Source organism: Vicia villosa, linkage group LG1 (assembly GCF_029867415.1).
Source record: "Vicia villosa cultivar HV-30 ecotype Madison, WI linkage group LG1, Vvil1.0, whole genome shotgun sequence".
Taxonomy (NCBI): domain Eukaryota; kingdom Viridiplantae; phylum Streptophyta; class Magnoliopsida; order Fabales; family Fabaceae; genus Vicia; species Vicia villosa.
In genome coordinates, this window is record NC_081180.1 from 93,660,047 (window position 1) to 93,732,135 (window position 72,089).

The 72,089-nt window shown below is 34.1% G+C and overlaps 1 protein-coding gene across 1 annotated transcript; it reads left to right on the forward strand.

The window, feature by feature from the left end:
• Positions 1 to 12,086: 12,086 nt before the first annotated feature.
• Positions 12,087 to 26,229, forward strand: LOC131643563 (uncharacterized). Its single transcript, XM_058913815.1, has 14 exons — positions 12,087 to 12,277; positions 12,367 to 12,508; positions 13,008 to 13,126; positions 13,210 to 13,291; positions 13,425 to 13,567; positions 14,275 to 14,422; positions 14,510 to 14,574; positions 22,447 to 22,558; positions 24,267 to 24,401; positions 24,561 to 24,598; positions 24,691 to 24,783; positions 25,281 to 25,364; positions 25,437 to 25,592; positions 25,879 to 26,229. The coding sequence occupies exons 1-14, from the start codon at positions 12,209 to 12,211 to the stop codon at positions 26,017 to 26,019; spliced, it is 1,527 nt and encodes a 508-aa protein (XP_058769798.1). The 5' UTR covers positions 12,087 to 12,208; the 3' UTR covers positions 26,020 to 26,229.
• Positions 26,230 to 72,089: the final 45,860 nt, after the last annotated feature.

Sequence of the window (72,089 nt, forward strand, 5' to 3'; positions counted from 1 at the left end):
TCAAAAGATACGTTATTTTAAAGTCTTATAAAAATTCACACACAGCAAGGTTCGCTCAGCGAAGCCCAACAGAAGCGAATCCTTCAGACCTCCGCTCAACGGACCTCTAGCGACGTCCAACAGAAGCAACCTACATTGGGACCTCCGCTCAGCGGACCCCCTCCGCTCAGCGGACCTGCGATTTCAGCAAACCCCAAGTCTGCGACAGACCCTGCGATTTCACCTTCTTTTCACCCAAAAACAATTCCAAACATTACATACAGGCATATAATCATCATACATTCAATTATACACCACAAAACATCATTTAAACACATTATTAACCAAGTAGTTCACACAATTATCATAAATTCAATCCAATTAGAACACCCTAACCTAACAATCCCAATATCTAATTGAATCAAACCATACATCAATCTACCTATTACCTAAGATCACATAAGAGATACTAAAAGGAAGAGTCCCCCCTTACCTCGATGAATCTCTTGAATGCTCTCCTTCCGGTTCCACGTCCTTGCCTCTTTCTCTTCTCTTGCTCTTTTCACGTGTTCTTCCTTTCTCCCCAATTGGTTCCTTTTTCTTATTTTATGAAAAATAAAATAAAATAAATTAACCACAACTTAATAAAATGCCTAACTAATTAGCACCCCTCTTTTACTAATACCACACCATAAGCCCAATAGCTCTTACTCCATCATTTTCCAATTAAATCCGATTAAAACACTAAAATTCCAATTATTTAATTTAAATCCAAATTAAATTAATAAACTGAAATTATGGGGTGTTACAGGTTACAAATATTTGGTTTCAAGGATAAGCAATATTTCTCAACTTCTATTTGATGCGCAATTTCATGTTGTCATCAGACTACATGAATCTCTCTTGAATCTCTCCCCATTCGGTCATGATAGATATGTTTAATTTATCATCCTTCATCACACCATCATCATCAAATCAGAGCCTTTTATAGTGAGTGTAAATCTCATCCATACGTATCGGCGCGTTGACCTTCATTTTCTTTGCAACTAAACAAGCACGTGGAAGACTGTACATCTTCCGAAGAATACATCCACATTTTAAACCACCTAATATTGTTTTCTCTACTCCCTTGGCTTCATGATAAATAAAATTCAATATCGTCCGAGATATGTTGTCGACCAACTATGCATAAAGGATGTTGTCTTTGCACCAATGTTCTAATACAGTAACGCTCTGACCAAAAGATGTATATATCTCATTATGTTGATTTAGGATCATTTGGTTCATGGAGTTATAACATCTACAAATATCATATTTATTGTTTCTCATCCAATTCTTCAATATAGCATGTGCAGATTCAACTTTGTTGGTTGTTGTATTGTCAAAATGCCTAACTTAATCGGTCCAAACTCATATAATAATCTCTTTCACCTGGTCTAAAATTATGCTTTAAACATATTTCAAGAAATTTGGATATCTCACTGTCATACCCCAAAATTTTCCCATCATATTTTTACTTTCAAGCTCAATCAAGTATCAAAGGTTCAAGGCTTGACTAAGTACACACTCTCCTAATCAAAGGCTTCTAAACTAGGGTTTTGAGTTTCTTGGTGAAAATGGGTAAATCAAGATCTCCAATGGACTTCATATGAATTCCTAGGCTTCAAACTATTCCTATGACAAAATTCAAGCTTCAATTCCCAAGATCGCTCAGTCAATTGCTCAGATAGTCAACAGTCGACTAGTTTGACCTAAAAGTCAATTGTGGTCAAAATACAGTCACAATTCCTGATTTTTGGTCAACATCCTTATTTTGAAGTAACATTCATCATTTGATCAAGGGTTGATCATGATTCATCAAGGAAAGTTCAGAAATCAACAAAACTCAAAGTTTCTAAATTAGGGTTTTTGACCTAAAAGTCAACTGAACTTTGACCAGCCATAACATTCACATGGAACATCATAAATTTCCCAACCAAATCTCATTTTGAAGGAAATTGAATTCTCTACAACTTTGTCTGTCTAATGCCAAGGCCAAAAATGCTTCATTTGGGAGATATGAGCCAAAATATTACAGGTCCTTCCAGAAGCCTGCAAAAAGCTGTTTTTTGTCAGGAGCTATATCATCAAGATAAAATCTCCAAATGAAAAAAAGGTTCCAAAATGGATTGTAGAGGACATCTTGGGATTTCCAAAAAGTCCTAGATCATCTCCGTACAATAAAAATTGATGGAGTTATAGCTTGCACAAATTGGTCGATTTTGAGAAAATGCACCTAATGCAAAGTGGTGAAGTTTGATGTTTTGAACTATTGGGCCTAACTTTTGGACTCTAAACTCATCCATGGAATAATTCAAGACCTCTAAGTCTATTATTTTATTTTTATAACTTTTATTTATATTTATATGAATTTCTATTCATTTTAATGTTAAATAAATCAAATAAAATATGGAATAAATAGATTTAAATCAAAGAATTTGTGTTCAAATCATATTAAGTGACTAAATCTCCAAAATATTGATCCAATTTTCGTACAAGGCAAAATTAGGGGAAAGAGTGATTGAAATTGGTCAATTTTGGAAAGCTTCAAAATCAAGATTCAATCACACATCAATTTCCAATTTGTCAATATTTGGATCCATATTTGTTGACCTAATGCATTCCATATAAGTAGGTGAACATACTCAAAGGGTGGAAGAGGATTCGTAGGCACAGGAACACGATTAAAGTCCAAAATATTCAAGAAATTGTTGAATTTGGTTTCTGAGTTTGGAAGAGATTCAGAGACTTTTGAGGATTCAAACATATTCCTGAAGCGCCCCTGATCATTCCCCAGTCATTATCGAAGCTTAAAGCCTCTAAATCGAGGCTTATACGTTTATGGTTTGCACTCATAATTTGGAATTCGTTTTCTTTAATTTGTGCATGATTAATACAATTTGATTGCGTATTCTTGTTTTTAATGATGTTTCGATTCTTTCTGGATAGTTTGATTGAATTTTGATCGCAAGATGGAGATTTCGCCATGGCTAGGTTTTAGAACTTCTGATTAGGGGTTTTGAATACAAGGAAAATTGGTGAAAATCAAGGCCTCTATCATGTTTAGAAAATGATTTATGATGTTAATCATGGTTTTGTTTGAGATTTATTCAATGTGTATTGCGAGTTTGGTTTTTGCAGGGATTGGCTATGAATGAATTTCGTAGCCAAATCGTGTTTGATTCGTAGCAAAAGTCTAGGGTCTGAAGGAAGAAGAAGGAGATCAAGGCGCCCATGTTTTTTTTTTGAATTTCTGGGTAATTAAATTTTATATATTATATTTGTTGGTTGTTTCATTAACAGCGTTGCGAAAATGGCCCAGTGGAGCGAAGGCATATTCCCCTATTGACTGCAGGGGCGAGGGATCGATTCCCACTCTCAACATTATTTTACAAATTTTTTCTTGCGCTGCTCCTGGCTACAGATCTGACGCATCCAGCAAACGAAGGACCATCATGCGCCCTCATCCAACAACCATCAGATCTATCTCCACTCCAATCAAACGCTCCTGGGAATGCGTCCTCACCATGGATCCTCAAGAGCACGTTGCACTGGATCAAACGCTAGGTTCTTTAATTTTTTTTATTATTTTATTTCTTTAATTTGATTTTAATGGTTTCTCTATTTTCTTTTTAACTAAAATTTTTATAAATTCTTTTTTTTAGAAATTTTTTAACCCCTTTTTCATAAAAATAATAACATTATTTAAATTAGGTTAATTTTAATTAGGTTAATAATTATGATTAGGTTAATTAGAGAATTAATTTAATTTAGGTTAATAATTAATTTAATTTAGGATTAATCAATTAATTAAGATAAATTGGGTTAACTAATTTAATTAGGATTAGGGTTTTTAATTAATTAGGTTCCCAACTAATAATTAATTAATTAAGGGCTTTGATCAAAATAAATTTTAACACTAACCCTAGTCTAGGTTTTGTTCCAAACCTGATTTTCTTTTAACTATGGTTAACTTTTCCCCACTCGGGATTTGCCTTTGCCATGTTGATTTCCCATCATCTGCCTAAATTATTCTTCTGCTGCAAGGTTTACAATTTTAATTTTTGATCTATTTTATTGTAACTGCCCCAAAGCCATGTAATAGTTTAGGGTTTTATTTTTTCTGCCTTTTCTTTTCTGCATTCACGGGTTTTTGGCTATGTAATCCCCTAGCCGAAGCCTTGTAATAGCTTAGGATTTACTTTTCTGCATTTTAATTTCTGTACAATATAACTGCGTGGTTAGTAATCCTAGGGAGTGATAAAATTGTTAATTAATTTAGATCACTAATTTTACAAGATAAATATATCTGAATTGAATCACCTGATTGTGACACACACACACACCTTTAATGGTAACCCTTCTTATGCTGCCTGTTGCCTTTCGATTTAAAAAATAGTCAAGTCCCTCGAATACGAGGATACCTTAGCAATGTTGCCCTCAGTTCATTATCATCATAAAAAGATCATAAGTCCCTTCGAGTTGCCTATGATAAATATGATCTTGTCCCTCGATGTTGCCTCGGTTAAATGATGATCGTCCCTTTCGAATGCTAAGGTATCCTCATTGGTTGCCTAAAATGACTATTGTATCCTCCCCTAAAGACCACCTGCCCTCTTTATAGTAGGGACAGTCTTATGGCGAACGATAATCCTCGACGACCCTTTTCAAATCCAATGAAAGGACTACCTGCCATCTTTATGGTATGGATACCCCTTTCAAACAAAAGTCTTAAAGAACAGAAAAAAATTAAACTTAAGGTAGGTTCTCTTAAATGCTTGCTCTATTCAAATTCAAAACAAAAATACTTTTCTCACTCCTTTTCAAATTACTTTCAAAAAGGCTACGCTTATTTTACAAGCTAATGTCCTTATTCAAATCCTTTTCCTATTCACACATTACACTTCAAATATTTTGAAAACAAAAAGTGAGCTAAGCAATTAAGAGCCCATGGATAACCATGGATACAAAGGGTGTTTACACCTTCCCTATATATAACCTACCCCCCGAACTCAAAATCTTTTAAAGGTCTTTCCTGCTCTTTTTGCCTTTCCTAATGGGATAAAATAAAAGTCGGTGGCGACTCTTGCTATCCCAACATTTTCAAAAAGTCAGTTCTCCCACCGTATCACACTCACACACACCCTCCTGAATTGATGACAAATTTTGCATATAACTCTTTCGTGAAAGAATTTATAACACCATTCCACGCATCCATTATTCTTTCCACTACCACACCAACTTTGACCATTTTCCTATCTCCAACTTTGATTTGTTTGGTCTCTACTACATGTTTAAGTTTGTTACTCATATTTTTGGTTGTGTGATACCTACAAAGTAATTCATTGGATGTAGGAAACACCTTTGCAACTGAATTAATCAAGGCGGTATCACGATCGATTACAATGACCTTCGACACATTTCTTGGTCCTTCAGCATAGTCTTACACACATTCAAAGCTCATGTAACATTGTCCGTTTTTGACTTTACAAAAATGCAAAACTAACTGAAAAATTCATATGCGTCGAAGTAACACCAACAATTTCTAGAAGAGGAAATTGTATGTTGAAGCAATTATAAGCACAATGGGAAATGTGTTAAACAACATGATGGAATTAGGATGAGTCCAAAATATATCTCAAACTATAACTCCATCCTCACACATTATGTACCTAGAAACATAGTGATCATCATCCAGAAGCTTCAACAGGTGTTGCATTTAATTATGGGTCGTCTTATCGCCTTGTTAATTACGTATTGTATTTTTTTTTTGTATTAGTGTTGTTATTTTCTAAATTTAATTGGGCAACAAGTTTATTCTTATATCATCGTAATTGGTATTGTTCCTTTCTTCTCTATCTCGCGTAGTTGCATTTAATTTACCTTAATTATTTTCATTGCTTCATGATCATTCAACTATTTTTCATTTACATAAAATTATTTTTCAACTGCATCAAAATAATGTTTTAGTTAAATTAAAATATTTTCATTAAATTCGCCTAGCATTAAATGGTTTTCACATTAAACTTTTTTTTCTTCATAAATTGCATATTCATTTTAGTTCAAATTTACGTCGATGATATTATTTTCAGTTCCACTAATGAATCTCTTTGCATCATTTTGCTAGTTTGATGCAGCGAATTCAAAATGTCCCTTATGGGAGAGCTCACATATTTCTTAGGATTGCAAATCAAGTAAGTCGAAGATGGAACTTTCATAAGTCAAACAAAGTATTGCTTGGAGCTTTTCAAGAAGTTCGATATGCAAAATTCAAGGAGCATTTCAATCCTCATGGCATAAAACGTGTTGATTGACAAAGACGAGAATAAAGTGGAGATCGAGATCACCAAATATAGAGGTATTATAGGATCTTTACACTATTTAATGGCAAGTAGTCCATATATTATATTCAATGTGTGTATTTGTGCCAGATATCTGGCATTACCTAGGGAATCCCACTTTAAGATTGTAAAAACAATTTTGAGGTATATTAACTAAACCTCGCAACACGGTCTTTGGTTTCCTAAAGGTAGCTCGTGTAGCTTAGTAGGTTATTCTGATTCGAATTTAATGGGGTGCAAGTCAGATAGGAAAATCACTAGTGGTACCTGTCACTTATTTAGATACTGTTTAATTTCTTGGCGCAGTAAGAAGCATCATATTGTTGCTCTTTCTACCACCAAGGCTGAATACGTAGCTGTTGGTAATTGATGTGCATAAGTCTTATGGCTAAGATAATCATTTCTAGATTATGGTTTAAAATATATTAATCCGAAGCCATTTTCTTAGAGATCATGTTGAAAAAATGAGACGTTGTTTTTGAATACGTTGATACGAAAAATCAACTTGTTGACATTTTTGCAAAACCATTGTTATCAAAAACCTTTCACAAGAATTGTAGGGAATTGGGAATCCTATATTCCTCATCTCTTAAATAGACCGGGATTTCTATTTTAGTTTCATTTTTTATTTTTATTTTGCTTTTAACTAACAAATTCTTGTAGTAAATCATAGTTCCACCAACTTCATTGGCATGTCTCTATAACTCCCGTATCCGTTTATATAATTACGTGTATGTTTGTTCTCTATATATTCATTGATTTACTTATTACATCTTTATTTTACTAATTCATCTTTAACATATTTTTTATTTTTTCATCTTTGTATTTAAAGTCTTTTTAAATGCGGTTTGTTAATTATGTGCATTTGAGCATTCATATACCTACTCATGCATTATTTAACATTCAAACTATGATAGTTTTGATCACTTAATTTTGTGTTGATGAGTTGTTGCATGTCTATTTGCGTGTTTGTTGCATATAGCATGTATATCTATGAGTTTTGTATCTGATCTTTATTGTTGTATATTCTTCTTAGCTTTTTAGCTCATGTGTTCATATGGAATCACTTATCTTTGCTTTTATTTTGTAGGTGATTTAGACTCGTTACCATCTATCTCTTTTTGACCTAGTTAAATGGGGAGGAGTTTTAATGTGTGTCTAGAATTGTGTTATGTGTTTAATGTTGTTGTGTGCATGCAATGTTAAAGGAGGGTCACAAGTGTTTATTTTCTTTGGCTCAAAGTTAACTCTATTCCAAGTGAAAGCTTACCAAGCATAAAAAATGGAGAGACTAAAGTTCCATGTCTTTAATATATTCAGGAGAGAACCCCAATACGGTTTTGTTGCTTGTCTTATAAGCTTTCTTATTATTTATTATTGTTTATTGAGTCTCCTTCACAATTGCACATCATTTGTTTCAGCATGCATAATTTAATTGTTTGTATTTGAGTATGGTAATTATGCTTTTAGTCAATTGCCTGAGCTAATGGAACAAGAACCATATTTGAGACATAACAAAGCGACACACGACAAAAGGAAAAGTGACAATATCATAATTGTCGCTCCCGGGATTTTCATCCAAGTACAAACGCGAAAGTGACGGGAAACAGAGTCGCCACCAGTGTGTATTTATCTCAAGAGAGGGAGATGAAACACAGAGTAAACCTGAGGGAAGGATAAGCATGGTCATCCCGACCAAGATAAACGGGTAAGGGAGTCGGTTACGCGAGGGGAAGGTGTTAGCATCCCTCACGTCCATCGTACTCGATGGGATCCACACTTGTTGTCTAATGTATGGGTGTAAAAGTCTACGTCTAAAGCTAAGAACTAAAATGCATGCAAAATATAGGGAAAATAAAGAGTTGTGCTCGCTTGAGCCCTACCCCAACGCCTACGTATCCTTTTTGAGGAATCAAAGTTACCATAGTTCGGCTCACTAGTTTTGTAAGTTTTGTGCATTTTTAGTGAACAATTATATTCGCATCCTACTACGGCTCAACCTTTGGAGACTCATGCAAGGGAGGTAGGAAGAAAATAACATGCTCTTAAGCACCGTGAGGCAAAAGAAAAATAAAGAGTTGGTTTGTGTTTTAATATGCATGAGAAGATAACCTTAAGCGAAAGGGAAATCTCTACCTATGTTGGCATACAAAAAGGAACTCTATGCTAAACCTAGCAATCCTACGAGGAAAACATCACACAAAAGCAAAAGTAATGAATTCGAGCATCGCTCAAGACACAAATAACTAACTATGGTCATGCCACCAAGGTAGTAAAATGGGGAAGCTTTAGCCAAGGGGTCATATCAAGCGAGGCAAATAAGCTAAGGTGATAAAAAGGGAAGCTATAGCCAAAGGGTTATATCAACCGAGGCAAACAAGCTAGCTATGGGAAATCAAAGTGTCTATACCATAATATCATATCACCAAGGCAAGAATGGAAAAAGGGACTTAATCACTTATGCGTGCGTGCACGAAGCATCAACGTCGGTCGACGCGAACTAGACAAAGCGTAAGATCCGATTGCAAGATCTTTTTTCCACTTAACATAAACTCAACAAAATCGAAGGGGCAAGTTCAAAAGCATCATTGTGTAACACGATCTAATGAATGACTCGATGAACGGTGGGGTCGATGAGCTCATATCGAGAGACATTCAATTGAGACATTGGAAAATATCTTATATATATATATATATATATATATATATATATATATATATATATATATATATATATATATATATATATATATATATATATATATATATATATATATATATAGGGTTAAATATGTTTCTAGTCCCTATAAAAAAATAGCCGACTTTTAGTCCCTATAAAATTACTTTTGCATTCATTTTTAGTCCCTCTACAGGGACTAAAAGTGAGTGCAAAAACAACTTTATAGGGACTAAAAGTTAACTTTTTTTATATAGGGACTAAAAATCAAAATTGAGATATTTATAGGGACCAAAAATTTACTTAACCCTATAATATATATATAAGATAAAATGTTTTTAAAAAGTTGAAACTCGTATCAAGAGACACTCAACTGGAACATTGGAAAATATATATTAAGTAAAATATTTTTTAAAAAATTAAAATAACAATTCTAATATTTATAGATTATGTATAAAAAAATATCTACCAAATATCAATACCCCGACTCAAATATATTCTAGTAATAACACATCATAATTAAAAAAGTAACGTGTAAACATATTGTTATTATTATTATTATTTTATTAATAATATAAAAATATAAATTGCCTTATTATTGTACAACAATTTATAATTTATAATTTAATATACTTCAAAAGGGAAAGTAATAATTTATAGCTCTAATATAAAATAAAGTTAATTATACAACAATTTATAATTTATAATTTAATATACTTTAAAATGGGAAGTAATACAAATTTAGAAAGTTTCTCAATGCATCATAATGTTATCTTACACACCATGTAAAATTTCAATTTTGTTCCTAGTTTTCGTAGGTGTACATCCGCAAGCACTCCATAATTTGAAAAAATTTGATTCCTTCCGTAGATGCATCTACGGAAGGGTAATAAACTAGTCTATATGGGAAAGAATACACATTAAAATTTCTTAAGGGAAGCTTCCGTAGATGCATCTACGAAAAAGATTAGCGCCAGATTGTTCCGTAGATGCATCTACGGAAGGGTCTGATATAGTTTGAACCAGAGTGATCACGCCCCCCATTGTTTCATTTCTCCAAACTTTTCATACTCAACACCCTAAAAACCTACATCATCAATACCTTATTTCACTCCAACACTCAAACTTTTTGGTGCAACAAATCAAAGGGAGAAAGAAGAGTCTGAATTTCAGGTAAATAATCACTTTCAACCACTACATTGTTCACATTGTCAATACATTTTTCTGCAAAAAGTTACGTAGCTTCCATAGATCCATCTACAAAACGTGTTGAAGATGAACACTTACGTAGATGCATCTATGGAATAGTCCCAGCAGTTTTTTTCCAGCATTTTGTAATTCTGTGTGATTTTGACAAAATAGGTATGGTGCACCCCGATAATATTTCAGGAGAATTAGCTACTTTAGTCGATGTTTGTACGAGTATCGACAGAGTAGTCGCAAATGTGGATGTCGGAGGTGACTTTCGTAGCAAGCTAGACTTTGATGATCGTGAAAGAATGCTAACATGGATTCGTAGGAACGCAACTAATCTTGGTTTTGTTGTGGTGATAGGAAGATCGGATAATGGTACGACAAGAAGAAACCTGTTTGTAACAATATTGTGCGAAAGAAGCGGGAAATACCATCCTCCTCTAAATTTTTTTAAAAGAAACGACACGGGTACTAGAAAATGCGAGTGTCCATTTAAAATCCGTTGTTACATGTTGGCTAGCACGAAGTGGAGATGCTCTGTTGTTTGTGGTTTGCATAACCATGATTTGTGCGCAAAATTACAAGGCCATCCTATTGCATGTCCGCTCAATCCGGTTGAGAAAACATCTATTAAAGACATGTACTAAATTTGTTACTAAAACTGCTGCCTACTGCTTTCTGTTCTGCTAAAAAATAGTAGGGAAACTTCCGTAAATGCATCTACGGAAGGGTATTACAATGAAAATTATAGGTCTTTACCGTAGATGCATCTTATGGAAGGGTGTGACGTTGAAAATTAAGGGTCTCTACTACAGATGCATCTACGAAATGGAGAAATCTATGACCCTTCCGTGGATATATATATATATATATATATATATATATATATATATATATATACGGAACGTTCAATGACAGACATTGTGTGGTCCATATTCTCCAAAGGCTTCTATAAATTTGGGGTATCTATGTTTGCATTACACACAAGCACAAACCCTAAACACAAACACAAAAATGTCTCGCATTAGGCCAGATGGATGTCACCGAACATCAATGAAGCGTCATAATCCTGAACTAGAATACCGCATAAGGGAAGGGCACGTCATTTTCTCTCCCGTCAAACCCCCCGTGCCGGTGAAGTTTTGGAATATTCATTCCTTCGACCAACTCAAGAGGACTATCATGTCTTTTTTAGAGGGGGAATACAAACCCCAGAGAAGAAATCAAAAGGATCCAAAGGCTCAGAACAAGGACCTCGTTTGAGACCGGAAAAACGGAACGTTGGTGGGATGAAGTGAAATTCGACATGGATTGCATTCAAATGATGCATGGATTAGATGACATTGTTTTAACCGTTGTAATTTCTTAGATCTCTTAGTTTTCTTAATTTTTTGTTTGAAATTTCGTTGTAATATTGATTAATCAATGAATCAATGCAATGTCTTTTATGGTTAAAAATGCCTCTGTTCTGGTTTACTGGGTTTGGGCTGATTCCGTAGATGCACATGCGGAAGACTTTCTTAGGTGCATTTATGGAACAAAACAACGTTAAACAAAAAAAAGGTACTTTCGAAGATGCATCTACGAAAGCACAAGGGCAAAATCGTCAATTCGATGATGCGTAAGAAGGATATGGGATTGGTTGAGAAATTGTCCTAATTTATAGCAAAAATATAAAATAAAGTTAGGTATACAACAATTTATAATTTAATACACTTAAAAAGGTAGTGATTTATAACACTAAATATAAAATAAAGTTTAATTTAAAAGAGTACATACCATTATACCAAGAATCGAACTCGCGATCTTTTAAGCTTTCGTCATACCCCTTACCACTTAACTACTGAGAAACATAACAAAACCAACTTCTAGGTTAAGAAAATAACTATCGGAAAAGTATCACAGAACTCAAAGCCCTAAACCCCTTCCCGCGCCTTTCTCTCTTCAATCTCCTCAACGCCGTTTCTCTCGCACCGAAATGGCTCCACAGTGGGGAATCAAGTTCGCCGTCTACCTCATCACCAACCACTTCGGCAAAATCGTCGCTGTATCACTCTCTAACCCTTTCTCTCTTTCTCTTCTTCTCCTTTATCGCTGATTTTCAAGTAACATATTGTTGATTTTTTGTGTCTTCAGAACGTTTGTGAAAATCTACTTAACCATGGCGCTCTCACTCTGGACCTGGTTATTCGCTACACGGAACTTTCCCCGGAGCATGCTAAGAACGCATTGCTTGTGTTAATTCAACACAATTGTGTCCAGGCTTTTGTTGCAGCAGGTAATAGTATCAATGTTATGAAACTCGGTCATCGAAAATACGATACTGCATGTCCACACCGATATAAATTTGATAAATAAATAAATTAAACGCAATCACAAGTGTGATGTCGGTTTCGGAAACTGGCACGGACAGAGACACATCTTTTTCAGAGGTGTCGGTGCTCCATAGGTTATGGTTTATTCCTCTTTTTTATTAACTATCTATTTGCAATGAATATGTTGGAGTAAAGCAAAATTATAAAAAACAAATCATGGTTTTAAATTGCGGTTTTCGGTGCGGTAAAACTTGGAAAATGCTGTTGAAATGGTGATTGCGGAGACCTCAAAATCTTTTATATTGTGTCTACAGGTGCTGTTGCAGACTACAGTTTAAAATCTTGGTGTTGATGATTTGTCATAGTTTTTGATGAATTATGTGTATTTGCTATTAAATTATGCTCCATTAGTGGATGATGAAGTGACGTGGTGATGATTTTTCTGGATAAATTTAAATGCAGGTGGTGATGAAGATGGGTCGAGAGTTAAGACACAATACATGGTGTTGTTTGATAACATACTCCATCGACTGAGATTTCCAAAATTCATGGAGATAGTATCTGGGGAGCTTGATGACAAAGTTGGTTTTGGTCTTTGCTTTTCTTTGAAGCTTTTCAACTCGAGTCTTAAAATGCTGAAAGGATTTTTCCACTTGTTTTGCAGTGTACGAAAATTTTTGAGGGTTTGCTCCGCGATGGTAGACTTACCATGAAACAAATGGTTGACAGAGAAAGTCAAGGAAAAGGCATGTGTTTTACTTGGCTCATATTTATATATCGAGAGCATTGTAATTCTAATTTCTTCAGCTTAACTATATGTCACTAAATAGTGAATCCTCTCAATCTGTCAATCTCAAAATCACGTGTTTTTATTTTCAGAAAATGCAGCGGCTGCAGCTGCTGTACGAGAGAGCCTTCTTAAACTTCTGATGGCTCGATTTGTTGAGCGCTGCCCACTCCCTGAGGCTAGGGTAGTTGAAGAAGAAATTGTTACTAAGAAGCGTGGTGCTAAAGGGTCCCAGGTAATTGTATACTTGTCGGCTTGTCGCAATTTCTTGATCAATGATTTTGGGCAAAACCAGACATTCTGCATCTAATTTGTATAGATCACAGGTCCTTTCTGACGGGATTTCAGTCACTAACAGTTATGTTGAGGAATCACAAGGCTTTGTTTGATTGATTTTCTCTTTTTTCTCTATTGTTATCACAAGGCTTTGTTTGATTGCTTTTCTCTTTTTTCTCTATTGTTTTCTTTTATGTTATTTTGTTTTGGGAGATTTATCTTCATTTCTCGCTAATTTCTGTGATTTGTCTTTATTATATAAAATGTGTTTTATTTTAATCTTTTACTTCTTTTTCTTTTAACTTTTGAACAAGGAAATATCTAGCAATTATCTCTGCTAGTAACGCCCATGGTTAGTAATTTTTTATTATGAAGTTTGATTATGAAAATTCAAGCAATGAATTAAATCTACTAGTTAATTCATTCAGGTACTGTAACACAGTTCATGCTTCATTAAATGCTTCCTGCTTAGGATTTTTACAGGCAGGCTTATGGTTCATCATTTGCATAAATGAAAAAAAGGAGTGTTGAAAAGTAGATAATTAATGAGATTTTTATGCCACAATTCATCATTTTGATTGACAATGCCACTACATTGTGTTCACTCTTGTAAGCGTAATAAGATTTTTGCTGATGCTGTTCGATTTCATCATTTGTATCCTATAGACTTTCAAAGCACCAGCAACAAAAGAACAACGCGTTATAGAAGCTGCAGTGCGTGGGGATATGATTAGATTTTCACTCAATGCAGATATAGGATGTAATAGTGATGGAGAAACAAATCCAGCTGATACAAGCGTTGCCGAAAATGATGGTAAGACTCTTGTTATCTTGTGTGAGAACTGAGTGGACTTATTATTTTGCTAGTGATATTTTAAAGTGGATACAAAATATGGTGCAGCAAAAGAGGACTTAATTCTTTGGCGTGCAAATTTTGAGGAGTTCGTACGTCATCTTAGGGACAAGGTTTGTTTTACTAGAATTTCCTATTTGAACTACATGCCATTGCTACCCACCCAGATTTAGTTTTTTTTTGTGATTTTTATAACTCAACAAGCTGGGAGAGGGCTGCCAATATAGTTAAATGTTGTGAATTGAAAATACAAATGGTTTATGTGAAGAAGCTTGATAGAATTAAAATCCACTCTTAGCCTTTATAAATGCAACACTGCCGTTTACAAGTAGGGTGGTAATAAGCTAGGCCGAGGCGACGTGGCCTATGGTCTAGCACTCTAGCTTCAATCCCATGCTAAGCTAGATTTTTTTTCATAAAAGAGACAAGGCTTAGACTTATCTAGAAACCTATTTAGCTAAAGATGCCAGAATCCAGGCCACAAAAATGCCTTTTAGACCTATCAGACCAACCTACTTAACTAAATATAAATAATATTTTTATATTACTATTGCTATATTATATTATATTAGATTTTGTACGGTGTTAAAATCTTTTCTATATTTTAAGCATATTAGCTTACATTATTTTTTGACATATTTAAATATTATTATAAAATGTGTTAAAAGTTTTACATCGGACAATTTATGGCCTGAACACATGCTTATAAGTGGGGACAATCCTATCTCTACAAACCGGTTTTATAGGAATGGGTTAGGCCCAACCATATTTCTTAACAAAATATAATTGAAAAAGGATCTCATAGAGTCATAATCCCTAAAATGTCAGGTTAAATCTCAATATAGAACTTAGTCTCAGTAGCCTATTAGCTTGTTAGTCTATTTAAAGGTCAGTCAGATTGCTTATTTAAACAAATTAATATTAAATAGACTTTAAACAAACTAACATGCTGATAGGTTCTTGTATGAATAAGTGAATAAGAGATAGAAATAATGAATAGAGAGAATGAAGGCTACTGTAATTGAATTGATAATGGAGACAATTACAATAATGAAGAAAAAGAAATGCAGTAACAAACTGGTAGTGGAACTACCAATTCCCCAAAGCACGCAGTGCTCCCAAATCACCAAAGTGACCCCACCACTCTAACTGAATTCTTGGCTAAATTATTCTCTCTCTCTGTTACTACCTATATAGTCCTTCTCTCCATGCACTCCATGCATTAAGTAGCCACGTCATCATTCATCACTTCTTTCCCCTTCTTTCTTGAGTAGACCCTCCATATTCTTGGTTTGGGCCCAAGGTCAAGGCCCACTCCACGATCCACGTTTCTATCAATACCCTTCTCCTCTGAAACAGCCTTGTCCTCAAGGCTAAACTCAGGGAATTGACCGCGCAGAAAATCATTATCTTACCAAGTTACATCCTCTAGAGGCTTGTTCTTCCATTTGATCAAACTTTGATGCACTGGCGCACTCCCCTGCATAGTCACTCTAGATCCCATCACCAGCTCTGGATACACATCAACATCATCTGTTATCTCTAGCTCTTTAGGAAGCTCACCTTGAACTTGATACTCCCCAATGGCCTTCTTAAGCAAGGATACGTGAAACACCGGATGAATCCGTGATTGCTCCGGCAATTGCAACCTGTAAGCCACCTCTCCGACTTTAGCCAAAACCTTGAAAGGCCCATAAAAACGAGCAGCTAGCTTTTGATTAATTCGCTTCACAACTGACTGTTGCCGGTGAGGGCGTAGTTTTAAGAAAACCCATTCCCCTACTGCAAAACTCAAGTCCCTTCTTTTCTTATTAGCATAGCCTGTCATCTGTTCTTGAGCTCTCTGAAGATGTAATTTGAGTTGTTTGAGAGCTTCATCTCTCTCACTCAACTCTAGAGCCACAGCAGCTACTTTTGTCTCATTTGTCAGGAACCTTAACAAACTAGGAGGTTTTCTCCCATAAACCACCTCAAATGGAGTCTTACCAATAGACACATGATATGTTGTGTTATACCAGTATTCAGACCAAGAGATCCAGTTTGACCACGTTTTCGGTTGGTCGGAAGCAAAGCATCGTAAATAACTCTCCAAGCACCTATTAATCACTTCCGTTTGTCCATCCGTTTCCGGATGATATGCAGAATTCATATGCAACTTGGTACCTTGCAACTTAAATAACTCCATCCAAAAATTGCTAATGAATAAAGGATCCCGATCGCTTACGAGGGACTTAGGAATACCATGTAGCCTTACTATCTCCTTGACAAACAACTCAGCAATGGACTTAGCAGTATAAGGATGCTTTAATAAAATAAAATGACTATATTTTGATAGTCTATCCACAACTACTAAAACAGCCTCATAACCCTTCGATTTTGGCAGCCCGGTAATAAAGTCTAATGATAGATCTTCCCATATAGCATTGGGAATAGGGAGAGGTTGTAGTAAACCTCCTGGTGTGGTAGCAACATATTTCTGCCTTTGACACACATCGCATGATCGGACAAAATCCCTTACACTTTTCTGCATCCCAACCCAATATAAGTTATCTGCTAATCTTCTGTAAGTTCTGTGAAATCCAGAATGTCCCCCAGTAGGAGTATTGTGATATTCTTCCAAAAGAGTGGGGATAGAAGGTGATTTCGGAGAGATAACTAACCTGCCATGATAAAATAAAACCCCTTGTCTGACACAGAACCCAGGTTTAGTCTCAGGGTGCACTTGTAGTTCCTGGATCACTTTTTGAATTTCTGGATCATTGGTTACTTCATCAAACAGTTTCTTACTATCCACCCACACAGGATAAGATACCATTGTACTCATTTCAGCTTCATCATAACATCTGGAAAGAGCGTCTGCTGCTTTATTCTCCAGGCCTGGTTTGTATTTAACTTCAAATTGGTAGCCGAGTAATTTGGCTAACCAACACTGCTGATCTGGAGACGTCACCCTCTGTTGCAAAAAATGTTTCAGGCTTTTATGGTCAGTATAGACTGTGAACGGGTTCCCCAAAAGATAGTGCCTCCAGTGCTGAATACATAAAACTAAAGCCATTAATTCTTTCTCGTAGACTGACTTAGCAAGGTTCCCATCCGATAAAGCTTTACTAAAGAAAGCTACTGGTTGTCTCTGCTGCATAAGAACTGCCCCAATGCCCCGACCGGCTGCATCACATTCCACTTCAAATGGTAGGGAAAAATTAGGCAGAACCAGGACTGGTGGTGAAGTCATGATTTCTTTCATCTGCTTAAAAGCTGTAATAGCTTCTGCACCCCATGCAAAGTTATCTTTCTTGGTGAGTTCAGTAAGAGGTTTTGCCACTTTGCCATAATCTCTAATGAACTTCCTATAATATCCTGTGAGACCTAAAAATCCACGAACCCCCTTCACATTTTTAGGTTCCGGCCAATCTAATATACATCTGACTTTTTCCGGATCTACCGCAACTCCCTCTCCCGAAATGATATGTCCGAGGTAATCAATCTGTGTGCAACCAAACTTGCATTTAGACTGATTAGCAACAAAGCAATTTGCTAACAAAACAGTTAGAACCTGTTTCAGATGGTTCTGATGTTCCTGGATATCTCTACTGTAAACTAAGATGTCATCAAAAAAGACTAAGACAAACTTTCTCAAGAATGGCCTAAAAATATCATTCATCGTGGCTTGGAAAGTAGCTGGGGCATTCATCAAGCCAAAGGGCATAACAAGATACTCATAATGGCCATTATGAGTTCTAAAAGCTGTTTTGTGGATGTCATCCTCATGTACTCTAATTTGGTGATAACCCGACTTAAGATCAATTTTTGAAAAAATAGTTGCTCCATAAAGCTCATCTAGTAATTCATCTACGATGGGAATCGGATACTTATCCGGAATTGTAGCTTTGTTTAAAACTCTATAATCCACACACATTCTCCAACTTTTGTCCTTCTTTTTGACAAGAATAACAGGACTTGAGAAGGCACTCATACTAGGCCTGATGACTCCTACTTTCAATAGCTCATGAACCTGCCTCTCAATTTCTTCCTTTTGATGGTGAGGGTACCGGTAAGGCCTAACACTGACTGGACCATGATCAGGGAACAATTTTATTTGATGCACTTGAGGCCTCTTTGGTGGAAGTCTGATGCTGTCTCGGAACACCTCTGAGTAATGACTCAACACCCCCAACAGCTCTTGGTTCAAACTACCATCTCCTACTTCTTTCTCAAATTGAGACATCCACCACTCTCCTCCCAATCCTTCTTGTCTACCATCCAGAAACGAATTTAGAAAACAATGTTTGTCTTTGTTCTCTCCCTGTCCTTGCAAAGTTATAGATCTCCCTTCATGCCAAAACTGCATAGTTAAAGCTTTCCAGTCCATCATCACCTTCCCTAAGGTGCATAGCCATGAAACTCCCAGAATGATATCCAGCCCACCAAGGTCCAGTACCAACGCATCCACCCATACCTCCATAGAACCTAGATTCACTTTGACTCCTTTGCAAACTCCTTGTGACAATACCTTATGTCCATCTCCCAATTTGATCCTCCTAGCAGCCATAGGAGTGATAGACAAACCCAGAGCCGAGGTTAGCTTAGAAGAGATGAAGTTGTGGCTAGCTCCACTATCCACCAATACTACCACATCAATGTTCTCCAATTTGCCCCCGATCTTCATCGTGTTATACTCCCCCATACTTCCTAAGACTCCAATAACCTTGCATTCTGCCTCCACTTCTTCTTCTTTCTCCTCTACAGCTTCTTGAGTTTCTAGTGAGACAATCTCTCCTTCCTCATTCACACCTTCCCCTTCACCTAAGATCAACACCCTCAAAGATTTCTCAGGACACTTATGAAGTGTTGGATGGAATTTGCCTCCACATTTGAAGCACAAACCCTTTGCCCTTCTCTCCGCCATTTCATCGTTCTGGAGACTCCTAACCCCCTTCCATCGCTCCGACGACACAGTGCGACGGTCACTTTCAGCTTTTCTCCCCGTCGAAAACAAAGACGAGCTTGAATTTAGGTTAGAACCCATCGAACCCGTTTTGTGACTCGGGTTAGATCCACTTGGATTAGTGAATCGGGTTGTATCTTTTGGACTCGGGTTAGATCCGCTCCGACTCTTAAACATAAGCCCAGCCCATTCGTTGCGACCCATACGATCACCTCCCTTCTTCTTCCCGTAAGATCGATCTCCATCGTCGTCTTCTTCGTTCAATTCATCCTCCACATCTTTTGCGATTCGCATCATCTGCATACGTGTCACAGGATTCAGCGTACGAACTCGTCTTCTGATGTGAGGTTTCAACCCACTCATAAAGTAACCTAAATATTGTTCCTCAGGTAACCTTCCCACCTGTGAGGAGAGCAATTCGAAAGCTTCCACAAACTCCTCAACGCTTCCAGTTTGACGCAGTGCTGACAATTCTTCAAATGGATTCTCTAGCCGTCGTCCTCCGTAACGAGCGATTAACGCCTTCTTTAACTTCTCCCACGACAATTCGTCCTCCGTCTCCATCAAGAGGTTGAACCAATGTATGGTTGAACCTTCCATGCTCAGTCGAGCCAACTTCACACGCATTTCATCCGTTGTGTTTTGCACATCAAAATATATTTCAGCTCGAGTGATCCAAGCCACAGGATCCTCGCCTTCAAACAGTGGCAACTTCACCTTCTTGCCGGAAAGACGAGATTCAACTTGCGATGAGTCTCCCACAGACTTCTCACTCCCCTGATTCACTCCCTTCTGACTGATTTGTTTGCTCAGTTCACTCATAATCAGACTCTGTTGTTGCATCTGCTGGGCTAACGATTGCAACGTAACTTGCACATCACTCATCTGAACTTCCAATGCATCAATTCGGTCTCCCATTTGAGAACGCCGTCGCATCTACTATCGTCAGAAAATGGTGGTGATTGATCCGGTAGGTCGGACCAATTGATAGGTTCTTGTATGAATAAGTGAATAAGAGATAGAAATAATGAATAGAGAGAATGAAGGCTACTGTAATTGAATTGATAATGGAGACAATTACAATAATGAAGAAAAAGAAATGCAGTAACAAACTGGTAGTGGAACTACCAATTCCCCAAAGCACGCAGTGCTCCCAAATCACCAAAGTGACCCCACCACTCTAACTGAATTCTTGGCTAAATTATTCTCTCTCTCTGTTACTACCTATATAGTCCTTCTCTCCATGCACTCCATGCATTAAGTAGCCACGTCATCATTCATCACTTCTTTCCCCTTCTTTCTTGAGTAGACCCTCCATATTCTTGGTTTGGGCCCAAGGTCAAGGCCCACTCCACGATCCACGTTTCTATCACATGCCATAACGATTTTTAAAAGGCCATAGTAAGTTAGACCCATAAAAGAAACCTATGGCATGTAACAAGTTGGACATGGGTCTTGAACTATTTTATCAAGTCAGGTTAGTCTTGGCGAAGACTAGCTCAACCTAGCCTATTTTCACCTCTGTTTGCAAGTTGTCAAATGCATACTAGTAAGTAGTAACAATACAATAACAATCTTGATATAGACAGACAGTAAGAATCACCCTAGGTAGTCAATGGATGCCTATAGTGGCGCATTTGTGACAGAGCAGAGCTGCCTCTGGATGCTATGGTAATGCCAGGTGCAGTGCAAGTCACTGGCGGCTGCTGCAAACACTTTTCCGGAGAACAACACATGACGTGGCTTGGTAGTCGGAGTGCTTCGCGCCTGCGGCAGTGAAAGTTTTTTAAAATCCCTAAAAAAGGTAAATCTGGACAGAGAATTAGTGATTTCTCACAGCAGAAGGAGAAAGAGGGAGGGTGAAGAAGTGAAGAATCACAATAAAAGAATGAATACACAATACAAAGTGAGAATCGCGCAGAGGCGACACTGTAACTTTAACTTTTGCTAGGTTAAATTAAAGCAGAATAAGAGAGAAGACAAACTCAATCTATGGAAATAAACATCTACAAGACTCACAGAACCTAGGCCTTTATGGGAAAAAATGACAACAATAGTTTTTCTTCCTATTGGGAAGAAAATAATGCGAGTTTTAATAATAAATAAATAATAATATAATAAAGTAACATAATCAAATAAAAATATAATTATTTAGTAATAAAAGAACAATAATTAAAGAAAAATATTAATAATAATATTTACCAGTAGTTAAATAATTACTTGAACATATTTAGTATAAAATTATTTGGATTATATAGTATAAATCATGTATAAATTATTTAGATAAAAATAAATTTTCAAATAGCGGCTATCCCGCTATCCCAGTTTTGGGATTGATTGCCTAGGAATCACCTAAATTAGGTACTGATTGCATTTGCTGTACCCTAGCATAAACATCACTGAATTCTAAATTAGGTACTGATTGCTTTTGCTGTACCCTGGCATAAACCTCACTCAATTTTGAGTTCACAATGCTTCTGGGCCTAATTTCAATGCCCGACTTTGAAATCAGCTAGCTATGATCTGATTCATGCTGCCTTTATCTGTAAAGAATAAAGATTAGAAACTTGCAAACATAATGTTTCTTACAAAATCAGCTAAGGAATGATATCAATTGGTTTGTGTGCATGTACATAATTGGTTATCTTAATATTATGGTTAAGCCTAACTCAACCTTATAAAAAAGGCTTATATGGCAAGGGTTGCCTCCACTTATAAACATATCTTCAAGCCATATCTTAATCAATGTGGGATTCTTTAAAAGGTTCATTTTGTAATGCTTTGCAAAAAGCAGCTTAGCATTTATTACTTTTCCTGGTTGATGCTACTTTATTTATCTTAAGTATTAGCTGTGGCAACAGGGTATGTGTTGTAATTTCTGTGCTGGTGGTTTTCCTTTTAATATTAGATGTAAAATATTATAGTATTTTTATGGATATCGTGCTTGTATGAGTGAGATGGAATTGTTTGCTTTCTGTTTGCATTCGGCTGGTTGTCATTATTTGAAGAATGCACTCTAAACATTATATTCATTTTCCAGGCACTGATTGAGAATATAAGAACACGAGTGGATGATGGAGCTGCTATTGTCTTAAGTGCAATATTGAAGGCAACAAGAAATAAAGATAAAGAAGTGAAAATAGAAAAATCAGGTGATCTAGATTCCGTTTCACAAATTCTGTAAATTTATGATGTTAATATTCATGTCTTTTGGACGATACATATTTAGATAGTAATTACCTTTTTAATTTATATAATTTATGATGTTTGATGATTGCATGAGCCATGCCATACTCTGTTTGCTTTCAAGCTTTTACCTATTTTGCATTTCAAAGATTTATGCCTAAAAAAAAGATTTGATGAGTGGACAATCGTATTTGAGTGTTAGTTAATTACTTTAAGTTTAAGAAGTATATTTACTATAATGGCAAGATGATGCAATTGTAGTGCACTAATTTAAGTCAGTTTTGTTATCTTGTTCTTTTCTATTAGGCTTAGTTGCAGTTTTGATCTTTCTACTTTTACTCGCTCACGAAATTGGTCCCTATTTTAAAATCCATCAGTTTGGTCTCTTTCTCAAATTTATTGACTAAAAAATGGTGATGTGATATGGCATACAGTCTGATGATGTAGAATTATTCACATGAATTAATTATTTACTTATAATTAAGAGATTAACGGTAGTGTAATGACAATGTAAAATAGTTTTACAATGCCGTCCAATAGAAATTCATTACTCAGCCAAGTCATACCACTAACTTAAAAGTTACAGTCTGATTTGGCAGAATACAAGATGGTGATTGGTTGACAGTGTGAAATTAATCTACATTGTCAATGCATATTCTTTTTTCTCTATAATTAATTAAATTACAAAAATGAATAATTTTTGATGTTGATTGAAACAAAAGCTTTATTGAAGTCTTTTTGTAATTTCATTGGTGTTGTCTTGGGCAGTAGATAACCAACATAAAAAATCTGTCAAATTTGCATAGTATAGATAAACTATTTGATGTATTCTCATTTAATGCTGTAGAAAATTATTTAGGTTGTGCCACCTTTAAATCTTAGCTTAACCTGAAGGTGGGTGACACTTTCTTATTAAATTTTGGAAGGATCATTGGCAGAAAATTTCCCTCTTAATTATTCTATGCCATGCCTTTATTATTTTTTTTCTCAACAAATTTCATTTCCTCAACTTTTAGTGTTTAAGATTCCATTATAAGTAAAAGTATATATTTTTTCACCTCCACAGTTTTTGCAGTTTAAATTATATGTTTTTTCCAAGGTGGACTACTCCCTCTTGAGCCTCCTTGCCTCTTTTCATTACCTGGTCACTCGGATAAAAGGATCTGGTCCCTTGATATGTGTGTGATCCATGGTCTTACAGTGGTTGTCTATGTAATTCCTTTTGCAGCAATTTTTGTGAATGTTGGATGTTTCCCACTCCTATGATCCGTTTCCCACTCCTATGATCCGCAACCTATTCTCGATAAATACTTTTCATGGTTTTCGTAGAAATAATGAAGTTTTTTAATTAAAAAAAATATTGCAACCTTTTTACCCTTCCAGTGCATTTAGCTAAAGCATAATTTGTGATTTTAAGAAGGATTTGATGGCACAATACTTGATTTATGGTTTAAATTGGGTGTTTGGCTTCTATTTAGTGTAAGGCATACAGCCTTTTAAATTTGGTTTCCTCAGTAGATTTGTTTGTTGTTTTTCGTAGTTGTTTTCTGTTTCATCCTCATGTTTACAAATAAGATCTCTATCTCATTGTACTCTCAGGGGCTCGTGTTTACAAATAAGATCTCTATCTCATTGTACTCTCAGGGGCTTACACTATCTTGTTCTATGTTTCAGTTCCCTTACCGTTGGATACAATTTTCTCAGAGGTGATTAAGACTGAAAATGGCCGAACTATGACCATAGATCGTGTTAAAGGTGCTCTTGTCCAGCTGGGCTGTTCAAATCAGATGTTATATGAATATATTGTTGGTACGCCAATATCTCTTTACCTAGTGTTAGACTATATTTTGTGACAAAATATACACCTGACCTACCATTATATTTATTTAGTTATGCAAAACAATCTCTAACCCATTTCTGGTTCCTTTGATATGTTATTGTTCTTAACTTCTTTCTTTTCTTTTCCAGATTTTAAGCACATTCTTCGATGGGCTCGAAATGAAGAGGTTTTTTTTTTCATCGTTGTGTTTATAAATATCTCACTCACATATTCATAATTTACTTATGAAGAGCTGTGCTTTTGTGTGCTATGTTGCAGGTTGAGTCAATTGTGCTAAAAAGGTATGGAAGGGATGCCTACAGAATGTTCAGGCATCTATCCAAGGAAAATCAGTTTTGCCCGACTGATAAGGTGATAAACTCTTGTTGATAAAATTGTCAAACATAAATTTTGCCAATAAACAAAGGGGACTTTATTGACAATAAACATAAAGTTTGAGATTCTAGTTTAACTAACTTGTTATATCTGGGTTATTGTTAGCTGCCATAATCCGCTAAAATTCTGAGGGACTAACTATTTGAGTAATACATTTAGGATATGTCTGATAAATGTGAAAATTTGAATTGATTTGGAATAGCTTTCCTCTTTCTATTTCCTTCTTTTACTTCTACTAATTGACATATAACCTCATTTACAAAAGCTTTTAGAATCTGATGTGTATTAACGTCATGTACATTAACACTCCATGATGCTGCATGTGCCAAAAAAAAAATATTATACGGATTACTATATTGGTATTGTATGTTAGTGATTATAAATTCATAAGTTTCTTTTTAAACTGAAAACAAATAAAATTTTAATACTATATTTACTTATCTGGCCTTTCAATCCTTCTCTTTTCTGTGCAGCTTGCAGATGCTACTCTTGTAGATAAAAAGGAAGCTTCAAAGTTACTGTATCAATTATGGAAGGAAAACTACTTGCATATGGAGGTGACTAATTATCCTTTTTAATATTTACAAACTCTGATATTTAATCTTTACATTATTTAATCTTTGTTGCAGAAATTATCCGTCACCGGAGCAAATACTAGACCAGTACCAATTTTAATGTGGAAAGTTAATCAGCCTCTGCTTTGGGAAAATGTTCTGGACGAGATGTACCACGGTGCCTTAAATTTGAAACTAAGAATGGCTTTTGAGCAAGAAAAGGAAGAAGAGGTTAGTAAATGTTGATATTTCTAAATATAATCTTAGCTGCTATACTATTGGAATTTGGAGCTTATGTTTTCACGGATTTTTGCCGCCATAACATCCGTCAGAAAATCTTGGAAAATTGACTTTTCTTAATCTCGCTCAGAAGCAAAATGTTCATGATTTTTGTTATTTGACGGTGTTGCCATATTATACGACACAATGCTATGCTTATATTCAGTGTATTGACCTCAGTTCCTGCATTTGAGCTATGTTATGTTACACAAATTAATATTGTTGCTGCTTGTTCCAGATTATAAATACTCCTAAGGCCAAGATTAATGAGTCTCTGCCACTGCTGAAGAAATACAAACGGCTACAAAATGTTTTATTACTCTTGGGATCATCGTTGATGAAACTTGATGACGCTCTTATGCTATTCCATGACTTCTGAATATATCGAGGGATCGCAAATTTTGATATTTTATAATCGAATAATACTCCGAATGCAATTGGAGCATTCACATGAAATTTATTTTCTTTTGATGTAATTGATTGGTATTTAACTGAGTAGCAGATATTTAATTTCCTTTGAATGTGTTGGTTAAGTTTGTTGCTAAAAGTAAACGTTACTAATGAAATAGCTAGCTAGTTTTAATTGTTATTCAATGATAAAATAATATTTCATGCTAATCCCTTACCCCTTTGTCTTATATTAAGCGTGGTTTAAGGGTAAGTTTTACAGAAATGAGAATATTCAAATTAACAAAAGAACAAAAAGAAATGAGAAATTTATCAACTAATAAAAAAGAAGGGAAGATGGAATATTTGTTAAACTCTCCTTTGTCGACTCCATTTAAGTTCATCCAATGTCCTTATAACATGACCCTTTGAAAAAATTATTCAATATGCTAAATTTTATGATAAATTATTAATTATTAGAGTATCCTTGTTAACATAGTATTTTATTTCTCAATAATAATGATATATTGTTGAAAAATATAATTACTAAAACATGGATATTATTAAATTACAAATATATGAAACAAACAATTCAAACATGATGATATGTATGTTTGGATTGATGATAGAGCTGAAAATCGTTCTATTGTTTGATTATTTTATTAAAAATATTTTATTCTATTGCATACACTCTAAATTAGATGGGATAAAAAATAAATGATTAAATGAAATAGATTTCATCATATTACATTCTATTCTATCCATTTGTCACAAATTGAAATAGAATCTCATTATTCGTCATTTCCTTCCGTTTGATCACATTCTATCAACGTCACCATAAGTGTTTTTAGAATTTGGCTAATTAAGTTATTTTTGGTTACTCAACTGCAGTCGGAAGTCGAATCCTTTTTGCCAAGATTTTAAGAAATGGGTAAGTGCAACTTCTATATCACTATTTCTATGTCACTAGACTTACTTTTTAACTGATTTATAAGGTTACCAAACACACACTAAAGCTTCTACCATAATGTACCACCATCCCAAACACATGCATAGTGTTATGTGCAAATAGATAATTCAAGTGCTGTAACCGATTATTACATGAGTGTAACTGGTTATAGGTATGAAGAAAAGATAAATAAACTGAAAAATGTAGTTTTGTCATTTACGCATTCGCAATAATCAGTTATATTGTTATGATATTTCTAGTGTTTAGCAACCGTAATCGGTTATAGATTTTGTGTAATCAGTTACAGGTAAGAAATTTCAGTTTTCTAGTTATTTGATGTTATTGCTTGTGTCTCAATTCACTTGTATCTTGCATAAATACCTCGGAGTTATTATCTATAATATAAGAAAATTAATAGTTGTGGAAAAGTCTAAAATACCCTTATTTGATTTTTTGCCACCACATTAAAATTGTGGTTTTTTGGTTTTGTACCATAAAGTTCTTAATTTTATTATTAAAATAATACAACTTTTATATTTTATCAAACTTATCAAATGTCTCTCTATTCTCTATTTTTTTCTCTTTCATCACTTTCTCACTTCTTTCTTCCAAAAAAAAAATTATCAATCTATAATATAAGAAAATTAATGGCTGTGGAAAAGTCCAAAATACCTTTATTTTTGTGAATGATACCTTAACAAAAATGAAGTCTGTATACGGGAAAAAATCTATTATTGACCTAAATATTTTTATATACGAGAAATTGTATTTATGATCAAATATTTTTGATAAAAAATGGTATATGGGAAAAAATATATTATTGATTTAAATATTTTAATATACGAAAAATATATTATTGATCTAAATATTTTTTTTTTAAAAATGGTATACGGGAAAAAATTTATTATTGATCTAAATAATCTTATATACAAAGTTTACTATTGATCCAAATATTTTTGTGAATGATACCTAAACAAAAATGAATTTTGTACGGGAAAAAAATCTATTATTGATTTAAATATTTTTATATACGGGAAATGGTATTTATGATTAAATATTTTTAATCCAAAAATGGTATACGGGAAAAAATATATTATTGATCTAAATATTTTTATATATGAAATAATCAATTATTAATCTAATTTTTTTTAACATTTTTTAAAAAAATCAATGATGTATTCAAATTCGCGTAAATCGAACAGAACCCGTGCGTATGCACGGGTTTGTTACTAGTTATTATAAATGTTAATGAAAGTGCAATTTCTCACCCTCAATTATATTCTCTCTCTAATTTTTTATCTCTCCCTCTCACTCTCCACATTCAAATCCTCCATTTTTACTAACCTTGTGATTCTAAGTTCCAACATTTGACATCAAGGGCCTGGTTCGATCCACAAAACACCTAATGTTCAATCTGAATTCTGTCTCCAATGAAAAAAATCCCTACAAACCTACACATCCTTGATGCGAAGAATAATGACAAGTGGTGGAAGCAAATAATTGTGTTGTTTGACTATCAAGTTGTTCTTGAAGTGATCAAGAACAGGGTAAATCCTCTTGTCGAAGGTGCAATGAATGCACAACGAGCAACACATAAGGAAGAAAAATATAAAGATTTCAAGGCGCTGTTTTTGATCCATCAATGTGTGGATGGTGACAACTTTGAAAAAGTTGGTGATTGTGAATAGTCAAAGCAAGCGTGAGAAATCTTGGAGAAGACATATGCAAGGACTGACAAGGCCAAGGTTGTGAGGTTACAAACTCATAAACGTCAATTTGAATAATTCAAATGGAGGAAAGGAGACAATCAATGATTACGCGGTAAGAATTACTCGATTGGTGAACCAAGTAAAATCATGTGGAGAAACTGTTACGGAGCAGTATATTGTCGCAAAAATGTTGCCTTCTTTGACGATAAGATTTGAAAACATAGTTGTAGTCATTGAGGAATCGAAGGATCTTGCCACGATGAGTAAAGAGGAGTTACAAAGCTCTCTTGAGTTATGAGCAAAGGAGGGAAAAGAGAAATAGTAACAAGGAAAAGACAGAGATCGCTTTGCAAGGTTGTTTCAATGAGAAAGACAAGAAGTCAAAAGGAAAATAGTCCACAAGAGTAAAGAGAATTTTCAAAATTTTGATGGTAGAGAATCCCAAAATTCGAAGAATTCAACTTGTCAAATGGGTGTGAGCAGCTGCCATAAGAATGGTAGTCAAGAAAACTTTAGAAGCGAAAGGAAAAATATTGACTAGAGCAAGATGCAGTGCTTTGTTTGCCAAAAGTTTAGCCATTTTGCAAGACAATGTAACACCAACAAGAAGGAACCTCAAGTGGATGAGGTCAAAGTTGCAAGACAAAAGTTTGATGAGGAGAATACACACTTGGTTATGATCACAAAGGAGAAATGCAGCAGCAACAGGCTGGATGACATCATTAATAGCTGTTTCAGGAACGCTGTAGAACTATCAAGGTTAAGTTGAAGGTTATACTCCCTCCGTCCCAAATTATAAGAGAAATTCACTTTTTAGATTCATTGAATAATTAATGTATCTGGTCTGCATATAGACCAGATACATTAATTATTCAATGAATCAAAAAAGAGAATTTCTCTTATAATTTGGGACAGAGGGAGTATAACATATGTATCTTGCTACAGCTGCTCCTATGGATGTCAATAGAATATCAAGGTTGAGTATAAGGTTATATAGCATATGTGTCTTGCTACAGTGGCTAGTCGAGAAGAATGGATATGACACTATCGTCTTGGGCATCTCAATATTAGAAATCTCAATGCATTGCAAAAGAATAAAATGGTAATGGGTCTGCCATTGATCAACATACCAACTAAAATTTGTGAAAAGTGTGTGCAAGCGAAACAATACAAGGATAAATTCATCAAGGATGCAAGTTGTAGAACCAAGCATCACCTTGAGGTGGGGTCTTCCGATGTGTGTGCACATATGCAAGTTGATTCAATTGGTGATAATATAAGTTTTTGCACATTCATCCATTATCATAGTATAAAGATATGGACATACTATATCAAGAATGATCAACTTATGACAATATAGGTGAAAAACAACTGCTCATAGATCCTAAAAGCAATCCAAAATCAAAAGAGTTTGGTTCAGCATATGCAAATGTGGAATAACATGCAAATGAGTGCAAATTTTGCAACAAAGACAATGTATTATTCCTTCAAGGAGACGTATCCGAATGTGCAATGTCTTTTATGGTAATATGGCGCATCTAAGAGCTATGTTTGTGTTTTGGCTAGCATGTCATGGTCGACTTGCAACAAAAGAGAGACTTCGCAAGTTTGATCTGGTCGAGGATACTAGATGTTGTTTTTGTACACTTGTGGAAACAATTCAGCATCTTCTCTTTGGATGTTCAGGGCTGAAACACATATGGAATCAGGTTCTAGAGTGGTTATGAATCCCGCATGTCCCAGGGGAATGGAAAGAATAATTGAAGCAAATCATTAAGAATGGTAAAGGTAAAAGGTGGAAAGCTCATTTGCTCAAGATTGCCACGACAGAAACAATGTATGAAACTTGAAAATATAGGAATGATATGAGTTATGGAAACAATGTAAATAATACAAACATATGGGAGAAAGTTATAGAGACTTTAGTTTATAGGAGTCGAATCATCCTAAACTTAGAGAGCACGTTGCTAGGTTCAAGATGAATTAGTTTAGGATTATGCTGTAGTTATTGATGATTACTTGTCTGATTGATTAGGGATGAATCATTAAAGACCTCCTTGTGTACATAATTTGTTATTGGACTAATAAAATTTTTAGTATTGATTAAAAAAAAAGAACAACAATCAAATTCTTAATACTGAATTTCAAAAATTAATATGTTGTGCTTGGAGAATGGTTGAGTCTAGTGGTATTGGCGTCAGTTTTATATTTTCTATTTAATTAATAATTTAAAAAATCAAATATAAAAAAAATAAGCTATTAACTAGGAGGCATTTGTTTCAAGTCAAGAAATTATATTTTCAAAAATACATAGGTGGAAAATAATTATTCCTATATTTGTTACAAGGTTAAAAAAAATTATTCCCAAAAATAAAAGTTTCTTGAAATGAAATAACTTCTATAACATCTGTAATTCTCATGGTTTTATTCCCATGAAAAGAATGTGAGAATGTTCATTTCAATAAATTTTCACATAATTTTTTTGAAAAAAAAATATAACCACTCATTTTTTGAGGAACTTCAAAGTATAGGCCAAACATAATTTTAAAAAAAAAAACTCAAAAATAAAATCTTTATATTTTTATTCGGTGGTAACTTATTCTTGAGAATCTTTCAAGAATCCTTGAAAAAAAAAACATTCCCTATAGTTAAACTCAAAATAATAGTATTATTTATTACAAAATAATTTGAAGAAGAAAAACAAAAATATACACATAGGAAAATACTTATTAGTAAGAAAGTGGAAAAACAAGAAATGCAAGAATAGATCTCAACCATCCATTATCACCACAACCCCATGATCCCTATTAAAAAGGAAGTTAAATTTAAAATTAATTTAAAATTTACCACTAAAATAGTGACACATACTCATTCTTGCATTTCTTCTTCAAATTGCTTCGTACTAAATAGCACTACTCATACACATATTATTATTTTAAAAAATAATTTATTATAAATTTAATTGTCTTCCTTGTTTTCAATTTTCCTTACAAATAAATATTTTCCAACTCAAAATTCTAAAATTGTTTCGACCTGCGATTGGATGTTGTGCCATTGGATAATGGTCTATTGCTAAAATTGTTTTAGATATATTTTGTATATTACATTTTGAATTAAGAAAATAGAAGATATATTAACAATATAAAATAATTTTACACATTCAATCAAGTCCAGAGTCATGTGTTGTTCAGAGTGTGCAAAGCTGTCAAAATGAGTTCGGCTCATTGGACCGGTCCATAAGTCCAACAATTTAGCGCAGATCGAACCATAAAATATCTTAAAAAACACAACCCTGTCTTTTTGGACCAACCCATCAGACTTATGTTTTTTATGGGCTGGTCCGTGCCGAGCCAAGGGGACTTCGGACTGATTCATTAAAAAAAGATTTTGATAAATTTTGGGGAAAAAAGATTGAGATAAAATATGATTTCATAAATGTGTTTTCAAGTGATAAAGAAAAGTTAAAGAGAATGAAAATATATTTTCAAAATGATGTGATCAAGGAAATGATTGTGAGATGAAGAGAAAAATTGAAAAATATTGATGATAGTATTAAATTATTGTGTACTTTTACATATATGATTTTGTGGTATTCATATATATATATATATATATATATATATATATATATATATATATATATATATATATATATATATATATATATATATATATATTTTATGGATAAATATTTTAAACATCACTTATATATGTTTATGATGACTCTCTATTTATGTTGTGTTGTATTTATATATTATATCTTTTTTTATAAAATTGAAACTATAATATTGAAATACGAGTCGGACTGATCTAGCGGATCGCACAGGTCTTTGAAAAATGAGTTGGACTCATTTTATGTAGCCCATTAAACAATCAGACCGAACTGGGCTAACTCATTTAAACATATTGGCCCACCGAATTAAAACGGACTGGGCCGGACTGGCGCATTTGACAGCTTCGTGCAAGTGCACCCCCTCAGTTTAAAATTTCTGCACTATTTTTTAACATTTTGTGAACTTTGCATTCCTCAAATTGTCTTTTTGCACCAATAAACATTGTTTCTTCTCTCACACATATTATTCCACGCCTTTCTCTCTTTTATTAATTTATTAATAACAGCTAACACGTCCAATCCATGCCACACATTCTTTCTTACTTTTTGCTATATTAATTGATTTTATTTGATCTGTGTGTATTTGTTGGTAGTAGTAGGTAAGATAATTAAAAGGCTTAAGTACAAAACCCCTATATTTTCTCGGTTCCCCTATTTTAAATTTAAATAATTTTGATCCCTCTATTTTAGATTTAAACAATTTTGGTCCTCCATTCATATTTTTTCACTTAAAATTAACGATATTTTCACTTTTTAAATGACAAACTACTTGTAAAACATGACAAATCATCGTATATAAACTTACTATTGAATTTCGTAGATAAAAATATAAGTTAAAAATTAAAAATCTCATCGATTTTCTTTGAAAAAATATGAGAGGGAGACTAAAACTGTTTAAATATAAAATAGGGGATCAAAACTGTTTGAATTTAAAATAGAGGGACTAAATTCGTGAATCAGACAAAATAGAAGGAGCAAAACTGTAATTTAACCTAATTAAAATTATAGTTACCGAAAACAATTTCACAAAAAGACTCATCTCTAAGGATCAACCTCTCGATTCATAGTTAAAATATGAAAAATGCTAACTAGTGTCCTCAGGGCAATGATTAAGACTTTAAAATAGTAAATTTTATCTCCGTAATCTGCGTATTTAATGTCTTGAAAATTAAAATATTAAATTTCCTATAAAAAAATTTCTTTTTTTAGAATGCTTAACCATTGCCCGGAGGGCACTAGTTAGCAAAACCCTTAAAATATTACTACTTTTACACAATGTCATCAATTTTCTAGCGAGAGAACACGTGTTTTTTCTCGCCCAGAATCAAAGCTTGTTGCAGAAAATTCTTCGGTGGGGGCACACTCTTCGTCCTCCTATGTTCCTTCCTCCATTTCAAAAAAAAGGCAAATTGAGATCTATGGGTCAGCAGGAGCGACGACGTCCTCTTCTTCTTCCAACTTCGAAGTTTGCTCGTCAGAGGCAGACTCTCTTGCGGGAAAGGGTTTCTCTCCAAATCCGATAGCCATTAGGAACTCTTTTCTTCCTCTACGAAAATCCAAAGCGGCGTTGGTGAAAGGTGGTGTGGGCAGAATAGATAAGGGTGGGGCAGCGGTAGCGGTGCAGGCTAATAGTGATTCAGATTCTAGATTTGGTGATATTCCTGATGAAGATGTTACAAGGGGCAATAATAGATTTTTGGCAAGAGAAAATGAAGAGATAGCAACTAAATTATGGGAGAAGGCTTCACTGTTTGGAGCTCGAGGGGTAGCATCAGATTCGGTCATGGTGGATTCTATCATCTCTATGGAACAGAGGGACAAATTATTAAAAGAACAGAAGGCAGGAATCAAAGGAGGTAAGTCATGAATATCATCTCCTATAATCTTCGTGGGTTGGGTAGTTCTCTGAAGCGTAGATCCTTTAGCAATTTGGTTCGTAAAGAGGGCTTCGATTTCTGTTTTATTCAAGAAACCAAAGCTATTTTGGTTCCAGATAAATTCATTTTCGAACTGTGGGGTGGGACAGATGTTGAATGGTCCTTTAAAGCTTCTGCTGGTAATTCTGGAGGTTTGTTAACTTTGTGGAGAAAGGGTTCTTTCGACTCTTGTTATAGCTTTCAGGGGGAAGGCTTTTTGGGTGTTTGTGGTTTCTGGAATAGTTTTTTGGTGTATGTAGTCAATGTTTATTCTGCTTGTGTTCTGGATAAGAAGAGAAAGCTGTGGAGGGAGTTAGAATCTTTACAAAGGCGGTTCCCAAAAGGTGCTTGGTTAGTGGGGGGGATTTTAATGCTGTTCGTGAAGAAGCTGAGCGGAAGAGTGTGAATGGTGTTGTGAACAGGGGTGAATTGGATGGGTTCAATAAGTTCATTAATAATATGGAACTGGTGGATCTTCCTATTTTTGGCAAGAGATTTACTTGGTTCAGTGCCGATGGTAAAGCTATGAGCCGTTTGGATAGATTTCTTATGTCGGAGTGGAAAGTGGGCGGTCAAGTGGTAGGGATGAGGGAGCTATCTGATCACTGTCCGATTTGGCTCAAATCCGATTCTTTGGATTGGGGCCCGAAACCGTTCAAGTTCTTTTCTTGTTGGACCAAGCATGATGAATTCTTCTCCTTCACCGAAAAGAGTTGGAATGAGATTCATGTTCGTGGGAAAGCTCTATTTTGTTTCAAAGAGAAACTTAAAGTTTTAAGGACCGTTTTGAGGAAATGGAATAGAGAGGTTTTTGGTATATTTAATCTTGAAGTGGAAGAAGCTAGAAAGGATCTTAATGCTCTAGATATCGTAGCTTCCGATGGTAGTGTGGTGGATCTAGATGATTTGGCTTTAAGGCGGTCGGTCGCTTCCTCCAAAATGTGGGAAACTCTTAATTTCAAGGAAAGCATTCTCCGTCAAAAGGCTAGGGTGTTATGGTTGGAAGAAGGGGATTCTAATTCTAAGTTTTTTCATAAAATGGTTAACATTAGAATAAGACGGAATTCTTTTTTGGGTTTAAACTCTTCAAGGGGGTGGATTGACCGAGTTGATTTGGTGAAAGAGGAAATCAAGAACCATTTTCAAAATAGATTTGCGGAACCTTTGGTTTTTCGTCCCCGTTTGGATGGTATTATCTTTAATTCCCTCTCGGAGGAAGATGTGTCCTTTTTAGAGAGTCCTTTTACGGAAGAAGAGGTGTGGGATGTTATTTCAAAGTGTGATGGAGACAAGAGCCCCGGGCCCGATGGATTCACGATGGGTTTCTACAAAGCTTGTTGGCCTTTCCTAAAGAAAGAGATTCTTGATTTTGTCAAGGAGTTTCAAGCTTCTTCCGTTCTTCCTAAAGCGGTTACCGCTTCTTTCTTGGCTTTAATTCCAAAGGTAAACAATCCCTTGTCTTTAGACGAATATAGACCTATTTGCCTCATTAGTAGTATGTATCAGATTTTGGCTAAATTGTTGGCGTCAAGATTGAAGATGGTTTTGGGAAATCTTATTTCTTCTTGTCAATCCGCTTTTCTACCTAAGCGTAACATGTTGGATGGAGTTCTAGTCTTGAATGAATCTTTGGACTTTGCTAAGAGATTCAACAAAAGGTGCATGATGCTAAAGGTTGATTTCGAAAAGGCGTATGATTGTGTGTCGTGGGATTTTCTTAGGTACATGCTTGAAAGGATGGGGTTTGGTGTTAAATGGAGAGGTTGGATCGAAGCGCTTTTCTTTAATAGTTCCATGTCTATTTTGGTGAATGGTAGCCCTACTTGTGATTTTGAGGTTTTTAAAGGACTTAGACAAGGTGATCCACTATCACCTTTTCTTTTCTTGTTGGTGGCGGAAGGATTAGCGGGCATGGTTAAAGTGGCTTCCTCTCTTGGTGAGTTTAGGGGTTTTTCGGTGGGTGTTGGTTCCAAGTTGGAAATTCTCCAATTCGCGGATGACACGGTTCTCATAGGTGAGGATTCTTGGAATAATCTTTGGACGTTTAAGGCCATCCTTAGAGGTTTTGAACTTGCATCGGGTTTGAAGGTAAACTTATCCAAAAGTAGACTTTTTGGAGTTAACTTGGATCCTAATTTTATTCAAGCCGCTTCATCCTTTTTTAATTGCGAGATTGGAGATCCTTCCTCTTTTATGTTTCTTGGGATTCCGGTGGCGATCAATCCTAGAAGATGTTCGACTTGGAGACCTATAGTGGACAAACTAAGGAAGAGATTAGGTGGATGGCATCACAAACACTTGTCGTTAGGAGGGAGAGTGGTGCTCTTGAATTCCGTTTTATCTAGTATACCGATTTTCTTCTTTTCTTTTTACAAAGCTCCTAAGGCTATTGTAAAGAGGATCATTGATATACAACGATCGTTCCTATGGGGGGGGTGAGGAGGGAAGGAAGAAGGTATGTTGGGTTAGTTGGGACTTGGTGTGTCGTCCAAAGAAGGAGGGAGGTTTAGGGGTGAAGCATTGTGGAAGATTCAATCTTTCACTTCTTTGTAAATGGAAATGGAGGATCTTGGATGGTGGAAATTTTTTTTGGACTAACTTTCTTTCTTGTAGGTACGGCGATATAAAGAGAGCTATGCTCATGGCTCCGTCTTTTAATTCAAGGAGTAAATCTTCCCTTTGGTGGAGGGACCTTTGTTCTATCGGTGCAGATTCTACGGTCACTTCTCCAAATTGGTTCGCTTCTTCTATATCCCTTAAGCTTGGTTCGGGTTCCTTCATTCTTTTTTGGATGGATCGTTGGTTGTGTAACATTCCGCTAAACACTATGTTTCCGGAGTTGTTCTTGTTAGCCGAAGACTCTTGGTGCAAGGTAACGGACATGGGGTTTTGGAATGGAGATTTTTGGAGTTGGCATTTGACATCTTTTATTAGACCCATGGATCGGGCAGCCGCGGCTCAGTTTGAAGAACTCCAGATTCTTCTAGTTCCGGTTCATCCCACTAGGGGGGAAGAGGATGGTTTCAAGTGGTGGCGTCACGCTTCCGGTTTTTCGGTTAGTAATGCTTATGATTCTTTCTCCTTATGTGTTGTTCCGGATTTTTCTTTGGAATCCTCTTTCCGTGTGGCTTTCTCTAGTCTTTGGAAAACAAAAGTTCCTAGTAGAATCCTTATTTTTGGTTGGAGATTGATTTGGAATAGGCTACCAACCAAGGTTGAATTAGCTAAGAGGGGCATTTTGGTTAATCCAAGTGAGCTTCGTTGTCCTTTTTGTCTTAATTTCGAGGAAGATCTCAATCATCTCTTTTTTTAGTGTTCTTTTACTAATCGTTGGTGGAGGAATTTTCTTTATTGGTTACATTTGATCGACGATTCCACGGTTGATTCGATAGTGGGTCGTCTTTGTTGGTTGGAGAAGCATTGTGATAAAGTGGGGGGGGGGGGGGGGGGGGGCGTTGGTTTGAAGTGGTTCCTTGGTCTTGTTTTTTGTTGGATTGTGTGGATTGGTAGGAATGAAGTAATTTTCAATGGTTTGGATGTAAAATCCTTTGATGGTTTATCTCGCATGAAAGCTCTTTCTTGGGATTGGTTTAGTGTTTTCTTTAAATGTTTTTGTAATAGGTCTCGGGAGGAGTGGTTCTTAGATCCGGGTTTTTTCACGTTATGATTTTAGTTGGATTATTCGTTGATAGGTCGGTTAGTTTTTGTTACACCGACCGGTTTTATGTATTCTTGTATTTGGGTTAAGCACCCGTAGTGCTTTTTAATTCCAATTTGCTTATAAAAAAAATCAATTTAAACGTGAAAATATCTTGTTCCAATTGATATATAATATAAATAAATAATATGTAGCTGAATATTGTATAGCATGAACCTTTTATATTTTATTTATATAAACAATTAAATTCTTACCTCTACATACAAATTATTATTATTATTATTATTATTATTATTTTTATTATTATTATTATTTAAAATAGTTTGCACAGCCTGAGTTAGGGTGATGGTTCCGCCACTGCATTCAACGAATGACCATCATGTATTATGCTAAATCACATTGGTATTTTTAAATTAATGGTGTGACATGGTTGAATGATATTTTCTTATTAGATGATAGTGTTGTTCATTGATGATTTTGGTAAACAATCACTTAGTTTTAAATTTATTGCTTGAAGGATTAAACTAGTCTATCAAATGACATATTGTGTGACTTTTCTAGGGAAAAGCGTGCAATAAAGTCGTTGTGAATTTAGTGTCAATTGTGTAAAAAAATTGTTAAGTAAAATGGAAGTAAAAGTTAAAAGGGACAACAATTTGACGGAATCAAATTGATAGTTTGAAAAGGGAGAGATAACCAAACTTAGAAAGAAAAATAAAACTTTATTTGTATGAGTAAAATTTGGTAGGCAGTTTCATATATTTTTTTTAGAGACTCGGTTCTCGTTTATGTGTAGTTATTTTGAGTGTGTATTGAAGTTTATAATGATTTTGTTCCCTTGAATAACACTAGAATTCCTATTTATAGTAGTTGTAAAAATAACTGCCTTCAATGTTCAATTAACTTTCATTCAACATATCATCCTTATATGTTTCGCTTTCTTCGGATTGATTTCCACGTGTCTATGGCGTTTCTAGATAAGATCAAATTACAGTTATTTGGTCTGATTTTAAAATTGCCTCAATCGAATCTCCTTTGATCCGTCGAACTAATCATCTTTAAACCTTTGAAAAATTCACTAAGTCCCAAACAAAACTCTGAGCAAACCGAACATTGACATTTTGCCTTGAATTTACTTATGGTGGGAAAAGTATAAAGCCTTATTTTTTTCGTTTGTGAAATAATTCCGATCATTTCCTCTTGTCGGATTGACAATGAAAATTTTTAATTAACAAATATAAAACTATTTTACATCGTTATGGTATTACTTTTAATTCCTTGTAAATTTACAAAAATTACATAAAAACATTATTTCCTTTCATTTAAAAATGATTATTATTATTTTTTAATTTAAAAACAAACTTTAAAATTAGAACCAATTCAAATTATTTGAAATGATCCTGACGTATATGAGTACTTTTTGAAGGAAAACAGTAAATACAATAAGCAATAAATACAACAACTTAATATAAAGAAACAAAATCAAATTAAACACTAGTGTTATCTACCAACATCACATGCAAATTTTTAATTATTGTGTCTGGAATATATCGCACGTTTGTAATGTTTTCTATTTTTATAAATAAGATATTCTCTACGTAGAATTGTACATTGATCTTCGTGTTGAAGAAACTTATAGAAAGTGACAAAAAAATTTTAAAAAAAATTTAAGGTGATAGGTGAGTGGATTCTCCCATTTATAGATGCTCAAATCACCACATGCATCCCAATGTGCGACTATTATCCACACTCACACTTGATTCTCAACACTCCACCTCAAGTGTGAGTTGAGCAACACATCTTTGTGAGAGACACATCACTTCTCCACGTAAAACCTTAAGGTGATAGGTTAGTGGGTTCTCCCACTTATATATGTTCAAGTCACCACATGCATTTTCAATGTGAGACTATTATCCACACTCACACTTGATTCTCAACAAGAAGTTGAATAGATTTGAAGTATTGTTTTTTTATAAGAGAAAAATAAAAGACATAGAAAAGAGAGAAGAGTTCGTTAAGTTTCTGTTTGGTAAAACTAGCTAATAGTTGATAACTGATAGCTTATAGCTAGTAACTGATAGTTTATAGCAGGTGACTGATAGCTGATAAACTAACATGAGAATTTGATAAATTAGCGGATAGATACAAAATAACATAAATGACCATTTTAATTAATAAAGATAATAATATTTTATGTATTTTTCTTTACTCACCTCCCTATGGGGTTCACCCCCAGCGAAAACCTCACTTTACCCCTGCTTCGGAAATGTATTTCCGAAATATTTTTTTTCAAAATTTTTTCATACTTCGGAGTGCATTTCTGAAAAAATTCCAAAAATTGAGATTTTGATTAATTCGGAGATGCATCTCCGAAAAACAAAAAAATATCTAAAAATCACAAAATTAATTTTAGGATATTAATTAATTCATATAGCATAAATTGGATATAATTTATGAGTAATGAATAATAATAATTATATATTTTGATATAATTTATTAGTTATGAATAATAATTATTATATATTTCTATTCTGATTCATATTTTAAAATTTAAAATAATTTTAATTAAAAAAATTTAAAATAATTTCACTTACAAAATGAGTTATAATTTTTTATTTATATATTTAAATATTTATAATTATTATTATGTATTTACAAAAAAAATTAAAAAAATGAGTGTTTTAATTTATATATTTATATAATAATTATAATAATTATTATATATTTAAAAAAATTATTATAAATTTATATATTTATATAATAATTATTATATATTAATTATAAATATATTTATATATTTATATAATAATTATAAAAATTAAAAAAAATGAGTGTTTTAATTTATAATAATTATTATATAATTATATATTTATATAATAATTATTATATATTTATATATTGTATATTTATATATTTCACTTACAAAATTAATAATTATTATTATATATTTATATATTTTTATTCTGATTCATAATTAAAAATGAGTTATAATTTTTTATTTAGTTTAAAAAAATTTAAAAAAAATTTTGTCTTAATTTTATTTAATGAATAAATTTTATATTTAATTCTATATAATTCAAAATTTAGTTATGAAATTAAAATGTTTTTGATTTATATAAGTTAGTAAAATAATTTTTAACTTTAAAGTTGTTTAGGAAATTTTGATTCACCTTCATTTTATTGATTTACCTTCATTTTATATATATCTATTAATTGTATTGATTCACCTTGATTTTAATTTTTTTAATAATTAATAAATTCTTTCAGAAGTGTATATCCGAAATATTTCAAGACCAATTTGGTGTTGGAATATTTCGTATATGCATCTCCGAAGACACCCCTTCAAAAAAAGAGGTGTTTTCGGAAATGCATCTTCAAAAACTAAAAAAGGGGTGTTTTCGGAAATGCATCTCCAAAAACACATTTTTTTCGTGTTTTCTGAAATAAGACAAATTTTGAAAAAAATATGCTTTTCGAAAATGCATTTCTGAAATAAAGGGTATTTTGAGTTTTTCACCAGAGGTGACCAAGAAAATAGAGAGGTAAGTAAAAAAATTTCCTATTTTATTAAAATAATAAGAATATAAATGGGAGAAAAAAATGTTACAGGCTAAAAGTTGCAAGTTAAAAAACTACTTCAAATAGTTTTCGAAATAAAATACTAGAAGCTAGTAAAAAAACTACAAATTAAAAAGTTAAAATAATGTTATCAAACAGAACTTTTTATTAATATGAGTTGAAAAAGTTAAAAACTTTTTTTTAAATTTTTTTATTAATATGAGTTGAAAAAGTTAAAAACTTTTTTTTAAATTTTACCAAACAGATCCTAACTATGATAAATACAGGTAAAACATATAAAAAAATTATGATAAAAATGGTTTCCATTGAAAACGTTTTATCCCTGGCTCAGTTAAGTGGCCAACCCCATCACGGGTGAATTTCTGCATGGCTATAATAAGTAGTAGCTATATAGTAGCATGCTTTATCAGCATTTAATAACTATATCTCATTAAGTGGGTTAGGCTAGATGTTTAAACTCTAGTACAATGTATCCGAAAAAGGAAGTTACATATTACACAGCCAAAGCGACATTTATCACTTGATAAAATTGGTAATAACACGAAACATATATAATACTCCTACCTAATCAATTCCATAACTTTTTAAACAAACTAGTAAAATACTTGTAGGGACGCACATGTCCTGATTTGTTAAGCACATTTTGTATATAAGAAATAATGGGAAAAAATTGTTTATAAATATAATATCACTAATAAAAATATTTGAATAATTTTTTATAAATATAATATCACTAATAAAAATATTTGAATTACAATAGATATTTTTTCGTATTTTAATATTATTTATAAAAATATTTGGATTAACTTTATATATATATATATATATATATATATATATATATATATATATATATATATATATATTTGTATTTTAATATTATCTATAAAAATATTTAAATTAGCAGTATATTTTGTTAGAAATATCAGAAAGATCAAAAGGATTCAGGCTGAATCGTGAATGGAGTCACTTTTCTTAAAAGTATTTCAAGCACTCTCTTAATTGTCTTAGAGTTTGGAAAGAAAGAATACTCAGGATAATGTCAGTCTTACTCGAGTCTGCACAAGACCAGTGGAGAACTCGAATGCTAGGAAGAGTGTCTGGAATAATGAAGAAGATTTATTATTTTTGTGTTTTATTTTGGATTCATAAATGTGTGTATTTATAGGCAATGCATGTGTTGTTTCATAAGTTTGCAACTCTGGATGAAACAACACATTTTCACCATATATTGCAATGGTTCATCTATAATGACACAAGACACGTCTTCATGAAGTGTTATAAATTTGAATTAAAAAAATAAATTTTATACAACAACCAAAAATCTATTCTCATTTTTGTAACATACTATGATAATTATTATTTTATAATTTCCAACAATCCCCCACTTGGTCTATTAATGAAAAAAACACATTTCAGAAATAAAGATATATATAAAGAAAGTTAATACAGTTAGGTATCTTTCGATTTAAAACTTAATCTTAATGAAGATAACACAAAGTTTAATCGGAATATTAGGTAACAATGCTTTTAAACCATTAATCTATATGATTAGACCGGTGTTACCTTACACACTCTTTAAAGGTTCTTCCTCTAGCTTGACACTTATTTATGACCGTATGATATTTTAGATGGATAAATAATAGATAATAATTTAATTTTCCTCGATTATTAAATTTTGATAGGAAGGAGGTGAAACTCGTGAGAGAGTATTGTGGTTCTCGCGACTCCGTACGTACGCCGCGTATTCCCATTGTTTTACACGATGGATTTTTTTTTATCTTGTTTTTCATGTGTTGACCATTAATGGATCTTTGACTAAGTTATAAAAACAATAATAGAGAGAAAGTGAAATTGCGGCTGAGTATGAAAAGGAAAAAAATATTAATGTTTTTCTTATTTGTTTTAATTGATATTAATATTATTATATGTTATTTTTTATATTATTAATATTAAGATTTATTATTATATGTTATTTTTTATATTATTAATATTAAGATTTATTATTCAATTTTCGACAATCATTTTTACAAAATGTGACTTAGATGATACAACATATTTCATATTTTAACATTTTAGTTCATAGTTTTTGAATAAACAATCCATTTCATTTAAAATAAAGGAAAATTTCGTTTAGCATGTGCAATGCTTTGTATATATATATATATATATATATATATATATATATATATATATATATATATATATATATATATATATATATATTAATTTCAAGTTGAATCTTTTAATGAATTTGTATCTTTATCAATCACAAAACCTTCTCTTTATTGAGTCTATTCAAGTTTTAAAATTTTGATACTTTAAAATCTTAAAAATCTATAATGTAATTCATTTGAAATTTATATTCTTTAGTTATCCCTCCTATTTAGGGTGTGTTTGGTTGTAAGAAGAAAATAAGAAGAGTGAAAGAGTTGAGAAAGAGTGTTTAAAGAGAGAAATAGATGAGAAATAGAGTAGATTTGATATATTGTTTGGAACAAGAGAGGAAAGAGAGAAATAGAAGAGAAATAAGTGTGTTTAATTTTTAAAAAGATTGAAATGTCCCTATACTAAAATCATGCAATTTTATTTTTATAATGATTAATTTTTTTATTTTTTTATTTTAATTCTTTTTAGTTTAAATTCATAAAGTAAATTACTTATTTTTATATAAAAATTAAATTTATTATTTAATAAATTGTTAAAATATTTTAATTTAGTCAAATTTATAATAACTTAATTTTATAAGATTAAATTATGAAAATATTTTTACAAGACTAAAAATGCAATTAGATTAAAATCATAGTTAAAAAAAATAAAATGACATGATGTTACTTATTTATTGGTAAGGTTATATTAGGAAAATAATCAAAATCCTACTCTTCTTTCTCATTTCATCGCATAAGTGGAGAGAAAGAAATTTCACGTGGGACTCGGCTCATTTTAATCTCTCTTTGGTATTTCTCTTCTCACCAAACAACTTTGAAAAGACACTTCTCTTCATCCTCTCTCTTTCTAACTTCTCTCGCCTCTCTTTATCCTCAAACAAACAGATCCTTAGAATGACCGAAATAAATGTGGGTTAATAACTCATGTGTGTAAATCTTTGTTATAATCCAACAAAAAGAATCAAGTCATTTATTCATTTGTGTGAGAGACAAAAAAAAGTAGAGAGAAGAGTGAAAAAATTTGCAATCCCAATTTAACACACACTAGCCTAGAGCAGTCAAAATAAACTACCCGACCCTAAACAGGTCGGCCCATGCGGGCCTCGAGCTTTTCATATTTAAACATAGGAAAAAGCATCCGAGCTCCATGCAAAATGCCGAAAGAACTTTTAATGTGCCTATTCCTGATGCTTATGACGTCTCATCAAGAGCCTTTAATTACTTATGTTGAACTTCATACCTAAAGATATACCTCGCAAACCCTCATTTAAAAAAAAATAGAATAAGGGCGTGGAAGGAAACTGTTATGGGTCATTTGCAAGGCCCGTAGAGAAAGGCCCAAGATTGAACCATGAGTGGAAAAACATGCAGAACAGTAGGCATTGAAATATGTTACACCGATCTACGGGGGCTTATAGTCTAGTATATTTAAGTTTGGCCTGACTGTTTAAAAAAAAAGGATAGACTTAGGCTTTTTCAAAATCATTTTTAATCAAATAGACCAATCTTACGCTATTAAAAAAAGTCAATGAAGCCTTATAGGCTGACCTATATATGTGTCATACCCCAAAATTTGCCCACGCTTTTCAAAAATTCAAAACTATTTTAAAAATTGGATTTTTATAAAATCTCGGGTTCATTTACATTGACATCCTGAATTTTATAAATATTCGATTTAAAGTCTATTTTAAAATATAGCAGTTTACTCTTAAATTGTTTATATTTTAATAAATAGCAAAATGCTGGCTGACACTTCATAAACCTTCAATTGGCTTTTTATTTCAACAAATAAATAGCATAATTGATAAGAAAGTAAGGTTTGCAAGTATAGGGTCTTGAGTTCGAATCCCACTTCTAACATTTTTCCCTTTTATCGGCTTCTAACTTTAGTTTTATTTTTATTTATATTAAAAAAAATCACAAAAAATAAGTTTTTTAATTATTTAATTTTAATTTTCGTTTTAATTTTTTATTATTTATTAAAAAATAACTTTTTTCACTTTATGCACTTTTTAACTCAAAAAATGACTAAAATTTATAAAATATTAAAAAAAAAAAAAAGAAATTTTAATTCCAATTTTCGTTTTTTATTACTTAGCATTTTTAAAAAATATCTTTTTCATCTAAGTCATAATTTTATGCATTTTATAACTCAAACCATTCGAGCGTAAGTTCCCAATTTCTAAAAAACACAAACCAAAGAGTAACTCGAGTTTCCCTTGCTTAAGGGATTTCCTCAATACGCTCAAAGTCTCTCTCTCATCTCTTTCTCTTAAGGGCACCGTTATTTCCGCTCGTACGCATCGTAGGTCGATCCCTTATGCGAGAGCACGAACGTTAACGCCGCCCAACTAAAAAACACAAAAACAAACAGAAACTATGGAGCCGAACTACGGCGCTCTAATTCCTGAAAAGGATACGTAGGCATCAAGTCGCGGGGCTTGAACGAGCACATTTGTAAATAATCCTTCTTTTCCCCGTATTTCTTTTGCATTCATTTCGCATTTAGACATAGACATAGTACACACCCTTTAGATAGAAACAAACATAGGTGGATACCATCAAGTACGATGGGCGCGAGGGGTGATAATACCTTCCCCTTGCGTAACCGACTCCCGTACCTAGATTCTCTGGTCGCAAGACCTTGTTCCTTCCTTTGTTAAGTTTTCGGATATTCCTTCCCCTTATGGGATAAATATATTGGTGGCGACTCTGTTCATTTTTCGCGAGCGTGCGACAACTGGCGACTCTGCTGGGGATTTTTTAAGAGGGGTTTACCTTAGGGCTTAGTTCATTATAAATGTTTTTAATTGTTTGTTTGTATGCTTTATTTTTAAGGGAATTGCTTGGGTTTGTTATTATGTGAAAGATCCTACACCCGGATCTGAGTACCTTAGGAAAATGGCATGAGATCAAGGAGACTGCACAGCGTATACTGATGTGGTTGATCTGATGGCCATCGTTAGTGTGACACATTGGTTTGTCCTGGTGTTCCTTGGGATCCGACTCGAGGAAATGCTTGGCTACCACGTGGTGTCATTAAGCACTAATTCGCCACTAGAACCTTAGTTGAACTAAACTTTGGCCTTTTAGAAAGTAGCGAGATGGCTGGCTTTGGTTCCGACTGAAGTTGGTTGATACTCGAAGCTACACTCATATGGACTGGACTTTCGGGACCTTTTCGGTTGGTGATTTGATTGCCGAACTGAGATAAGCGCCTTCGAGAAAGGTCAATGATATGAGCTCCTTAGAACCCGATCTTTATTTAGGACAGGATGAGCCAACTAAACTTCAGTGGGGAGGGTACTTACCTTTGAACTTCATGCAAGCCTTTAAACCTAAGGCTACTTGTGTGACTTGTTTGTGTTCATTATCTAACCATTTGGTTTCCTCGCAAGATTTGTTTATACACTAACCGTTTGGTTTTCTGGTAGGATTTGTGTGTACGCTAACAGCTTGAATTCCTTGCAGGAATTGTGTGTACGCTAACAACTTGAGCTCTTTGTAGGACCTACTCGTCCTCATCACCTAACTAACCTTTTTCAAGGATCTCAAGTATTTTGGACGCACAATTCCAGGTGCCATCATCAAGAGCCAGATTCCTAACAAGGGGCAGGAGGATTTATTTTCCTCTAGCCAGATACCTTCAAATTCAAAGGTACAGTTCCTATCAAGGGGCAAGGGGATTTATTTTCCTCTAGCCATATGCCTTCACAATCAAAAGTACTGTACCCCGAATCAGAGGCTGTGACCCACTGGATATGGTGAGCCTGATTCTTAAAGAAGGACGTTTAAAGATGGAAGTCGAAGTTCTTCAACAAAGCTGCAACTACATTTCAATGTTGCAAATTGGGTTCCAAAAAGATCCTTGAAAACATTGCATATGCATTTGCATACATATCATTGCATAACAGGTTTCCAGACAACGAGCTTCTCATTTTCTGCCGCAAATCCCTAAAGCTTGATACTTACAACTCCTTTGTGGCTTCGTCAGAATCTTCTTCTTAGAAGTAATCTGTAGTTCAGATACAAACGCTTGGTTTGGTTTCCTCTCTGGGGCACTTGGTCAGTCGATCGATAATTGCCAACCAGTCCGAGATAAGGTACAAGACTTGATTGATGCAAAGGCTATCATATTCACACCTGCAGGCCAGATTTGAAGTTCTCCTTCGACTCAATGGACCCTCTGAAGCAATAAGTCCATACGGAGAAAATCTCCTCAATATTGGCAATTCGTAATTTCTCATGCATTTTCATGTGTAATCTTTCTTGTTCTTGTTAATACTGTCTATATGCAATACTTGTTTGTTTTTGAACTATAATAACGATGCATTGGATGTGTTTGTCTTGAAAAAAATCATTCGCTCTCGCTCTAATATGTTCTTATTTGCTTGTGATACCAAACTCTCAGTGATAAAGCATGATGACTCTGAAGGGAGAATGATGAACACATAATACCAATAATCCCAAATGGTGTGCTTTCGAGTAAAACCTTGTTGATGATGTACAGACATTGTTTCAAATTCCCAAACACTGGAGATATAAGGAAGTTAATCCCTTGCCAACCCCTTTTGAGCCTTGAAGTAGGAGTTTCTTTTCTATACGAAAAACCCTCACATTTAACCTAGGGGCAGGGTAGTGTTCAGTTAACCTGATCGAGCGTTCAAAATTCATCAGGAGCACGCATCTAAGGACACAACAATGGTTATCTTTCAAAAGGTTGAGGAAAGTCAATACCGCAATGGTTATCCCTCGTCAACCAAGAAATGAGGCAGTCACTATCTCTCCAACGAATCGAAGATATCTCAGGATCATACGACTTGTTCAAAAAAAAGGAAAAATGAACCGAAAAAAAAAAAGGAAAAATGAACCGAAAAAAAAAGGAAAAGAAAAAAGAAAGCTCGCTAAGTCAACAAACTTGAAAATGTGTGACTTAGGCAAAAGTTAGGGCATCCCGTTGGACTTCAAACTCAGAATTCAAAAAAAAATCGTCCAGCAAAAAGTAAGGGAAACAAAAAAGATCCTCAACAAAAGGGGCAAATTCGCGTGTCTATAAATTCAAGATCGTGTGATCGGACACCAAATACAAAAGATAGAGTGACTGTCATGTTGAAACACCTCATTGATTCCTCAATCGTCTCAAACTCCTATTGAAGGATGAATGCCCGCATCGAATTAACTGAACTTAGGTTGGAGAACATAACGAAGGGGGTGGGCACCAATAAAACTTTGAGCCTAAAAAGCTTTTTTTTTTCTAAAAACCGTGAACCTGACCACGTTACAACCCTCAAAAGTCCTAACTGAAACAGGGTTAATTCGAAAGCATACTGTAAACGAGAATACGGTAAACAGACTCCTAGGAGTTTCTGCTAAAACGCTTGAGTTGGTATCACACCATCTTTCACAAAAATCGATGTTTTGACATCCTTTCAAAAAAAAATCTTTTTTAAAACTTCAAGACAAACATGAACTTTGCATTATAATTATATTTCTCATACTAAACATTCTTTGCATATGAACAAGTGCTTGACACCAGGAAAGCTTCCATCATGAGCTGCAGATGAAAAGTTTAATCCTCTCAAGGGACAAGTTGTCTTCAGAACTCCATTGAGTTCAAACATGAACATCTCAAATTATGATCACCCTCAGGAGCACAAAAGCGGTCGAAATACTCCATCGAGTAAGCGTTCAGATATCTGGGGCAATCAGGCCAAGATTCAAAGGATCTCTCAAAACTGTTGAACAACCAGGATCCTTCACCCAAGCACAGTTGAAATTACCTCCAACCCTGATCAACCAGGGGCATGATTCCTAAGTTCATGATACAGGGGCATGTGGCTTATGATAGCATGAATCTCAGAAAGTACCCCCGACAGATAAAGCTGCAGAGACGTCTCGTACGCCTGACTCAGTCAGTCAAAAGCTTGTATATACAAGGGGCATGACGTGTTATTATCTCAGTCATCTGGGGCAATCAAGTCAAGATTCAGAGAATCTCTCAAAGGCACTAAACACTCAGAGAGGCAAGCCTATCACTTGGGGCATGTTGCATTAGTCACAAATCTCAGCAAAACCTATTTAGCTACTAGCAGTAAGATCAGTATCTCCTTCGAAGTTCTAATTCCAGTAATATCAAGAATCAAGTATACCAGGTTACCGACTCCAGGAGAAGATAGACTTCCCCATGCAAAGGGCCACATATGGTTAAGAAAAAGTTTTCCAACAGCAAGTGACACGGGGGCAATGAAAATTGAAATCTCAAGGGATCTTACCCACAAAGTTGTTTTCACAATAATATCCCCACAGAGTAATCCTCGAGGAGTTGTCTTTAAGTAATCTCTTCCCAACAAAGACTTGGCTCCCCTACACTACAGGCTCTCTGATACAATTTTCTTCTCCAACAGGGTTTATTCAAACTCATTGTTCCCAATAAAGTTGGCATTCATAGTGGAAACTTGGTCAGTTATCCATCTCTCTTATCCCTAGTCAGGGCGCATCAGGATCAAATCACTCAAACTACTTTCATCCCCAAGCGGTAATAAAAATCCCCAGTTGGATATCCTCGAACGAGAGACAGGAGTTCTCAACACAATCACCTTGTCATCATCTCCAACATCATACAGGGATTTATTTTCTCAACCAGCAATTGCTATACAAAGTTACCAATATGCTTCGACTATATAGTCCATCCATGCATCATTCACAATACATACATAACATACATACACCTCATGACATATCCATAACACTCTCATTCATTTCAAAAAATAAACATTACAATACATGCATCACGACATTGCATAAAACTAATGTTGCTTTTTCAGTCCATTTCTACAAATCAAATGAACATTATCTTCTAGATATAGTGCAGAGATAATCAAGTCAACGATTTAATTCTGACACTCATTCAAGACAGAGATTTAGTTCTGACACTTAATTTTGGATATCTTCCAAAGATAGTTCAGAGATAATCAAGACCATGATTTAGTTCTGATACTTAGTTCCGGATATTCTCCAGAGATAGTTCAGAGATAATCAAGACAATGATTTAATTCTGATACTTAGTTCCGGGTATTCTCCAGAGATAGTTCAGAGATAATCAATACAAAGATTTAGTTCTGATACTTAGTTCCGGATACTCTCCAGAGATAGTTTAGAGATAATCATCTTCTTAAGATCTAATTCAGTTACTACGAACGGTGCTGACACGATCAACATTCAAAGATCTAATTCTATCATCACGAACGGTGTAGACACGATCATCCTTCCAAGGTCTAATTCAGTTACTACGAACGGTGCTGACACGATCAACATTCAAAGATCTAATTCTATCATCACGAACGGTGTAGACACGATCATCCTTCCAAGGTCTAATTCAGTTACTACGAACGGTGCTGACACGATCAACATTCAAAGATCTAATTCTATCATCACGAACGGTGTAGACACGATCATCCTTCCAAGGTCTAATTCAGTTACTACGAACGGTGCTGACACGATCAACATTTAAAGATCTAATTCTATCATCACGAACGGTGTAGACACGATCATCTTTTCAAGATCTAATTCAGTTACTACGAACGGTGCTGACACGATCAACATCCAACAAACACTTCTCAATACATTTGAGCTCAGATACAGCCTAACGTACGGCTCATTCTAGTACTTCTCAATACAAAGGATCCAGTCTAACGTACGACTCATCCTAGGATATAACCTGACATATGGTGTAGTTCGACAACTATCAACACAGGGAACCTGGTCTAACGTACGACCTATCCTACAGCCTCACGTACGGCTTTTCCAGACATTTATCAATGCAATCGGACCCAGTCTAACCTATGACTCGTCCTAAAGTTCAGCCTAACACACGACTTTCCAGACATCTATCGATGCAATCAGACCCGGTCTAACGTACGACCCGTCCTTCAGCCTAACGTACGACTCTCCAGACATCTATCGATGCTATCAAACCCGGTCTAACGTACGACCCGTCCTTCAGCCTAATATTCGGCTTATCCAGACATCTATCGAAGCAATTGGACCTAGTTTAACGTATGACTCGTCCTAAAGTACAGCCTAACGTACAGCTTACTTTGGCATTCATCAAAACAGTGGATTCAGTCTAACGTACGACTCATCCTAAGTATATCCTTTCAGATACAGTCTAACGTATGACTACACCATGACTTTCATACCATCAAAAGACCAGTGGCATCTTTAAGCCCACCTTAGACAGCATCCTGTCAATCCAACTAATGGCATCTCTAAGCCCATTCAAACCATCAATAGCACTAGTCCCTACATCAGCAAGGGCAAATTTCTGGGTATTCTAGTGTTCAATCATCTTTCACCTTCAGATTACGATAGGCAAACAAGCCAATCTACATCCTCAGGTTTAAGAAGATTGAACAGGGGCAGCTGTCATACCCCAAAATTTTCCCACGCTTTTCAAAAATTCAAAACTATTTCAAAAATTGGATTTTTATAAAATCTCGGGTTCATTTACATTGACATCCTGAATTTTATAAATATTCGATTTAAAGTCTATTTTAAAATATAGCAGTTTACTCTTAAATTGTTTATATTTTAATAAATAGCAAAATGCTGGCTGACACTTCATAAACCTTCAATTGGCTTTTTATTTCAACAAATAAATAGCACAATTGGTAAGAAAGTAAGGTTTGCAAGTATAGAGTCTCGGGTTCGAATCCCACTTCTAACATTTTTCCCTTTTATCGGCTTCTAACTTTAGTTTTATTTTTATTTATATTAAAAAAAATCACAAAAAATAAGTTTTTTAATTATTTAATTTTAATTTTCGTTTTAATTTTTTATTATTTATTAAAAAATAACTTTTTTCACTTTATGCACTTTTTAACTCAAAAAATGACTAAAATTTATAAAATATTAAAAAAAAAAGAAATTTTAATTCCAATTTTCGTTTTTTATTACTTAGCATTTTTAAAAAATATCTTTTTCATCTAAGTCATAATTTTATGCATTTTATAACTCAAACCATTGGAGCGTAAGTTCCCAATTTCTAAAAAACACAATCCAAAGAGTAACTCGAGTTTCCCTTGCTTAAGGGATTTCCTCGAAACGCTCAAAGTCTCTCTCTCATCTCTTTCTCTTAAGGGCACCGTTATTTCCGCTCGTACGCATCGTAGGTCGATCCCTTATGCGAGAGCACGAACGTTAACGCCGCCCAACTAAAAAACACAAAAACAAATAGAAACTATGGAGCCGAACTACGGCGCTCTGATTCCTGAAAAGGATACGTAGGCATCAAGTCGCGGGGCTTGAACGAGCACATTTGTAAATAATCCTTCTTTTCCCCGTATTTCTTTTGCATTCATTTTGCATTTAGACATAGACATAGTACACACCCTTTAGATAGAAACAAACATAGGTGGATACCATCAAGTACGATGGGCGCGAGGGGTGCTAATACCTTCCCCTTGCGTAACCGACTCCCGTACCTAGATTCTCTGGTCGCAAGACCTTGTTCCTTCCTTTGTTAAGTTTTCTGATATTCCTTCCCCTTATGGGATAAATATATTGGTGGCGACTCTATTCATTTTTCGCGAGCGTGCGACAATATGCATATTTATTCAAAAATATGCTAAATAATATATAAAAGATTGTGTTGTCTATTTAAAAATAGTAGGTAAAATGGACTATTTAAAAGCCTTAATGTGAAACATGATTTTAAATAGACTTTCAGATCAGACTAGACTTTTAAAAGACCAAGACATATGAAAAAACTTATAATAGACTATAAGTCAAACTCAGGCCATAAAAATTTATCGTAGGCTAGGCTCGGGTATTCTACGGCCTGATATGGCTTATTCCCCTCCTACCGAAAATGTAGACCTTTATTATAACTAGAAGTATGCAATTCCACCCTCTAGTGCATCAATCACTCTCTGATCATATCGGGCGATTGTCCGCACATTATACAACATCACATGTAAGTAGTTTCAACTGTTCTTAGTATTTAAGAAAATATGTCATTTTAGGTGTTCAAATTTATTCACACATATTACTTTTGATTTCTCTCACTGACTTGAATGTTGGAGTGCTAACATTGCAAGTCAGTCTCCTCTCCGCCGCATCAAAAATATAAATCCACCGTAGGAAAATACAACTTCACTATCTCACATTTCACCTCTAGTTTCTAACCAACCACTTTTACCATCGTTTTTAATTCAAAAATAAATATTAATGAAATGATTTGTATATATAGTTTCATACTTATGAATTAATTTAAACATTAATTTGATTAAATGACTTAAATTCAATTATCAATTTTTTTTATAAATAAATAAATAGTTGAAATTCACCATTTAAAGTTTATTAGATATAACACATTGTATATGTGTATATAGCTTGAAACTGTATTTTGTATTCAGTTAGTTTTAGTTTCTTTCATAGCAGTGTGACGTGTAGTATGCACACATATAAATATTGTGCCTCTCTATTGTAAATGTATCGTCTTTACATTTCTGAATACAAAAGATAAAGAATGTGCAGAGCACATTTCAGATTCAATATGGTATCACGCGCCTAGATCCTTTCTTCGCGCTTTCCGCTCACATCCTTTTCTGAGTTTCTGAGAAACTCGCATTGTGCTTCTTCTTCAAGACGTTTCAACCATGGCTGACGCAGATCCAAACTCCCAACATCTTCACTCTTCTTCTCAGTTCACGAGCGCCATGAGCAACAGTGCGTTCGGACCAAAGCTCTCCATCAAGCTTCAAGAAACCAACTTTCTGCTTTGGAATCAGCAGGTTGAAGGAGTGATTCTTTCACACAAACTCCATAAGTTTGTGGTGAATCCGCAAATCCCACCAATGTTCAAGACTGATGAGGATCGCATCACTAACACTGTGTCTGCAGAGTATGAATCTTGGATCGTTCAAGACCAATCTCTGTTCACATGGCTTCTATCAACAATTTCTGAAGCTGTGCTACCTAGGGTTCTATCGTGCAAACATTCATACCAGATTTGGGATCAGATCCACAAGCATTTCAATGCCCTCATGAGAGCTAGGGTTCATCAGCTACGTGCAGAGCTAAAGATTACCAAGAAAGCGAACAGATCCATTTCTGAATATGTGCTGCGAATTCGTGCTATCGCAGATTCCCTACTAGCAATTGGAGATCCAATTTCTGAACGGGATCAAATTGATGCAATCTTACAGGGTTTGCCAGAAGAGTATAATCCCTTTGTTATGATGGTGTATGGCAAGATCGATCCTCCTACACTATATGATGTTGAAGCACTTCTCTATGTGCAAGAAGCACAGCTTGACAAGTATCGTCAAGAACTCTCTCTTACAACTGCTACAGCCAATGTAGCACACACTAATGAGAATCAAACTACCAAGAATACCAGAGTGAATCCTCAAGCTACCAGAGGTCGAGGAAGCACCTTCAGAGGCAGAGGACGAGGCAGAGCCAGAGGCTCCTACACTTCAGGAAATCGTCCAACCTGTCAACTATGTGGAAAGTATGGACATGCTGTAGCTGAGTGTTGGCACAGATATGACGAAACTTTTGAACCAGCTCCAGTCAAATCCCATGGAATTATTCAGAGACAACAGGCAAATGATGAGCAGAAAACTCAAAGCACATCTGCAACTCAAGCTTCAGCTTTCCTGGCGCATCAAGATGATCTGACAATCCCTGCAAACCTTGAATCCCAAGCCTGGTTTTCAGACTCAGGTGCCTCCCACCACATTACCTCTCATAACTCTTACTTTCATAGTCATAGCCCCTATATAGGTTCTAATGAAGTCCTAATAGGAAATGGTCAAGGCCTATCCATTAAATCCATAGGCTCAGCAAAGATTAAATCCAATACTTTACCTAATACTGTGTTTTCTTTGAATAACATGTTACATGTACCTAACATATCCCGTAATCTTATCTCAGTGTCTAAATTTGCCAAGGATAACAATGTATTTTTTGAGTTCCATGCTGACCAATGCTATGTGAAATGTCAGGGATCTAGACAAGTGCTCCTACAAGGCTCACTTGATCCTAGTGGACTGTATTGCTTTCACAATCCACTGGTCCAACCCTCCTTGCAACCTACAGTCAACTCTGCTAGTGTCCAAGCCAATAAGTCTCATAACAAGTCTCAAGACCCAGGTTCCAATAAATTTTCCTTGTGGCACTCTAGACTAGGACATGCTAATTCTGTTGCTGTTAAAAGTGTTCTTAAACTTTGTAACATTTCATTAAGCAATAAAGACTCTATTGATTTCTGCAATTCTTGTTGTATAGGAAAGTCTCATAGAATTTATGCTCCCTTGACACAAACTGTCTATACCAAACCTTTTGAACTCATACATACAGACTTATGGGGACCATCCCCTAATCCTTCAAGTGAAGGATATTTCTACTATATTGCCTTTGTAGATACTTATACTAAATATACTTGGATATATTTCCTAAAACAAAAATCTGAGGCTCTCTGTGTCTTTAAACAGTTTGTTACCTATGTCCAAACTCAATTCAACACCAAAATTAAAGTTGTTCAATCTGATTTTGGGGGAGAATTTCGCCCATTTACCAAATATCTCAATGAGTTAGGAATGATACATAGACTTACGTGTCCTTATACTTCCCATCAAAATGGGACAGTTGAGAGAAAACATAGGACTATTGTTGAAATGGGCCTCACATTACTAGCACATGCTAATCTACCTATCAAATATTGGGATCATAACTTCTCTACCTCTGTGTACCTCATCAATAGACTCCCCACATCCACATATCCTGAGTTCACATCCCCATACCACTCACTATACAAAAAACTACCTGACTATACCAGTCTCAAAACCTTTGGCTGCTCCTGTTTTCCACACATCAGACCTTATAACAAAAACAAACTGCAACTTAGGAGTGATGAATGTGTTTACCTCGGTATCTCCCCTCACCACAAAGGTTTTAAATGCCTAAGTAAGGAAGGAAAAATTTATGTGTCAAAAGATGTGGTCTTTAATGAAACTCACTTCCCTTTCACTACCTTTAAGGAGTCTGTTTCAGGAACAGGTACAACTGGGCCCTCTAAGTCCATACCTCTCTCTATCACTGCTGGACATAGCACATGACAGCATATAAACCAAAGTACTTTGCCTAGTGAGGTACCTAATACACCCACAACTGTGACAGGACACAGTTCTGCTATGCCAGCTCAGACTAATCAGTCTATACATCATGCTCAGAGTCCTCCCAATAACCAACAACTAACTCAATTGTCCACAGGGTCTATGGACATCTCTGTTCATAATGAGTCTGAAGGTACCTCTTCCCCTCTACAAAATGAGCCCACAAATATTCCACCCCCTGTGTCAAACATCTCACCTAACACTCACTCAAACTTCAACATTCCTAACTCCTCATCTATATTTGTTCCTCATACACAAACAAATACCTCTCTGTCAGCCTCCTTTCATGAACAACAACCTCCCACCAATTTAGTGGTTAACCAACATGCCATGCTTACCAGAGGTAAAACAGGCAATGCTAAACCAAAAGCCTATCTTGCTTTCACTGAACCTGCTACAGTTAAGCAGGCTCTGGCCCAACCAAAATGGCTTGAAGCCATGAAACAAGAATATGAGGCTCTTGTGGCCAACAACACATGGACACTTACCACCTTACCACCTCACAGAAAGTCTATAGGGTGTAGGTGGGTATTCAAAATCAAATAAAATTCTGATGGAAGCCTCAATAAGTACAAAGCCCGACTTGTAGCCAAAGGCTTTCATCAACAGTATGGCTTTGACTTCCATGAAACTTTCTCCCCAGTAGTTAAGCCAGCCACAATCAAAGTCATTATCACTCTGGCTCTGACCTACAAATGGGAGATACAACAAATAGACATAAACAATGCCTTTCTAAATGGATCACTACATGAAGAAGTCTATATGCAGCAGCCATCAGGATTTGAACACTCCAATAAAGCTCTTGTATGCAAACTAAATAAAGCTTTATATGGCCTCAAACAAGCTCCAAGGTCCTGGTATGAAAAACTAAATCAAGCTCTCTTTCATTTTGGCTTTACAGCCAGTAAGTGTGACCACTCCTTATTTACCTACAGTCATCAAGGAATTGTTCTATATGCCTTAGTGTATGTTGATGATATACTAATCACAGGCTCTTCCTCTACACTTATTCATCAATTAATTACTAAGCTGCACCAACAATTTGCCCTAAAACAGTTAGGCAAACCTGAGTACTTCCTTGGATTAGAAGTGAAGTATCAGTCCAATGGATCCCTTGTTCTGACACAGACAAAATATATCAAAGATCTTCTGTCACGAGTAAATATGGAGGAAGCTAATGGTGTACACTCTCCTATGTTGAGTCACTGCAAACCCAGCAGGTATGGCACAGATGTTATGCAAGATCCTACATTGTACAGGTCTGTAGTGGGTGCTCTTCAGTATGTCACATTGACCAGACCAGAAATTTCCTTCAGTGTTAACAAAGTCTGCCAATTCATGGCCAGTCCTCTTGATAGTCATTGGTGCCTTGTTAAGAGGATACTTAGATATCTCAGTGGCACTTCAACATTTGGTCTGCTCCTATCTCCCACTAATCCAAGCCAAGCTTTATCTTTGAGAGCATATAGTGACTCTGACTGGGCCAATGATCCTGATGATAGGAGGTCTACCTCTGGCACATGCATATTCATAGGACCTAATCTAATTTCTTGGAGCTCCAAGAAACAGTCCCTGGTAGCAAAGTCCAGTGCAGAGGCTGAATATAGGGCTCTTGCACATACCACTTCTGAACTTCTGTGGTTAGAGTCTTTGCTTTCTGAATTAAAGGTTCCATACATGTCACCTACACTACTTTGTGATAATTTGAGTGCTGTGCTTCTCTCTCATAATCCCATTCTCCATGCTAGAACAAAACATGTGGAGCTTGATATACACTTTGTAAGAGAAAGAGTAATGTCCAACAAACTGAAAATACAACATGTACCGGCCACTGCACAAATCGCAGATGTTATGACAAAACCACTGTCCACTGCTTCTTTTCAGGATCTCAGGAACAAGCTCAAAGTTGTGCAAGTCTCACCACTTTGATCTTGTGGGGGAGTATTAGATATAACACATTGTATATGTGTATATAGCTTGAAACTGTATTTTGTATTCAGTTAGTTTTAGTTTCTTTCATAGCAGTGTGACGTGTCAGTATGCACACATATAAATACTGTGCCTCTCTATTGTAAATGTATCGTCTTTACACTTCTGAATACAAAAGATAAAGAATGTGCAGAGCACATTTCAGATTCAATAAAGTTGAACTAGTGAAATGTCGCATATTCAAACTTACATTTTTGTACAACATTGAGTAGGATTAACATCATAATTATCAAATTTATTTGCTATCAACTACATAATTTATAAACTATGAGCGATAAAATTATTTGGTATAAACTAAGTTTATTAATGATATAGTAGTACTACTTTTTTTTTACCAGAGAGAATTTAAGTGTAAACTAAATTAATGTCCCCTCGTGTATGCGCGTAGAGGTGGTTGTGTTCACAATACACGAAATCCACATTTTTGTTTTCATTTATAGACAACAAAGAAGGTGACTTACATTGACGACAAGTATAAACATACATCACACACCCCTTCTGTTCTCTCTGTGGGTGGCACCAATCTTGTTTCTCAAAGTTATATCAAAAATGAATTGGACAATTTCATTTTTTGACTTACCAAAATTGTATGCTGAATTTGCATTATTAGTGATATAAATGCTAATTAAATCTCTAAACGGCTAATTTAAGTAAACTTGTTTCCACTTAACACCGTCCTAAATTCAGCATATTTGACTTTTCTAGATTGTAAAACTTACTTTCATTGATTATTAAAAGGTATTTTTTTTAAAAGTATTTGTATTTAATGTATTAGAAATTGAAATAATTAATTTTTTTTAAAATAAATTATGTTTTTATTTGAAAATATTTGTATTTAATGATTTGGAGATTGAACAATTAATTTATTTAAAGAACGTTTTTTATATTCAAAATCCTTAAAGAGTGCTCTGAACACTCATTGGCATGACCTTTTTTATAAAATCGATCTATGAAGTAAAAAGTGTAATTAAAACTAAATAATATGTAGTTTTATTTTTAATTAACGTGAGATTTGAAATGATCAATATTATTGAAATTGATGTGTGAATATAAATGGTGAGTGGATCGTAACTCGATCGATAAACTCTAATATATATTAAAATTAAAATTTAATCTAACACATTTTTACAAAACGGCGTGTAATGAATGTCAGGTTATATAAATTCTATGTAGATTCCATCTTTAAATAATACGAGACTTAAATATATTTTAATAATAATTTTTTTTAAACAATTAATTAAGTTAATTTTAATAATAAAATTAGTATAAATGGTAAAAAGCCAAATAAAAAATAAATTATGAAAGAGAATCACATATATTTTTTTAAATGAAATTTTCAATCTCAATCATTTATCTTTAATCAAAGGACTAATAATTATTCCTACTATTATTACATAAAAATATCATTTTCACTTCAATGTCCTTTCCTCTATATATATATATATATATATATATATATATATATATATATATATATATATATATATATATATATATATATATATATATATATATATATATATATATATATATATATATATATATATATATATATATATATATATATATATATATATTTATATTTACTCCAAGAGTAAATGTTGATGACTTACTCCAAATCTTAACCAATGATTCTCAATAATCTAACAGTTTTAATTTTTTTTATAGAACAATATTTCCAAAAATAATTAAATTAAATAATTAATTAAAATCGTTAGATTATTGAGAATCAATGGTTAAGATTTGGAGTAAGTCTTCTACACTTACTCTTAGAGTAAATATATCCCTCCTCATATAATATAGCGTAAACTGTTGACTTAAATTTCAAATTTGACAATAGTATTTTTTTTATATTAATGTAAATAAGTTATAAATATATAAAAATTAAAACTTTTGAAAAAAATATTTACTAAATTATTATTATCATACTTTGATGCATTTACTTAATTGAAACTAATACAAGTAAATCAAATAGATGATACAATGAGACAAAATAATTTATTTTGTATTGAAAATTGAAAAAAAGTTAGTCATTTGAAAGCTTTTTTTTTTTGTGCGGATGTGTCAATTAATTAGAAATTAACATTGAATTATTTTGTGAGTCGTCAATTTAATTTACTAATTTTATAATAAGATTTAGTTGCAAAATAAATCTATGTTCAAAAAACAAATAACAATTAATTGATAAGTTATTTTTTACGGTGAATGACTAATAAACTAATTTATACTCTCTCCGTTCCTTTTTAAGGGTCATTTTAGTAAAAAAGCTCTTCAATCAAGATAATGGATTGTTAGAGTTATTTTTCTTATCATACCCTTATTTATTTTTCTCTCTCCAAATAAATTCAATCATACACTCTCTTTTTCTAATAATTAATTGAAAAATATGAAGTGGAGTTATTGAAAAAATAAGGGTATAATTGACAAATTATAACATTAAAAAAAAACAAAGGGAGTAATATTTAATAAAATTAATTAATTAATGGTTGAATTAGCTTATAGAATAAAATGACATTAAATGGTGTTTAGTTTTTGTTTACAATTAAGATAATATGGATAAAATTGAAAAAAGAAAGTTATAAATGAAAAACTTTAAGTTGTAAACTAACAAAAATAAGTCATAAATTCATGAAAAAATATAAGTTATAAACCTTAAACTATAAATTAGTAAAAATGATAAGTTATAAATTTTAAAACTATTAGCTTATAACCTATGAGACATAATCTATTAACTCAAGTTATAAACATGTCAAGACATTATTGACTAAATCAAAATGTTTGTGGATGATTTGCTGTTGTTTGGAGAGAAATTTATGAACCAAATGCAATGTGCTACTACCATTCTAAATAAAGATTCGCTTTCAAGTCATATTATGAGTAATTAAAAGACAAATATTCTTTTATCAAATTGGTATGGGACATATAGGATGCCTCTCACAAGTAAAGCTCCTAAACATAGTATATATTTTAGTATATTATTTATCAAGAGACGTAGAAATTGTGTGCATGGAACGTCATGCAGTTATCTTGGGTGATATATTATTGATATAATATTAAATATAATTTTTATACATAGTCATAGTCTCTATCATTATTTGTATAATTCAATTCAATAACATAATTTTTATTTCCTTATTTTCTCTTTCTATTCTCTCCTCACTAAAAGTGTCTCACGCACTAACAAATTGGTATTCAGAGCTTCTAGTTATTGTTCTTGATAAGGTTTTCAAAAACTTCACGTCAGAGATCGTGTTTCTAAGAAATGTGAATCAATCGCTACAAAGATGAATGATACTAATGGCATATCGAATTCTCTTCCAATGCTTGACGGCAAGAATTGGATTCGACGGAGAAAACATATTCAATCTCTCTTTGGCTTTCATGAAACCGTAGAAGTGGTTACCGACGGTGTTCCTGCGTTGACTGCAAATGCATGTGGCGCACAGAAAACAGCCCACAATGAAACCAAGAAGAAGGATTGCAAGGTTGCGTATTGCATTCAAACGGCGGCTGATGCTGCAAAATTCGACATAATCTCTCTTGTTAAATCGGCGAAGGAGGCATGGGATATTCTTACACGCCATTTAAATCCCATCAACTACTACATTATTCAAAACTAACACTTTATCAAGACTAGACACTCTTCCATTCTCTTTAAATAAGCTATTTTCAATCTCTCGATCTCCAACCAAGAAGATTGCATGGCAAACGCTAACTCTCAAGAGATGGCTACCGCTACACTTTCTTCTACAAGGGATCCCGAAGAGTTATCAAATGTCATAACAAATGTTGTTCCCATTTCTATCGTTCCCAGTCACACTTCAAAGAAAAGTAGAATAAAAACTCTAGCTAGAAGGAAGACTCGCACTCAATTAAGTACGTCCTCAATCTCCCCTGATAGGATCAATAAGTCTTCTATTCATGATATATCTGAAGCCATATTTATTGATAACACCAAAACAAGTATTGGCACGACTGAAAACCCTAACACTGGGAAAGGTATTGAGACATCTCATAAGGATAGTCTTGAACATGTTGACCCTATTATAAGCATTGAGAAGCCTAGGCAAAAGAAAAGTGCCATTGACAGAAGCATTCATAAATTACTCTCCGACATTGCAAGGGGTAAGGAAACGCCTAATGATGCACTAGATGTTTTAACATTTGAAAAAGATACATGGGTGAACATGTCTGAACCTGTGCATGAAGTAGATATTGAAAAAGGAAAGAAAGTAGATGATGATCAAAACAAAATCAACAATGTAGAGAGTGGTTCAAATGATGAACCTATTGTTGAAAAACTAACTCCTGGTATAGTTGAGAAGCTAAAGAAGAGGAAGGATAAATTTTTTGAGAGCATTGTCTCAAAAGTCTTGAAAACTAGGACTGTTGTAGGACCAACCAAGAGTTGGAGCAAATTTGTGCCTACCTAGAAGAAAAATCTAAACAGGAAGAACGATGTGTCTAGTGACTCTGAGCTTGAATTTGATACTAATGTTCAAGACATTCGATAAAACATCAAAGAAAAATATGTTAAGAGTCTTACCATTGTTCAAAAGGTTCCATTGGATAATTTGTCCTTTCATCTTCTTGAGAAAGAAAAAATGGAAATACATACATCATAGACGTATTTCTCGGGAAAGGGAATTAGGAAAAGAAGCCTTGGAATGCAAGGCAATATTAGATCTCATTAGCCATGCTAGATTATTGAAAACTGTGACCAAGCTTGGTTAGTGCTATGAGAAACTGGTAAAAGAGTTTATTGTTAACATAACTCATGAATGTAGTGATAAGGAAAGCAATGAGTATATGAAAGTATTTGTAAGAGGCCTGTGTGTGGAAATCTCCCCAAATATTAAATAGGTTCCTAGGGAGAAGTGAAGAAGAACAACCTGAGGTTGAGGTGTCTGACAACACCATCTGTGAGGAGATTACCAAAGAACAGGTGAAGGAGTAGCCTTAAAAGGAAAAACTATCTGCCAGCCACTTAAGTGTAAAGTATGTCATTCTTCACAAGATTAGTGATGGCAACTGGGTGCCTACTAATCACACTTCATCAATTGTTACTAGACTAGAAAGGTTCATCTACATCATTGGAACCAAAACAAAGTATGATTTTAGAACCTACATTTTTGAAAAAAATTACGAAACAAGGCACTTCTTATGCTGTAAAGATGCCAATTGCCTTTCCAACCTTGATTTGTGGAATCATTCTCAGTCAACACCCTGGAATCTTAACTGTGTCAGACAATGTATGCAAAAGGGAATCCCCTATATCCTTTCATCACAATTTTTTTGAAGGAACTCATATTCCTGATATTGAAATAACCACCAATAAGGAAAGTGGTCCCTCTACCTCCAAGGCTAACATCATTGCTGAGCTAAAGGAAACTTGCAAGGGATTAGATGATACCATCAAAAATTGAACTGCAAGAAATATTAAATTGGAAAGATTAATTAAAACTCTGAAGGAAGATGATGAGCAAGAAAATTGGGATGATGAAGCTAATTAGGAAGTAGAAAATTGTGAAGCATCTAGGACCACCAGTGTTTATGAAGCTTTGACTGTGTTGTGTTTGTATGTTTTGAAAACATTTTGTACGAGCTTATGTCCCATGATATTTTGTGTGCACTTTTTTACTAATATGTTTGTACTCTTTAACAATTTCCTTCAATGAATGGATATACTTGTGTGTTTCCATCTGTTTGTGTGGTTCCAAATGTGTGTGTGTGTCGTTTTCTTGCAATATTTGTGTGCTTCCAACTGTTTGTGTGTGTTTCTTGTTTGTAATATTTTTGTGCTTCCATTTGTTTTATATTTACTCTATTTTTGTCAATTTTTGGATAAAAGGGGGGAGTGAAGTGTTAGTGTTTTTGATTGTCCTGATGTTACAATACATGATACAACATACTAGTTGGCATACATCTTGAATGTGCTACTGCTAAGAAGAGTAGTTTTGTGGTCGCTTACTGTAAATATTTAGGGGGAGTATGATAGTCTGTCATGTTGCTTGATTGTACTGCTATGGCCTGAAGACTGGAGATTGAAGAATGTGTGCAAGATGTTCTGACATCCTACTGAGTGTGAGGTTGTTTAAATAATCTTCTGCTGCATATGCCTCTAATGTGTAAACTTGAGTATTTCAAGTTTTTTCTGGCATCCCTTTAAGGAGGATTACTAGTTCTGTATGATAGGGGAGTAGTGGACCTATCTATTTGTACAAGCTCCAAAGAGCTTATGTGTAACTGTTGTGCATCTGTGATATATCTTAGTAGTTTATGTTTAAATTTGCATGCTATCATGTAAACGTGTTTTATCTCTAGGACTTAACTATGCTTTGGTTATTTTATCCAAAAAATTTCAAAAGGGATGATTGTTAGTTCCATGGTTTTTGTATTGGCATAATTTTGCTAAAACATGGTTCTTAATTGATGTTGAACAAGATGTTGTAACATCTTGTTCTGATGTCATAACATGTTCAGCTGTTATGTGTTTTGACATATGTCACAACATCTTACATCAGAACATACTGACAGTTCAAACTGGTTTTCAAACCTTGAAAGATTTGATTGAAAAATATGAGAATTTGGAATATTCATATAATCATTACAGGCGTAGGCAGTCAAGGGATGATTAGAACAAATGCAGATTAGTCTTTGTTTTTAGAAAAAGAATATTTGAGATTTCTTTTGGAAAACTAAGATTTGATTTGATTTTGTGAGATCCTTTTGGATATATCTCATTAATTTGCGCAGGTCACGGAGATTTTATTAGGAACAATGTAAATTTGATTTGATTTCATAAAAAGTATCTTGGAGACTTTTTAAGAAACTTTGTAGATTTGTTTTACTTTTGTGAAGATTTGATTCACAAAAGATTTATTTCGAATTCTCATAAGATTTGATTTAGAGTGAAGACCCATTTTGGTCCCTCACAAATATTACACAAGTCAAATTAGTCCCTCACAAAAAAATTGACACAACTTAATCCCTTACAAAATTTAACCGGATCATATTAGTCCTTCTGCTAATATTTTTCTCAAATCGATTTTTTTCTACTTCTAAATCGGTTTTTTTCATACTTTTAAACCGTGAATGAACTGACACGTTAGATTTTTTTATTTTTTATTTTCTAAATACTAAATTAATTTTTATTTTTAATTTCATTTTTAAACAGTTATTAATGAATAATATCAAAAAAGACAATTATTTCTTATAAAGTAATTTTTAAATAAATAATTTTCATGATTTCTACTAATATTAACAAATTTTATACATAATTTTTTACCTTTGAGGTCTCAAATCTAAGTCCCATCAAGTTAAATGATTTTCACTTTACAACTAGACAAATCAATCTATATCGTTAATAAAGTGACTATCATTTACAATTAGAAAAATCAATTTCTATTGTTAGTAAAGTGACTATTTTTTACAACAAGACAAATCAATTTCTATTGTTAGTAAAGTGACTATCATTTACAACTAGATAAATCAATTTCTATTGTTAATAAAGTGATTATCATTTACAACTAAACAAATCAATTTCTACGGTTAGTAAAATGACTATCAATAACAACTAGACAAATCAATTTCTATTGTTAGTAAAGTGACTATCATTTACAAATAGACAAATCAATTTCTATTTTATTAAATTGACTGTCATTTAATCTGAAGAGACTTAGGTTCGAGACCATATTGATACAACTTTTGTATTTTTTATTTTAAATTTAGAATTGTTTAAGATTAACCATATGGGCATGAGTTCAATTCCTTATAAGAAACAATTTTGACTTTTTTATATTATTAATTTATAATTGTTTAAAAATGAAATTAAAAATAAAAATTTAAAAAAATGAATATAAAATAAAATCCAACGTGGCAATCCAATCACGGTTTAAAACTAGGAAAAAACCGGTTTGAAAAAATATTAACAGAAGGACTTATATGATCCGGTTAAATTTTATAAGGGATTAAATTGGGTCTATTTTATTGTGAAGGACTAATTTGATTCGTGTATTATTTGTGAGGGACCAAAATGGGTCTTCACTCTTTGATTTATGTTTGAAGATTTAATTCTGGAGAGATTTTATTTTCTAAAGATTTGTTTCAAGTCAGAAATATCTGAAGATTTAGTTCTTAAAATATAATATCAAAACATTAATGAGAATATTATTTTCTACATCAGAAAATCTGATATGATTTGATTAGAAATGCAGATGATTTGTTTTATCCAGATTGAATATCCAAGCCCAAGCGCTTTTATGCTATAAATAGAAGCTTTCTAAACATAAAGGTTTTTTTTACGAAATATAGAGGTAAAAAGTGTCAATCATTATGGTTTCGTCTGTTCATTGATTTTGTGAGCCACTCATGTATTTCTTTGATACTTGAGTCGGACTGGTAGTTAAGTTGTAATTATTCTTACTTTTGAAGCTTTTAAGCAAGAGCGTTGAGTGTTTTTCTTCATCAAAATTGTAACCAAGATCAAGTATTGTTCTTAGTTAGGGTACTTAACTAAGTATTTTTTTATTGAAAAGTGTAATCTTTCTACTTGGGTTCCCTTGGTCACAGGGTGTGTGATTTTTTTATCATTGCCGGTGATTGGAAGTCAGATGGCGATTTCTCAGGTCTAGATGTCGACTTCTATGCAAAAGTAGCGCTAGGTAGTGATTATGCGAGAAATTTTAAACGAGAGTGTTTAGTTTTGAACTAATACTGCTGATAGTGGACATCCTTCCTGGATCGGTAGCCCCCAAATTAGGTGTTGTTTACACTGAACTGAGTTTACAATTCATCGTGTTATTTATCATTCTGTCATTTACTTTCATTTTTGATAAGTGTGCTGTAAGTTAGCAGATGTTATAACATTGGTCTTTACATTGTGTGTTGTGATCGCGACTTTACGTGTCTATAAATCTGATAACTGCAAGTGCACAGTCGTGTCGTGTAGTTTTAAAAGATATCGAATCCACAGGGACTATGAATCGATCTACCGTTATCTAAGGTTACTATGTAAAGCTAGGAGTACTAAAATTTCGATTGTTCCTAAGGGAAAGTGATTGTGAGAAAATAAAGAATAATAATAAAAGACAGGTATCAGTATGTATTTCGTTTAACTAAAGGTAATCCGAAGGTTCATTGGCTTTTGCATAATTAAATTAAAAATCTTTACTAATTCCAATTGATTAAAAATCCTCGTCTCAAACTTTCGCTCTGTTGATTCAGACTACTATCCTAATCCTAATGTACGCTTTCGCCATCCCATTAGATTTTAGAAGAGCTTTTTGGAAACAATGTAATTAATAAAATGCCTATTTTACGAGGTTGTTATCTATTTAAATCTCCTAATCTCAAACTTTCGCTCTGTTGACTCGGAACATGCTAATATCCCTAACGTACGCTTTCGCCATCCCGCTCGGGTGTAAAAACACTTTTTGAAAATAAATAAGTTCCAATTAGTTTTAATACGCTTTCGCCATCCTTAAAACTAATGTCCTATGTCTACTATCCAGTTAAAGATCTCAAACTTTCGCTCTATTGATTTTAACCTTTGACCGTCCTAATCCCTCAAACTTTCGCTCTATTGGTTTTAAGACTTACTAATTAAACTAGACATATAAACCAAAAATAAGTGATAATTAATAAAACATAATTTAAGCCAATTTATTTCGGATCCCTACGGTTAACTTACTTTACATACCGACACCTTTAGTATTTTAGCCAGACATATCAATACGATTAAACATACATATATTGGTTCGGTTCATAATAATAAGCATATTAAATGGCATATAATATATCATGCAGATAAATAATATAAACAAGGCGGTAAATAAAAACCTGAATTAAAATAAATCTGAATTGAATTGAATCTTGAAGTACTCGAACTTCCACCACAGGTTGGCTGGATCGTTCTTCGGAATTTAAATGGCAGAAAATAAAAACAAGGAAATAAAGCGATAAATCTAACGTAAGGCTAGATCTATGAAAAGTTCACAACAATTTCCAGTGTAGAAATCGTTGTGAGAAAATAGACGGTTAAATGAAAACAGAATAAGGAAAAACAGTTCGCGGTACAATTTCGGCAGCACTTCGTTGGCAGGAAATCGGACTGTTTGGAAGTGGGATAGCAGGTCCTATTTATAGGAGGAGGTTTGCAGTTGGAATCCGTGAATTGAGGAACTTTCTGCAGACTGGGCGTGGAGACGTGGGTCTCCGTTTCTTCAGGAAGACTTGAGACGTGCGTCTCAAGTGGAGAAAATCTAGGGCAGTTGGAGACGGGCGTCTCCTCTTGGTGACGTGGCTGAAGAGAACGTGGAGACGTGCGTCTCCACTTGCTTGCAGGTCTGGGCCACGCGCCTTTTGATTCATGGTGGGCTGAATATCTCTTTTGGGCCTTTTGGGTCCTAATTGCACCCTTCTTTCACTTCAGCACTCCCTTTTCATCTTTTAGGCATAAATATTGGTCATTTAAGCTCAATTTTCTTTCCTTTTCGCAAATAGTCGAAATTGAAGTGTAAAACCTGAAATAAAGCAAATACACGCGTAATATCATAATAAATTAACATAATAAACGGAAAATGCTATAAATATCTATGGATTTTAGGCTAAATATACGATATAAAATCGTGTTATCATGTTGTTAGGACATTTGTCTTGACTTATGTTATAAGTGCCATAATTTCACAGACGTCGGTCGAATACACATGTGAGGTGTTTTTCTTACAATTTCTCTTCATAGAATTTTACGTTATATCTTCCATGTATACTTCTAGATTTTTGATGATTTCTTCTTCAAAAATCTTATTCATCATTTTCTAATATGTAGCACCTGCGTTCTTCATTTCGTAAGGCATGATATTGTCTCAATAATTAGTGAACTCTTTCATGAAATCCCTATTATATCTATTTGCTTCATGCATAGGAGTTTGATTGTACTCGAAATAGGCATCCATAAATGATAATAGTTTGAACCCGAATGTGTTATCCACTAGTTTATGGATATTTGAAGGGGGTACGAGTCCTTAGTGAAAGCTCGTTTTAGGTTAGTATAATGGAAACACATCCTCCATTTTCCTTTCATTATTTTATTCCAAATGGTGTTAGATTTACATTTGGTGTATTTCATTGGGTTTGGTAGGTTGGCACTTATCTTGATAGCTTTGGTCGGGTTATTTTTTGCCTACACGATTTTGAACTCAATAATCGAAGGTGGCCTCAAAGTTTGCCTCAAAGTCTTAATCTTTGTCCCAACTGGGATGTGAGATTCACCGTCAAGCAAGATGAGTTCGTGCATGCATTGAAATTGATAATGTTGATGATAGGGTGACGACCTTTCTCCCTCTTTTCTATGGTAGAAGGGTGTTTGTCGTTGAATCTTTTAGAAACTTCTTGTGTTTCAAGCAAGCTCTGAATATGTCAAGTTAGATGGTAACTGGATCGTTGAGGTTATTATGGTATTTTATATTTGGGTTGACACTGAAAGCGACTATGTTGAGCGTCACGAAGAAATGTCTTCCTAGGATGCAGTTGTAGATGCTTTCGTAAGAGATCGCAAGGAATCACACAACTGTCTTCTTTTCGTCCCTTCCTTGTTTGAGGGAGACTAGTAACTCTACAATGCCCTTGTAGGATGACAATACCTTTTTGCGTAGCCTCGGCTCCCTGAAAAGGTCGACGTATATGACGTTGTATGAGCTTCCTTTGTCATTAAGATTTCGCATTGTTGTGCGATTTTCTATGGTATTGGTTATCACTAACAAACACACTTTATTGGAACCTCCATCTAATTTTTCATTGTCTTTGAACCGTAGGATTGGTTTTTCGTCCTTTAATTCTTCTTCAATCTTTGTGATTTCAAGACATTCCTTTTCAAGAATCTCTTGAATTAAGAAACGACGAGATTTAGTGGAGTTTTTTTATGCCGAAACTGAAGTGGTAATTCCAGTAATGAGATTGAGGGTTTCCATTACTAACCAACGATATAGTCAAAAGGATGGTGTGATTCTACGGACTTCATGAATTTAATGTGGAATTTCACGAGACTCAGAAGTTGATTCTCACATACTTTATTACCACTCTAGTATGAAATAGAAAATTGATGATGCAAATGGAATGAGTTCTTCTGATACGAGGTTCTAAGTTCCTAATACATTAGATAGGGTGTACCTATAAAATTAGTACTTTAACACTCAAGTCAATGAGGTGTCTAACTTTGCTAGAGTCAATGAATGAATACCGATTATAATGTGTGAGTAATCATATATATGATAGATTTTTAAATTGTCCACATTTAGTCTAACGTAGGTCACAAGGAATCGCCTCAACAGATCTAACGAAGATGGCGAGCTAGTAACTTGTACCTGATGTGTGATCTTTAGGTAAGGGCCTAATTATTTATCACTCTCTTACAAAGATAATTATTAATTAGACTTAGCATTTTAATTATTAATTAGACTTTTAATATTGAATCAGTCTCGCTAGCCAGCCCATAACCTTTAGGATACCAAATGAATTATATGTAAAAGCGAAAGTTCAACCTCTACTTATAACATTTCTTTAACATTTCTCCTTTCCCGTAATAAAGTTCACCCCTGTAACAAAATATAACCAACAAAATACTAATTTTTAGTTGTTTAAGTGGTGATTGACGTTGAATTTGGTAGAAAGGTATCACAGTTCGATCTCCCACAAATGTTATCGAGAGATGGCTGAAATAACTTGATATCACAACTAATCCCAAAACCAAATTAGACAGTCCAGTGAGCCATAAATTGGTGGTTGTTGAGTGCAGTATAGGGCAAGCAACAAAAGAGATTTGGAAATATTAATCCGGGAATTATCGTGTCCACAGAGATGGTGAGAATGCCATTCAATAGTTTCTACGGTTTCGAACTGTGGATTGAATGAGCAAAAAGTAAACAAAGATATAGACAGGAAAAGAATAAACACGTTCTTAGAAGAGAAATAACTTATCAGGAATGTAAATATATTCACTCTTCACAAACATACACTTACCAACCCGTTATACTCAACCTACGATACTCATCTATGTCATCACGTATCTCTCACATAAGCGTCCATATCTGGAGCACAAACGAGATCATCTCACAACTAAGGTTATCTCTAACGCGAAGTTGCGAGAACATCCGTATTCTCGCGTCGGCGATCTCTCGCGCGCCACTCAAACACGAAAGCATTAAGTACAGATACCCAAAGTAAATGCTAACTCTAAATCTATCTCTAGAGTTCAAAACCAACAGATTATCATCCTAGATAAGGATTCAAGAAGTTTATCTCT

Bases quoted from the DNA above. Each gene is read 5' to 3' on its own strand.
- LOC131643563 (XM_058913815.1), top strand. From the start codon at position 12,209: ATGGCTCCACAGTGGGGAATCAAGTTCGCCGTCTACCTCATCACCAAC. The intron at 12,278-12,366 runs GTATCACTCTCT...TTGTGTCTTCAG, and splicing joins ACTTCGGCAAAATCGTCGCT to AACGTTTGTGAAAATCTACT. The intron at 14,575-22,446 runs GTTTGTTTTACT...TTCATTTTCCAG, and splicing joins TACGTCATCTTAGGGACAAG to GCACTGATTGAGAATATAAG.